Genomic DNA, 72,089 nt, shown 5'->3' with positions numbered 1-72,089 from the left:
ATAGTATAGAACATGTTAATCAGCTCAAATAGCTCAAATTTAACTGTTTCTGATGCATTGGGCCAACTGGTATGAGTTTATGTCTAGACTCTCAGTATTAACCATCAACAGCACAAAAATCACTCTCTCCTTCTCTCTCTCCATCTCTTTCCCTCTCTGCCTCCGCATCTCTGATAACCGCCTGATACTCTCGTGTGTGTGTGTGTGTGTGTGTGTGTGTGTGTGTGTGTGTGTGTTTGGTGTGTGTGGTGTGTGTGTGTGTGTAGTGTGTATGTGTGTGTGGTGTGTGTGGTGTGTGTGGTGTGTGTGTATGTGTGGTGTGTGTGGTGTGTGTGGTGTGTGTGGTGTGTGGTATATATGTTTGTGTGCTGTGTGCAGTGTGTGTGGTATATGTTTGTGGTTTGTGTGGGTGTGGTGTGTGTGTGTGTGGTATGTGTAGTGTACATGTGGTGTGTGTGTGTGTGTGTGTGTATGTGTGTGTGTGTGTATGGTGTGTGTGCACACACATGATTGTGCCTGTACACATTTGGATTTCAGGAAATGAGAAAGAAAATGAGTCAGTATCCTAAGGGTTACTGAAGGGAAAGGCTGTGAAGCAGATGGATAACGAAGCCATTGGAATTTTAGGAATACATATTTACATAGTTTTGTACAGTTCCATAATAATCCAGATAAATTGCCAGGCCAGATGGTTGGTTTATCCAGCCATGCAGTGTTCCTTTTTGTATGCAAATGAAATGTCTACATATCACAAGAGCTTTGGGAAGAATCCAAAAAGCGAAACAACCAATTTGACCTAAAAGGTGATAAATTTGGGAGCCAGAGGCGGAGTATTTGTGGTTGACACTACTTACTGCCTTAGATATTTAATTTTAACAAATGGATATGAACTCTCTGGTCACATAACTACTCGATACTACATGCTGTTTTGTTTATTGCTCTTTTGCAAAATTAATTTGTAGATATGGCCAATAAAACTGAATTTTTCATCAAATTTTATGCTATTCAAACCATTTTAATTCTACTTTTTCAAAAGTTCATCACTGGCAGAAGTTAAGGAGGCTTAACTCGCATCCTGCCGTAGCTTCAGGAGAAATGTCCAGCCACCAAAAAAAAAAGGGAAGAAAGCAGACCTGGCCACCAACAATCCAAGGAGTTTTAAAGGTCATGATCTGTAAATACCTTGACCATCTTAGAGGTAGGGGTTTGAGTTAGTAGCTTGGCCATCATGAGTTATGGGTCAAGTACTTCTGACAACTCAGGACTGGGAAAGTAGGTTGTCAAGCCAAATGCAATTACGGCCTAAGCAACATTTGAAAGAATGTGAGAGAGAAACAATAATGTAGCATAAATTACAGGTAAGGGAATTCTTCAAGGAATGGCTACAGTAAAAGTCCTATGAATGAGATTCCAAGAAGCCTTCCAGGATGAGATAAGGGATCTACAAGGATGGATACAATTCTCCAATGATTTTGGTTAACTCTTTCATACTTGCTTCTAATATGTCTCCTAAGGCAAACATATGATCTATTCTTGCTTATTGTATAATTTCATCAGCCTGGCATCAATTAACAGTCAGACAAGTGACCCGAGCAAGACTCATCAAATTTTTTTCTCTGTATTGTCACTTGGACATAGACAGAATGGAGTTAGTATAGACATGGGTGTTGACAAACAGAAATGTTATGGTAGTAATCATCTTTTGTGTACAGAGAAAGCCTATTGGAGTGAGAGTCACATCTATTCCTTAAAGAAAAATGAAAGGAAACAAAAATCAGGAAAAAAGGGGGGGGATCTTTATTCTGGTCTAGCAGGTCTCTATTACATAGCACCTAATCAGCAAAGAGTACTTGAAATTATGTTTATAAAAAACAAAACAGAAAACAAGCAAACAAAAACTAATCACCTTGTCATAACCACTCTACCACCAGACATTCAATCATTTAATAGTGTTTGTATGTGTATATGGCTGTGTGTGTGTGTGTGTGTGTGTGTGTGTGTGTGTGTGTGTGTGCCTATTATGGACAAAGAGCCCTGATAAGAAAACAGGGCCTTAGTTTGACATAATATCATGTGTTAGTTTGCTTGCTGTTGCTATAATAAACACCATGACCAAAATCAATTTAAGGGGCAAAAGAAGGGTTTTTGTTTTGTTTTGTTTTTTTCAGCGTATACTTCCAGATACCAGTCCATCACCAAAGGAAATTAGGATGGGACTTTAAGGCAGAACTGTGAAGAGTGAAAGCTGCCTACTCTCTCTCTGGATGACTCAGCCAGGTCTCATGTAACTTAGAACTACATCCATAGGGATGGTATTGAAGGAGGGCTGGGCTTCAGTGCAGTGACTAGCAGTGAAGACAATACCTAACAGACATGTCCATTGGCAATTCTGATCCTAGAAACTCTCCAGTTGAGGTTTCTCTTCATAGGTGACATCATATTGTGTCCAGTTGACAATAAAAACTTACTAGAATGAAGCGTTGTATGCCTATAATGTTAGCACTTGAGCGCTGAAAGCAAGTGGACCTGAATTCAAAGTTACCCTTTGGTATATAGTGGATTTGAAGCCAGAATAGGTTTCATGAGATCCTTTCATAGACTCAATTCCTCTCCACTGCAATAAAAAAAGTAAAATGGTCCTTAAGAAGCCTAGTCATAGAGAGCTGTGGTCAAAAAGGGAAACTGAGAATTCAAAGATTTCCAAGTGCATTCTCTCTGAAAGATGGTGAGGTGTATCCGAGGAAAGAATGATGACACCAGAATGTGCATGCTTTTTAGAAAGTTAAGTCTCTCAGAGGACAACTCTTTCAGGCTCCTGTCTTCAAGTTTAGCAGAGCACCTTTCATAGGGTCAGGTGTTGGTACTCTCCAATAGAGCGGGTCTTTGGTTTAGCCAGGCATTGGTTGGGCGTTCCCTAAATCTCTGCTCTGTGTGCTCTGTCTTTATCACTGCGAATCTTGTAGACAGGATAAATTTGGGGTTGAAGTTTTTGTGAGTGGGCTGGAGTTCCTCTCCCTGCACTAGGAGGCTAATCTAGTTAGAAGGTGTCCTCAGAATAATGTGTCAAAGATATAAATATAGAGAGCCTTGCAGTTTTGTTTAGAAAAGTATGTAAAAAGAAAGGAGAACAGAGGTCAGTAAGTCCTAGAAATAAAAATATTCAGATGTGGTATACATACAGATAAAATTACAGATAAACTTACAGAGAAAATTATGGAGGAGCCACAGTGGGGGAACAAAATAACCCATAAGTCAGATGTACTGTAATGAAGTCTCCTGAATTCGCTGAGTGTCAAGTTTATGCAGAATGTATATTACATCAATTTTAGTATATCTCATTCAAGTGGAAGGTTGTTTTGTTATCACTTTGCTATTTTGTATTAGTACAGAAACAGAATACTAAAGAAAACAATTAGAATAGAGATATCAAAAGTAGTGCAGTTTATGTCTAGGAAGACTTTTATAAGAATTGCAAACTTAATGAGATTTGTTATCTGTTTATGATCACTTTGATCAGCCAGATCTCATCTGGTAATCACTTTGATTTGAACTGAAAGGAACATTGTGATGTCACATACATGCCATATGCATGGCTGTTATGAAGCAAAACATCTTTTGATTAATGCCCACTAGGAGGCAGAATGTTGGGATTTTATTAATTTTTTATATTTAATTGCATCTGAAAATTTAAAATTTTGCTACAGAAATAGATATTTTTAACATTTAAATTTCTCAGAGGAAATGTTTTGCTTTTTTTTTTTAATTTAAAGATCAATTTGTATCACAGACTACCAGATAACAAATTCTGTTCAGAATGTCTTGACCGTTCCACTTACTTGAGACTTTCAGAGAGAGATGATGCATTTTTTACATTGATATTTCAAAAGAATATTTATTCGTAAAATTCTTTCCATAATATACACAGGCTGACCAAACTCCTCTTTCTTGATATCTTAGGTGGAGTTAAAATGTGAGGCAGTAATTTTCTATGCCACTGTGCTTACTCAAATGTTTCACTTTTGCCCTGACGTCTTTTGGTATTTGATTGATAGCTGTCTCCCACATAGACCATTCATCAGGTAATGGCAGGGGCCATGTGTTCTATTCTGATTGTATAAGTCATAATTAGGACAGGTCCTGACAAGTCACAGGTACTGTATCAACACTTTTAAGCAAATGTATGATCATAGTTTACCTTGGGTAGTTGCATAGTCAGAAATCACGCAGGCAAACTAACATGTTCTTTTATCACTGAACTTCAAGAAAATGTCAGCAAATATTTATCAAAAAGAGGAATCCAAGAAAAAGGAAAGAAAGTTCCAAGGTATAATCTTAATCATACTAAAAATGAAAGACATGGGGATTTTAGCTAATTAAAAGTTGTGCTCCTGGTTTCCAAAAGGGTAAAAACCCTGTGCTAAGAACTTACTGGGTTTTAGTGGACAAAAACAGTAGTTTTTAAATTGCCCTCATCCTCTGTACAAATGCAATTTTCATTTCAATGATGGTACACTCTAAAGAATACTTCTACTAAGTTTGTTAGATAAGCCACAAGTGCTCCTACTCAAATCACATAGTAATAAAAATGATCTAGTTCTGTGCTAAATTTGCATAATTCTCTAACTGGACCAGTGATTCCCTTAAGAAAAGTGTACTGACTGTTTATGAAAAATAGTGTTTTTCAAATCCACTCTCCTATGTGGATTGTGTTATTATTTTATAGGAGAACAATTTCTAGTTGCTTCCTGTTGATCCCAGGAGTCTTTGCAATTCCTTTATATTTCTATCCTAGAATGTTCAATTTTCTCAAGCACCTAAAAATCTTTCTCATTTCTCTACTCATTTTCACTTCTTAATCTTGACCTAGTTTTCTCTTGGTCTCATTTTTACCATTCTGCTTACAATCCATCTCTCTTCCTGCTTTAACTTCTCTAAATAAATTGTGTTTTCAGCTGTTCATATATTTATTTATTCATCTAACCAAACAGCTTTTCTGGGAGGCCTGAGTAGAACATCATCAAATGGTAGAAGACATTTATTTTCCTTAAGATAGAGCCCATATAATTTTCTGTATTATATGAAATAACTGGCTTATTATATTTTTATTAGGATTTTTCAGGGCATAGTTGCTAACCTTGAGATATTTGAATTGTCTGTTTCACGTTCTCTGAATGCCACAGAAGCTGTTTATCTTTTTTAAACTATATGATCCCTGATTTCCTTCTTGGTCAGTATATGGCCTTTTTTCTATAAATGTGATTAGAATATCAGAGTTGCTATGAATGTGAAAGAGGGAAACCCAGTGATAACTTTGTAGGAGGTAAAGAATTGTAAGGGAATTTTTATCCAGGAACATGTGCTCTGACCACATCCTTTTAGGTCTGTGGGATCTGGCTGGATTGCAGACATGCCCTTAATACACATCTATAATACACAATGAAGGCAAAGTTAATTTGTAGAAGGACACATCCATGTATGAAAGAGATGTCTAATTGAGGGTCAGACAAAGTGATGAATCAGAGAAAGGTTTGACAGAATGAGTCAGAATAGGATAGAGAAGGTACATGAGAGAGCAGTATGGAGAGAGAAAGGAGGTAGTTTTGCTGGTACAGTTGAGCAGAGATGGACTGCATAAAGAGAACAAGCTAGACTCAAGTGGTAACAGAATGAGAGGGAGAAAAAAGGTTATAACATATTAGCAAAGTTAGTTTGAGCCAGGCAGAGAAATTCAATCAGAAGCTAGGAGAAGCCAATGTGAATCAGTCAGCTTAGAGAGGCATTTGAACCAGAACAAATTCCTGAGTTTGGCTGAGTTGAACCATCCAGCCACAGTTCAAAAAGAACTAGAAAAGGTAAGCTTATTCAGCAGTGAGTCTCAGAGGCTGAAAGTGTTTTAGGCTTAGATTAGATTGTACAGAGTCTAGAAGCTTCCAGGACTAGGCCTAGGTTAGCAGAAGGAAGCAGTAAGTGTCAGAGTCAACAACTATATTAAGAGAATAAAAGGTATGATTGCATAAAAGATTTCCTATAGAACATCAATTAAAAATCGTGGGTCTGGGACTGTCCCTGCAAAGGTTGGGAGGGGCCATATCAGAGAAGTGTTTTGATTGAGAATATTGCTTAACCAGCATGTGCTCCTTTTTTCTGTCATACCACATACTAATTCATACCAGGGTGAGTTTGAATCCATCTGAGAGGTGCAGCAGGTGTGCTGTGTGGCTCATCGTATGGGTGATTCATTAGTTGGCTGTCTAGACACAGTCTGATAGAAGATGTTTCACAGAGTCATAGGTTAGCTTGGTCAGACATCAATACTAGATTCTGACCAAGTTACTGAAGACTGCTTTGTGAGTTAAACCTTTCTTCCAATTAAATTTCATCAAGAGAAACCATGAACTGAGGTAGTCGATGGTAGGTTAGTCTACAAATGAGCTCTCTAGTAAGGGGAACAGGGACTGTCTCTGACATGAACTCAGTAGCTGGCTTTTTGATCACCTTCCTCAGAATGGGATGTGGGGGAGCAGGCTTACCAGGCCTCAGAGGAAAAAAATGCAGCCAGTTCTGATGAGACTTGATAAGCTATGGTCAGATGGAAGGGAGAGATGACCTCCCCATCAGTGGACTGGGGGATTGGCATGGGAGAAGAGGGAGCAAGGGCTGTATTGGGACGGGCTATAGCTGGGATACAAAGTAAATAAATTGTAATAAAAAATATACATCAAGAGAAAAAAGACATTAAGTAAGTACCAACTCAGAGCAAGCTGTTTTGTAGCTCTGAGTGACTATTCTCTATGGCCACAGTGTTATTTTGACTGTAGTTGTGAGGAGGCAGGTCACAGAATTCTCAATACATCTCTTCCAGCTGAGTTTCAGGTCAAATAATTCTCTTAACTCTCAGCTCCATTTGGACAAAAAAAAAGTCTGTGTGTAAAAGGGTACAAAAGTTTTGAAAAAATAAAAAACAAAACAAAACAAAAAAGGATTCATTTATTCCAAAGGATGAATCTAATCAGTTTTTTTTTTTTTTTCAATGCAGTTTATTCAGGAATCTTGAACAATCATCTGACCCTGGGGAAAGCCAGCCCACAGCTTAAATAGCCTCTGGGTAGCCAACCCAGGCGTGCCACGTGGGCAATGCAGATAGGTCCACATACATGGAATCAAGCCAGATCCTCACCCTTAGCCAAATGTGGAATTGTTCGTAACAGAGAGCACTCACCATTGGGAAGGTGGAAGGCGGAAACCAGCTCCATCTTTAAGGCACAGCATTCCGCAGCTCTCTACAGTTCCCCCTTTTTGTTATAGACGCATCAGGCAAGAGTAGAGGTCTGATCTCTGATATTAGAAATAAATTGGGACTTTGTACCGATGTTCATTTAGGTGTCATCCACCCAAAGAGCATCAGACCCGTCCGATATCTTTTTCTCAGAGGCGGGACCTGGGGTATCAACCCGCATTGCAATCAGACATGCTCTTCTCTGGGTCCAAAGCGGCTGACCCTGAGTGCAGTGCTTAGCCTCACATCCTGAGTGTAACATTTTAGCTTTTTATGGTATCCAACCATGCTTGGGGAGAATGTCCTGCTTCAATGGCTGTAAAGGCCTGAATGATCATGGCTGCATCACACTGTTGTGAGACTCTAATCTTGCATATATACCACAGGCAAACCAAGGAGACCAACACCAGAAGGCCTGCTAACGCTCCCATGCCCGCCCATTCCTACAGACGATTCATGGCTGCAGCAATCCATGATGATAATCCTGTGGCTAGTCCTGCGTCCACTCTGGTAGAATTTACTGTGACAATGGCCACTCTCAGCTGCTCCATCGTAGTATCGAATTCTCCAGTCCAATTACCTAAAATATAGCTGGACAATTGTTTAGACAGATTTGCAGCACAGGAAAAATTCTCATGTGATATGCTAGTGACTCAAAGTTCAGCATATTTTCATTGACAGCCAAGTTGAGCGATTTGCCATAGGGTATCAATTTGCTCCTGCACGAGGTCAATCCTCTGATTGAACAAAAAAATAATAATTTAAGAACCTTAAATGACTTTCAAAAGTGGAGGAAAACATGGAGTTAGTCAATTGGCATGGAGCACGTCTCGCCCCTGGGGGCAATGGTCTCCTGAACCTACTCAGACCTCGGACACCACCACTGCTAGTTCTAGAACTGACGCAGGATGTTTCAAGGAGGGGGTTAAGGCTTCTCATAATATTTCCTATAAGCCCACACCTGTTTGTCTATATCCCCCATTTTTATTCATTATTAGCCAGATAGAGCCAAGTAATTGTGGAGATGATACTTGCTTTTTTGCCCAATGCTGGAATGCTAGTAAATTTAGGTATGCCCTGGTTACTCGCATGCCTCACTGGGTGCCTGTGCCCACTGATGCCCCTCACGCTATGACTCTCTTCAGACAGAAAAGGGATCTTGGAACTACAGCCACCATTGTTACTACCATCTCATTGGCGGCTGTTGGAGCTACCACAGGGGCATTAGCCATGAGTCATACTGGGCAGACTGCTCAGACCCTGAATAATCATTTAGCCAAAGTAGCTCATGCCTTAGTTGTACATAAAGGAATCTAATCAGTTTTTACAAAATTAAATTCCCACGTGAGTATGTTTGTTACTACAAATATTCTTACACAGGAGTACACATCATTTCACTACTGTGAGTGTTGATTTATGGTTGCATTTGTAAAATAAAGGGAGTCAAATAAATACTACTAAAGTTCCTCTTCAGGTGAGAAAGTTTATCTAATTGGAGTCTTTCCTTTTCATATAGAGAACACCAGTTCTCTCTTATTCTAATTACTTTTCATTAATTAGAAAATTTTAATTTATTTTTTGATATAATATTTTTTATATTAATTACAGTTTATTTACTTTATGTCCCAGCTCTAGCCCTCTCCCTTATTCCCTCCCAATCCTACTCTCCCTCCCTCTTCTCCTCCCTAACCCTCTCCAAGTCCACTGATAGGGGAGGTCCTCCTCCCCTTTCATCTGACCCCAGCTTATCAGGTTTCACCAGGACTGGCTGCAATGTCCTCCTATGTGACCTAGCTAGGCTGCTCCTCCCATGGGGGTTCTGGGGAGGTCAAACAGCTAGCCATGGAATTCATGCCAGAGACAGTTCCTGTTCTCCTTACTAGGGAAGCCACTCAGATACTGAGCTGCCATGGGCTACTTCTGAGCAGGGGTTCTAGGTTATATCTATGCCTGGTCCCTGATTGGAGAATCAGTCTCAGTAAGGCCCCTGTGCCCAGATATATTTGGTCCTTGTGGAGCTCCTGTTCTTTCCAGGTCTTACTAACTCTCTCTTCTTTCATATGATTCCCTGTACTCTGCCCAAAGTTTGCTTATGAGTCTCAGCATCTGCTTTGATACACTGCTAGGTAGAGTCTTTCAGAGGCCCTCTATGGTAGGCTCCTATCCTGCTTCTCGTTTTCTTCTACTTCCAGTGTCCACCCTATTTGTCTTTCTAAGTAAAAATTAATCTTCTTACCCTGGGTCCTCCTTCTTGTTTATCTTCTTTAGGTGTACAGATTTTAGTATGTTTATGCTATCTTATAGGTCTAGTATCCAATTATACGTGTGTCTTTCTGCTTCTGGGATACATCACTCAGGATGATCTTTTCTAGGTCCCACCATTTGCCTGCAAATTTCATGATTTCCTTGTTTTTAATTGCTGAGTAGTATTCCATTGTGTAAATGTACCACACTTTCTGTATCCATTCCTCCATTGAGGGACATCTGGGTTGTTTTCAGGTTCTGGCTATTATGAATAAAGCTGCTACAAACATGGTTGAGCAAATGTCCTTGTTGTGCACTTGAACATCTTTTGGATATATGCTTGGGAGTGGTATAGCTGGATCTTGAGGAAGCACTATTCCTAATTGTCTAAGATAGTGCCAGATTGATTTCCAGAGTGGTTGAACCAGTTTACATTTCCACAAGCAATGGAGGAGTGTTCCCCTTTCTCCACAACCTCTCCAGCATGTGTTGTCACCTGAGTTTTTTTTTTAATTTTTTATTTAACTTTTATTAATTACACTTTATTCATTTTGTATCCCCCCATAAGTCCCTCCCTCCTCCCCTCCCGGTCCCACCCTCCCCCCCTTTCTGCATGCATGCCCCTCCCCAAGTCCACTGATAGGGGAGGTCCTCCTCTCCTTCTTTCTGATCTTAGTCTATCAGTTCTCATCAGAAGTGGCTGCATTGTCAGGGTTCTAGGTTATCTTCATGAATAGTCCTTGGTTGGAGTATGAGTCTCTGACCCCTTAGATTTTACTACAACCTTTTACAGTTCTTATCACCTTTTAATTAATTAATTAATTGGTTGATTGGTGCTGTACAAAACCTGTTCCCAGAATCTGTGACTCGGAGAAAGACTAGTTCCCATGGGTCTGTGCGACAGAATGAATAAAGTGTAATTGATGAAAAAAAAAAAAAAAACAAAGAAAAAGGCAGTGTCGCACAGACCCATGGGAACTAGTCACCTGAGTTTTTTATCTTAGGCATTCTGATGCGTGTGAGGTGAAATCTCAAGGACGTTTTGATTTGCATCTCCCTCATGGCTAAGGACATTGAGCATTTCTTTAAAGAATAGTGCTCTCTACAGAGAGTTCCCTGTTTAGCTCCGTACCCCCATTTTTTAATTGGATTACTTTATTTGTTGCTTTTTAACTTTTTGAATTCTTTATATATACTGGATATTAGCCCTCTGTCAGATAAAGGGTTGTTGGTGAAGATCCTTTCCCAGTCTGTAGGCTGTTGTTTTGTACTTTTTCTGATAAGATTTAACTAAATTATTTAGCTTTCCTTTTCAGTCTTGTGGTGAACAAAAGCATCACTTTTTAAAAACATTTATTTAATTTTTAAAATTGTGTGTGTGTGTGTGTGTGTATGTGATGTGTGTATAAAGGCGCATATATATATAGATGTCCACAGAACACAGTGGCTAGACATGATGTGACGCTGGGAACCGAACTTAAAAACACTAAACTCTGTTAACTGCTGAGACATCTCTTCACATCCAGAGAGGAATCAGCTTTCTTTTTAAAATTTAAAATTTTGTTTTATTTTTGTGATTATAGCATGATTACATAATTTTCTTCTTCCTTCCCTCCTTCCAAAGATTTTATTATACCTTTCCTTACTTCTTTTCAAAACCATGGTCTCTTTTTATCCCTTAATTGTTATGAATACACACATACACACTTGTGTGTCTAAATCCAGCCTGATTGGACTTGTATAATGTTGTGTGTGGTTTTTTTCAGGCCTGACCATTTGGTATTGAATAACCAATTGATGTCTGGGTCAGAGTGTTTCTCTTACCCTCAGCTTTTCTTAGTTGACTAGTTTTTTATGTAGAGCTGAAGTTATTCGGGCTTTTCTCTTTGCACCCTGTCATGTCTGTTGGTGCTGTCCTTGTTCAGCTCTCCTTTGTGCAGTCATGTTGGTATGGGTACAGTTTCTAACATTATTAAGTGTCACAGAAAACTTCTTCATCATCTGGCTCTTAACTCTTTCTCTGCTCTTCCTAAATGATCCTTGAGCTTCAGGTAGAAGAGTTGTTTTATAGAAGTATCCCCTGGGACTTGGTTCCACAATTCCACATTTAAAGTAGTGTTCAAATCAAACACTGTTGACTTACAGCTGTAAAATCCAACCAAGGCAATCAACCTACAAAAGCCAACCTGCCACATGGCACTGACCAATACGTTGCTCAAGCTCCTAATGTAAATTCTTCACTCCACATCTCTCCATGCTGCCCACCAAAGATGATTCTGAAAAGGCTGTTGCCTGTCATTTTGCATCCATCTGGAACCTGGGCTTTGCTGGGTACTCTCCCAGGAAGCTCAGGCCTTGTCAAACACCAAACCAGAAGTGCATGCTTATGGAGTAGAGAAGGATGAAACACAGGGTAAACAGAGCTCAGGGCTCTGAAACCCAAGCCAGACAGCAATGAGGGCCTGTCCTGACTTTTGCAAGTGAGTGGCTACTTCATGAGCAGCCTGTAACAGGGGTTCTCTAGGAGCTCTGAACCCAAAACAGACAAAGGTGGGAGCCTGTTTTTGTCTCCCTGGACAAAATGGCTGCTTCAGGAACAGTCAGCTGCTTGCTTCTGTAGACAGGCACTGTGGTGGGAGGAGCAGTGCTAGAAAGATGGTGGCAGTGAACCTCACTGACATGGTGACATTTGTGACATTTGGTGAATGGCTGAAGCTTGAGGCAGCCTTCAATGTGTGGTGGCCTGACATTAGTCAAGCCATGCAGGTCCAGCTATGAATTCTTCAGAGAGAAGAGGAGCCCATCCCTTCCAGAACGAATTATGAGTCTCAGCTAGTCACAGTGAAACAGATGATGCTGGCCCATTCATTCATGTGAAACAGGGACTTATCAACCCTGGGCAGGGGGATGGGTTTTGAGGCTGAATTGTTTGATTTGCTGGGGATAATGGTGTCAAGGATTCATGTTTTACATACAGTAACAACAGTCCTATCATAAGAGGAGGAAAGCAGTACTTAAGTATCCAGAGGGTTGGGGAAGAACTCCAGGTATTGTTAGAAGTCAAAACATATGCTGAGATTCATAGCCAAACTTTGGGTAGAGAGCAGGTAATTTTATGAAAGAAGGAAGAGATAGAAAGACCAGGAGGGAACAGGAGCTCCACAAGGAGAGCAACAGAACCAAAAAAAATCTGGGCACAGGGGTCTTTTCTGAGACTGATACTCCAAACAAGGACCATGCATGCAGATAACTTAGAAACCCTGCACAGAAGTAGCCCATGGCAGCTCAGTGTCCAAAAGAGTTCCCCAATATTAGGAACAGGGACTGTCTCTGACATGAACTCATGGGCTGGCTCTTTGATCACCTTGAGAAGAAGAGGGAGAGTGGGATTGGGAGGGGGTGGGGGAGGGGCTACAGCTGGGATACAAAATGAATAAACTGTAATTAATAAAAATAAATTAAATAATTAAAAAAAAAGAAGTCATTGCTTGAAACCCAAGACTCCAAGAGATCTCATTAGCACAGGGTGGGCGTTTCCAGGAATCCCCAGGTGCTTGCTGAGCTGGTTCTTAATTAGGAAAGGATTGGGCTTGTGATCTCCCTGAGGGCTATGTGAAGCTCCTTAGCAGATCTGGGTTCCCCAGATCATGTGGAAAGGGAACCTGCCTGAGAAAAGGAGTCCTTCATAATATACTGAGCTCAGACGCTAACTGGAAATGCCAGACTTTGACCTTAATAGCAGGACCCCACACTTTCCTGAACTTGTTTAACTCAAATCTTTGAACAAATTAACAACAAACTTATTTTGAATAACTTCAAGTACTTTCTTTTGCTGTTCAACCTACGTTCTGATAAATTCAAAATCTGCCTTCTGGATTCATCTTGAAACTCCATTGTGTATTACTGAAATATTTAGTGTTAGTTATCAGTAAGGCAGAATCTAAAATCACCTGGGAAATAAAACTAAGAGCATGCCTTTTGGGTGGAATTATCTTGATTTTTGTTAATTGAAGTGGGAGGAAGCCCCATTGACTGGGATCCTTCCTAGGCTATGCAAATGAAGAAAAGAAATAGCAGAGGCACATGTTCACTGCTTCTTCTGACATTGGATATCATGTGATTAGCTGCTTTAGGTTCATGCTGCCTAGACTTCCCCATCAAATAAACCCTTTCTCCCCTAAGTTACTTTTTCATTAAGGTGTTACATCACAGAAACAGGAAATGAACCTAAGAAAATGACTTTGTCAGATACTCCTGGCCAAGGTGTAAGATCCACAAGTAAGATTCCTGGTGTGATTCTGTGACCTCTGGGTTCACTTTCTGTTGAAGCATATATAGTCTAAGTACTAACGGAACCCTTCACCATCTTAAAACCTGGTGAGCCCAAACCATGATGTAGCAGCCTATTGCATTTTACCAGAGTGAAAGCTATCATTAGGTCTGCAAGCACAAGTACTCCTGTTTGTTCCCTAGATTACGGTGTCTCCTTGAACTGATGTCAACTGAGCTTCCATATTCCTCAGAGTACAGATTAAAGTTTTACATGCAGATTGCTTTCACTCAGTGCTGAGACCTCCTGTTGCTAGACATTGCTTTGTTTGGCCTTCTTTCTTGACACTTCTATTTTCTTTAATTTTCCTCCGTGTGACTCTAATTTTGCTTGTTCACTGTCCAACAACTCTGTTGTTTATAAATAGATTTTTGGACAGTTTTCAAACTTGGTCAATTACATGGGTCACCATTTTATAATTACAAGGTGATGTTGGAAAATTATATCTTTAATCACCTTGCCACCAAGTTTATAGTTTTAATTTTTATAGATATCTAAAGATAAAACTTTCCTATTCAAAACAGGAAAATTTAAAACATTTTATGGTGTCCATAGCATGGTTTGCTGTGACTTTAACTTTGAATAGCAACAAACTAGCAGAAAGTTATACAAATCTCAAGTGTGCAGAACTTTTCTCTGTAACTGAACCAGGGATAGAACATAAGTCAGTTTTATTCCTCACCTGGGAAAGCTAATATAACTTTCTCTGAATCCACTTCTGTTGCATTCAGTAGAATAAATAATAAGAAAGTGACTCTATTTGTAAAGGAGAATGGTCTAGAAAACCTTGAAGAGAAATTCCAAATAACATGCTAGTTACAAGCTGACTGACTTATTTGTCATAGAATCAATAAAGATCTGTGTGAGGGCTGAAGGGAGAAAACTATACAAAAAAAAATCATATAAGGCTACAATGGAAATGCACCTGGAAATGCTAAGAAATGAATTTGAAATCTAATTCACTGCTTGAATGGAGCCTGTGTTCTGAATGATAAGAGAACCCATTGCAGGTTTTCTATCCGAACAATCTTTTGTAACTTAAGCCATAAGAACATCATATGAAACACCTGGAGGAGATCAGTCTCATTCTCTGTGGATTTTGAAACAGGCCATAACTTAGAATAGCAGGCAACTGATAATTATAAAGTTTCCACATAATAAGTAATTTAATCTTCAAATTTTTTTTAATTTACCTCTGTGAAACTTTAGTTCTGCGAAAACAGGAAACCAGCACCTCAGAAGTGTGTCTTTCCATTAACCAGCTTCCCTTCTCACACTGAAGTACAATTGGTAGAGGTGATTATTTTCTTTCAAATTAAATAACTTTCTGACCCTGTTTTCTGAAACAAGCTGCTTCCTGACAAAGCCGCTTTGTGAGTGGCCACTTTAGAAACAGGCACTGTGATTATGTCTCAGATTCTTTAGACAGTTGATTTCCTTTCCAATTTATTTAGAGCAGAGGTTTCCTGTTCACTCTCTCTTCTGAAGTTTGGTTGTTTATGTGTGCAGGGCCAAGAACCTTGTAATGAGTAAAGACACTGTAAAATTGTGACAAGCCAGACAGGCCAGAGGTCACCCCTTCATATTATAACTTCCCAAGTTAACTCTTGTTAGATGTAAATAAGAAAGCTTGTTTCCAACCACATTGTCTTTTTATGACGTTTAAAGAATAAGAGCTCTGACAGTATTCTTTCTCTGTACTCTACCTATTTAGAAGATTGATATTTTATTTTCTAAAATACAACATACATATAGTACACATATTTTTCAAAGTTGCAGCCCAATCATAATATCCAAAGTTAATATTTTCAGAAAAAAAGAAATGTAAATACATTATTAAAAGATTCTGCTTTACACTCTGCAATTTTTATTGACTGTAGAAGCAAAGCTATCTTAATGAACTTGACATATGGAAGCCAGACATGACTAAGCAGCATTATCCAGTGATGATAACTATAACTCATTTCACTTCCCTCATTAATATAATTAATGACACTAAGAAATAGGAGACAGAGGACATGAAGACAAGGAGAAGGGAACAATGAATAGGAGTAAAGGTACAAGGAAAGGAAGGAGAGACCCATCATATTACCTCCAAATTGTAAAAGAATGTATAAATTTAGCTTCTTTAGGACTACAGATTTTAGTATGTTTATCCTACATTACAAGGCTAATAGCCACTTCTAAGTGAGTATATACCATGTGTGTGTTTTTGCTTCTGGATTACCCCAGTCTAGATGATCTTTTATAGTTCCATCCATTTTCCTACAAATTTCATGATGTCCTTTTTTTTAATAGCTGAGTAAATGTACCACAATTTCTGTATCCATTCCTCAGCCTAGGTTCAACTAGGTTGTTTCCAAATTTTGGCTATTACAAATAAGACTGCTACAAACATGCTTGAGAAAATGTCCTTGTTGTATAGTTGAGCATATTTTGGATATATGAATAAAAGTGGTGTAGCTGGATCTTGAGGTAAGACTACTCCTTATTTTCTGAGAAAGCACCAGATTGATTTGCAAAGTGGTTGTACAAAATTCACCAGCAATGAAGGAGAATTCCCCTTTCTCTATATCCTCTCCAGCAGGTGTTGTCACTGAGTTTTTGATCCAAGCAAGGACCATGCATGGAGATAACCTAGAGCTCCTGCTCAGATGTAGCCCATGGCAGCTCAGTCTCCAAGTAGGAACCCTAGTAAGGGAAGCAGAGCCTGTCTCTGACAGACTCTTTAATCTCCCTCTGGGGGCGGTGCAGCCTTGCCATACCTCAGTGGAAGACAATGTACCCAGTCTTTGTGAGACCTGATAGATTAGGGTCAGAGGGAAGGGGAGGAAGACCTCCCCTATCAGTGGACTAGGGGAGGAGCATAGATGAAGAGGGTCTGGAGGAGATGAGGGAGGGGGCTACAGCCTGGATACAAAGTGAATAAATTATAATAAATAATAAATGAATAATTAAAAAAACGCAGTTCTGGTAATTTTTCCTTAACATTTATTTAAAAATTTTCCAAATCACCTTATCTTAACTGTGAAATACACTCTCTTCCTTTATAGGGTGCATGAACTGTTTGTTTGTTTTCTCAACTGTACAAAAGAGGCTGAGGAGATAGCCGGGGAAGTGCTTGTGAAGTTCATTCTGCTTACTATACCAGGAGTGAAAATATCTGTAGTGGCCATTGAGTCTTATGTCTTCTGTGACCTTCTAGATAACTTACTTAGTAGCATTAAGTGATAAAACCCAAGATTCTTCACAGCCCCTTCCAATATCATGATACATTTGTTGACTGTAGAAATAAGATGTAAAAGAAATTGCCAATATCTCTGATGTTTTCTTCCAAAGGCCATTTGGAAAATTGTACTTTCAATAACAATGACATGTAATACACAAAGCCTTTGGTGATGGTGTAGAAGATTAAGGATTTACATGCTTAGTTTGGTGTGTTGCTAGGAGAGCATTTTGACAATGTCAACTAAAGAGTGATCTGTGCAAGATCAACATCATCACATCTAAAACCGTTTCTCTGATTTGCATTTTAGAAAGATTACCCTATTAGTAATATAAGAGGGAATAAGGAATGTCAGAAAAGAATTAAGAAGTCTCATGACCAAGGCATGTTAAAGAAAGAAGAATGTATTTGGGCTTATGGTTCCAGAAGGAAAGCAGGGAGGGCATGGCAGCAGGCATTTGGAAGACCACGTGTTCAACAGCAGACAGGAAGCAGAGTGCAAGTGCAAGTGCAATGAAGCATGAAAGCTCAAAGCTGTCACCTAGTGATTTACTTCTTGTAGCAAGAGTTCACCAGCTTAATTCTCTGAACAACATCAAATATGTGACATTTCCTGGTCAAACCACTCTATAAGGGATAGCCATGGTCCTTGTGAATGATCTTAAAAGAGAAAATGAGCAACTCTGGAGAGTGAGAGTTTCACTGTTTCAAAAGTCAAGATGAACCTAACAAATATAGAAACAACAGGATCAACTGTGCTACAGAAGGAGGGCATTGATTGGCTTTTCTTAAGATAAAATTAATTGCAATATTATTAACTTAAAAAAAAGCTTTAAAAAGCATAAGGAGTAGGTGTCTAAATTTACACATCCTTCTTTTAGTCTTTTTAAATTTATTTATTATTTATTACAGTTTATTCAGTTTGTATCCTGGCTATATCCCCTTCCTTCTTCTCCTCCTAGTCACACCCTCTCTCCCTCTTCTTCCCCTATGCCTTTCTCCATTCCACTGATAGAGGAGATCCTCCTCCCCTTCCCCCTGACCCTAGCCTATCAGGTCTTATCAGGACTGATTGCATTGTCTTCTTCTCTGTCCTGGCAAGGTGTACCCACTTGCAGAATGAGCTGCCTTTGGGCTACTTATGAGCAGGAAACCAAGGTCTTCTCCATGCATGGTCCTTGGTTGGAGTATCAGTCTCTGCAGGCATGCCTGGGCCCAGATTTTTTGGCTCTGTTGTGTCCTTGTGGAGCTTCTGGTTCCCTCCAGGTCTTTCTGTCTCTCCCTCCTTCCATAAGATTCTCTTCACTCTGCCCAAAGTTTGGATATGAATCTCAGCATCTGCTTCCATATCCTGTTGGTTAGAGTCTTTCAGAGGCCCTCTGTGATAGGCTTTTGTCCTGTTCCCTGTTTACTCCTGCTTCTCATGTCTATCCTGATTGCTCTTCTGAATGAGGATTAATTATCTTCCCTAGGGTCTGCCTTGTTGACCAAAATGGCTTTTTAAGGAAAATACTATATTTACCTTTCAAAATAGTTGGAGTTATAAACGTCCATAAAATATAGGAACAGATGAAGGAGTCATCTCTCCTCTTAAATCGTGCAAGATTGTGGAAAATCCAACACATCTTTTATATTCTATTAACTCTTCATTATATCTTCTTAGGAGTGTAAACATGAACAGGTTTCTTGAATATTTATAAAATAACTTTCATATATACCAATATTATATACCCCAAGCATATGGTTGTTATTAGGTTTCAATATATTAATGTGAGTAGGTGTATATGCATGTGTTTGGACAACAGGCAGTATTGGATAGCTTCCTCAATCTTCTTTCACAGTCTTATCTTTTGATAAAGTGTTTCAAACTTAACCTGTATCTCATCTCAGTGATTCAGCTAGATTGGGTAGCTAGCAAGCTCTAGTGGTTCTTTCGTCTCTCCCTTTCCAATATTAAGGTTGTAGATAGCGCCTTTTAACAGGTCATGCACGTGCACTTCTTTCTCTTAGTCAGAAGTCTCTTCTTTTTTAAAAATCTTTACCTGTAAATTGAATTGACATCGCTTCGTTTTAACATTTTTTGTTTTTGCAAACCAAAGCTCTGTTTCTGTTATTCAATGTTCATATTTATAGTTGCATGATCTCAATGTTGGCCTTTTATCCTTGTCTTTTTTTTATTTTTATTTTTTTATTTTTTTTATCAGTTACATTTTATTAACTCTGTATCCCAGCCGTGTCCCGATCCCTCATTCCCTCCCAGTCCCTCCCTCCCTCCCTCATCTCCATCGTGCCCCTTTCCAAGTCCACTGATAGGGGGGACCTCCTCCCCATTCATCTGATCCTGTTTTATCAGGTATCTTCAGGACTGGCTGCAAAGCCCTCCTCTGTGGCCTAACAGGACTGCTCCTCCCTTCGGGGGTGGGGAGACCAAAGAGCCAGTCATTGAGTTCCTGTTAGAAATAGTCCCTGTTCCCCTCACTTTGGGAAACCAATTGGTTACTGAGCTACCACAGGCTACATCTGAGTGGAGGTTCTAGGTTATATCCATACATGGTCCTTGGTTGAATGTCAGTCTCAGAAAAGACCCTGTGCCCAGATATATTTGGTCCTTGTGGAGCTCCTATCCTTTCCCCATCAGACTAACTCTCCTTCTTTCTTATGATTCCGTGTACTCTGCCAAAGGTTTGGTCATGAGTCTTTGCTTTGAAAACACTGCTAGTTAGAGTCTTTCAGATGCACTCGGTAGACTCCTGTCATAAGTTCAATGCACATCCCATCTGTCTTTCTAAATGAGGATTGATCATCCTACCCCATGTCAGCTCAATTGATTATCTTTTTTAGGTGTATAGATTTCATTATGTTTATCATATCTTATAGGTCTACATAACTGAGTATATCGCATGTTTGTCTTTCTCCTTCTGGGATATTTCACTCAGAATGATCTTTTCTAGATCCCACCATTTGCCTGCAAATTTCATGATTTCCTCCTTTTTGATTGCTGAGTAGTATTCCATTATATAAAAATACCACAATTTCTGTACCCATTCCACCGTTGATGGACATCTGGGTTGTTTCCAGGTTCTGGCTATTACAAATAGAGCTGCTATAAACATGGTTGAGCAAGTGTCCTTTTTGTGTACTTGAACAAACTTTGGGTATATACCTAGCAGTGGTATAGCTGGGTCTGGAGGAAGCACTATTCCTAGTTGTCTTAGAAAGCGCCAGATAGCTTTCCAGAGTGGTTGTACCAGTTTACATTCCCACCAGCAGTGGAGGAGGGTTCCCCTTTCTCCACAACCTCTCCAGCATGTGTTATCACTTGAGTTTTTCATCTTGGCCATTCTGATGGGTGTAAGGTGATATCTCAGGGTCGTTTTGATTTGCATTTCCCTGATGTCTAATGAGGATGAGCATTTCTTTAAGTGTTTTTCTGCCATTCGATATTCCTCTGTCGAGAATTCTCTGTTTAGCTCTGTTCCCCATTTTTTAATTGGATTACTTGGATTGCTGCTTTTCCGCTTCTTTAGTTCTTTGTATATATTGGATATTAGTCCTCTGTCAGATAAAGGGTTAGTGAAGATTCTTTCCCAATCTGTAGGCAGTCGTTTTGTTTTGATGATGGTATCCTTTGCTTTACAGAAACTTTTCAGTTTCATGAGGTCCCATTTATTGATTGTTGCTCTTAGAGCCTGTGCTGTTGGTGTTCTGTTCAGGAAGTTGTCTCCTGTGCCAGTGAGTTCTAGGCTGTTCCCCAATTTTTTTTTCCAATTGATTTAGGGTATCTGGTTTTATGTTGAGGTCCTTGATCCACTTTGACTTTAGTTTTGTGCAGGGTGATAAATATGGATCTATTTTCATTTTTCTGCATGTAGACATCCAGTTGGTCCAGCACCATTTGTTGAAGATGCTGTCTTTTTTCCATTGAATGGAATTGGCTTCTTTGTCGAATATCGAGTATTCATAGGTGTGTGGATTTATTTCTGGGTCTTCTATGTGGTTCCATTGATCCTCCTTTCTGTTTCTATGCCAATACCATGCAGTTTTTTATTACTGTTGCCCTGTAGTACAGCTTGAGATCAGGAATGGAGATACCTCCAGATGATCTGTTGTCGTACAGGATCGTTTTGGAGATTCTGGGTTTTTTTGTTTCTCCATATGAAGCTGAGAATCTTTTTTTCAAGGTCTGTAAAGAATTGAGTTGGTATTTTGCTGGGAATTACATTGAATCTGTAGATCGCTTTTGGCAGTATGGCCATTTTCACAATGTTAATCCTACCAATCCATGAGCACGGGAGATCTTTCCATCTTCTGATATCTTCTTTGATTTCTTTCTTCAGAGACTTGAAATTTTTCTCTAACAGGTCTTTCACTTGCTTGGTTAGAGTCACACCAAGGTCCCTTATGTTACTAGTGGCTATTGTGAAGGGTGTTGTTTCCCTAATTTCTTTCTCAGCCTTTTTGTCTGTGGTATATAGGAGGGCTTCTGATTTTTTTTTTTTTTTTGAGTTGATTTTGTATCCTGCCACTTTGCTGAAGGTGTTTATCAGCTGAAGGAGTTCTCTGGTTGAATTTTTGGGGTCACTCATGTATACTATCATATCATCTGCTAATAGTGACACTTTGACCTCTTCCTTTCAAATTTGTATCCCCTTGATCTCCTTTAGTTGTCTTATTGCTCTGGCTAGGACTTCAAGTACTATGTTGAAGAGATATGGGGACAATGGACAGCCTTGTCTTGTCCCTGATTTCAGTGGGATTGATTTAAGTTTCTCTCCATTGAGTTTGATGTTAGCTATAGGCTTGCTATATATTGCCTTTACTATGTTTAGGTATGTGCCTTGTATCCCTGATCTCTCCAAGACTTTAAACATGAATGGGTGTTGGACTTTGTCAAATGCTTTTTCGGCATCTAAGGAGATGATCATGTGGTTTTTCTCCTTCAGTTTGTTTATGTAGTGGATTACATTGATGGATTTCCTTATTTTGAACCACCCTTGTATGCCTGGGATGAAGCCTACTTGGTCATGGTGGATGATATCTTTGATGTGTTCTTGGATTCGGTTTGCAAGTATCTTATTGAGTATTTTTGCGTCAATGTTCATAAGAGAGATAGGTCTGAAGTTCTCTTTTTTTGTTGGGTCTTTGTGTGGTTTAGGTATTAAGGTGACTGTGGCTTCATAGAATGAGTTTGGTAGTGTTCCTTCTGTTTCTATTTTGTGGAATACCTTGAGGAGAATTGGAGTTAGCACTTCTTTGAAGGTCTTGTAGAATTCTGTGCTGAAGCCATTTGGTCCAGGGCTTTTTTTGGAGGAGAGACTGTTAATGACTGCTTCGATTTCCTTGGGAGATATAGGGCTATTAAGTCTTTCTACCTGATCTTGACTTAGTTTTGGTAGATGGAATCTTTCAAGAAAATTATCCATTTCATTTAGATTCTCAAATTTTGTGGCATATAGGCTTTTGTAGTATGACCTAATAATTGTTTGGATTTCCTCAATGTCTGTGGTTTTGTCCCCATTTTCATTTCTGATTTTGCTGATCTGGATAGTTTCTCTCTGCTTTTTAGTTAGTTTGGCTAAGGGTTTGTCTATCTTGTTGATTTTCTCAAAGAACCAGCTTTTTGTTTCATTGATTCTTTGGATAGTTTTATTTGTTTCTAGTTGATTGATTTCAGCCCTTAGTTTGATTATTTCCAGCCGTCTGCTCCTCTTGGGTGTATCTGCTTCTTTTTTTTCTAGGGTTTTCAGTTGGGCCATTAAGTTGTTTGTATGTGATGTTACGAAATTCTTCTTGCAGGCACTTAGTTCTATAAATTTTCCTCTGAGCACTGCTTTCAATGTGTCCCATAAATTTGGGTATGTTGTGCCTTCCTTTTCATTGAATTCTAGGAAGTCTTTAATTTCTTTCTTTATTTCTTCCTTAACCCAGCTGTCATTGAGTAATAAGTTGATCAGTTTCCATGTGCGTGTCGGCTTTTTGTTGTTTCTGTTGTTGTTGAGGTCGAGCTTTAGTCCATGGTGGTCAGATAGTATACAAGGGATTATTTCAATCCTTTTGTATCTGTTGAGGCTTGCTTTGTGGCCCACTATATGGTCTATTTTGGAAAAGGTTCCATGTGGTGCTGAAAAGAAGGTGTACTCTTTTGAGTTTGGGTGAAATGATCTGTAGACGTCTATTAGGTCCATTTGATTTAGGGATTCTGTGAGTGCTTTTATTTCCCTATTTGGTGTCTGTCTAGTTGATCTGTCCCTTGGTGAGAGTGGAGTGTTGAAGTCTCCCACTATTACGGTATTAGGGTCAATGTATGATTTAAGCTTTAATAATGTTTCATTTATGAAGGTCGGTGCTCTTGTATTTGGGGCATAGATATTCAAGATTGTGATGTCCTCTTGGTGGATTTTTCCTCTGATGAGAATATAGTGGCCTCCTTATCTTTTTTGATTAACTTGGGTTGAAAGTCTATTTTATTAGATATTAGGATGGCTACTCCAGCTTGTTTTCTGGAACCATTTGCTTGAAAAACAGTTTTCCAGCCCTTTACTCTGAGGTAGTGTTTGTCTTTGTTGCATAGGTGTGTTTCTTGGATGCAACAGAATGTTGGATCCTGTTTCCTTAACCATTCTGTTAGCCTGTGTCTTTTTATTGGTGAGTTGAGTCCATTGATATTGATAGATAATAGTGACCAATGCATGTTAGTTCCTTTTGTAAAGGAGTCGATGATCTAACCCTGTTTCATTGCTTGTTTTCTTTTCATTTTTGTTGGGACATTATCTGTATGCCCTGTTTTCTTGGGTAAATTTGTTTTCATTGGATTGGAGTTTTCCTTCTAGTATCTTCTGTAGGGATGGTTTGCTGTGTAGATATTGTGTAAATTTAGTTTTGTCATGGAATATTTTGTTTTCTCCATCTATGTTGATTGAAAGCTTTGCAGGGTATAGTAGTCTGGGTTGACATTTGTGATCTCTTAGAGTCTCCATGATACTTGCCCAGGCCCTTCTGGCTTTCATAGTTTCTGATGAGAAGTCCGGCGTGATTCTGATAGGTCTACCTTCATATGTTACTTGGCCTTTTTCCCTTGCTGCTTTTAATATCTTTTCTTTGTTCTGTAGATTTAGTGTTTTGACTATGATGTGACGTGATGTGTTTCTTTTCTGGTCTAGTCTATTTGGAGTTCTGTAGGCCTCTTGTATATTTATGGACATCTCTTTCTTTAAGTTGGGAAAATTTTCTTCTATGATTTTCTTGAAAATATTTTCTGGACCTTGGAGTCTGGAGTCTTCTTTTTCGTGAATTCCTATTATTCTTAGATTTTGTCTTTTCATAGCATCCTTGATTTCTTGGATATTTTGTGATTGGAACTTTTCTGATTTTACTTTTTCTTTGAGAGAAGTATCCATTTCTGCAAGTGTGTCTTCAGCTCCAGAGATTCTCTCTTCCATCTCTTGTATTCTGTTGGTGATGCTTACTTTTGTGGTTCCTGATCTTTTCTCCAAGTTCTCCAGCTCAAGGGTTTTCTCATTTTGTGTTTTCTTTATTGATTCTAATTCTGTTTTCATGCCTTGCACCATTTCTTTCATGTGTTTGAATTTGGATTCCTGTCTCTCTACGATGGCCTCTATTTCTTTTTTCATTTCCTTCTTATACGCCACTAATTTTTCCTCTACTTGTGTATCTATTTGTTTGGCTATGTTTGCCTATGTTTCTTTAAGGATATTGTCTATTTCTTCTTTCTTTGCCTCCAATTGACTGGCCATCTCTTTGAAAGACTTGTTCATTTCCTCCTTATGAGCCTCAAATAATTGGGCAAGCATGGCTTTAAAATCATTTTCCTGTGCTTCTGCTGAATTGGTGTATCCATCGATTTTGGGGTTTGCTGGTAAAGTCATGATGTCCTGATTTATGTTGGAAGTGTTCTTTCGCCTACCTCTGGCCATTGGCTTATCTGAAACCTTCCCTGTTTGTTTTTGGATTCTGCAGATCAGACTGATGCTGTCTCTCTCTGGTGTCTGGAGAGTTCTTCAGGAAGCTGAGCACTCTCAGCGTGTGCTGAGGACTAGCTGTACCTGTGGGAGGAAAGTACGCAGGCGCAAATGGGGCAAATGCAAGCGTGTGTGCGCGCATGTGTGTGTCTGTGTGTGTAAGTGTGCGTGGATGAGTTTCTCGAGGGACAGAGTGATGGCTAATGTTGAAGCCTTGAGTGTGTGAGAGGGGCTCTGCACTGTATATGTCGCAGGCGCTAATGATGATCGCAGCACAATTTCTGGCATTAACTGTCTTAACTCCTCAATCAGGCCCACAGGGCAGGAACTTCAATGTCCCTAGTGCCCTTCTGTTTCCCAAAGTGGGTATGTGGGTGGGAGGGGGTTCGATGCCTGGCTTCTGATTTAGAAGGTCCCAGGATCTGGGGAACTGCAGATTCTCAAGGGTGCACTCACTTACAGGCAGATCTCTTGGCAGAGATCTTGGTATCCGGGGCTCTCTGCTCTCTGGTTTGGCCCTGCTTCTTTGATGTGTTCCGCCAGTTCTGTGCTGCTGTCACTGCCAGGTTCTGAGGTCTTGCTGCAGATAGAGATTTCAGGGTGGTCACTTCAGCAGGGATGGGGTAACCAGGCTCTCTGTTCTCTGGTTTGGCCCTGGTTAGTCTTAAACTGGAGGGCTGTGGTGCCCCGCCAGTTCAGTGCTGCTCTGCTGCCACATCCTGCTGTAACTGGAGACTGGGTTGCTAGTCCCAATGCTTTCTGGGAAGTGCTGGGATCTCTTCGTTGTGCTCTCCAAGCTTGGGAGGCCCAGCGCCTGGTGTGTCCAGGTTGTATGACGTTTCTGCCTGGTTTTGGTGAGTATATAGCGTATTCTCTGTCACTGTGGGATTGGGCGGGCCGTACCGTCAGTGATGACGATACTGCGGAGCTAGTATGGTGTCTAGCAGATTCGTGCCCTGGGAGGATGGTGCAGCCGCTGCACGAATCTGGGACTCCGGGGCACGTACTGCTGGCTTTTGTCTGCCGCTAAAGTCTATCCTTGTCTTTATCATCATTTTTCTTCAAATTTCTATGTTGATTTTCATATCTCAGAATTTCTTTTTACACTTATGAGTTAAGGTGCACTTTCCTTACTAAAACAATTACACAATTTGCTTCTTAGTGTCCATTGCTTGGAATACCTGTTTTCAACCTGTTATCCTAATGTGATGTCTGTCTTTGGTTGTGAGTTATATTTCTTGGTTGCAGCAGAAAGATGGTTTCTGCTTTTTATATAATCTAATCCTTTAATCTCTATGTTTTTATTGATGATTTGAGACCATTAATGCTGAGAATTATCAATAAACAATGTTTAGTAATCCCTGTTATTTTGATATTGTGTTGTGGGTTTATCATTGTTCTACTCCTTTGACTAAGCAATTCTGAGATCATTTATTTCTTGTGTTCTTTTCTGTGTATTTAACCTTCTGTTAAAAATAATTATTTTTCTTTATAGTGCTTTCTATAGAGTTGATTTGGTAGACAGAAATGTTTTAATTTTTTTTACTACAAAATATTTTTCTTTCTCCAGTTATTGTGATTTATAGTTTTGTTGGATATAGTATTAAAAGTTCTCTGATGGAACATCTTTCCAGGCACTTCTGGCTTTTAGAATATCCATTAAAAATTCAGAGGTTGAATATACTCTCGATGAAGATTAATTTTCATGATAGCAGAAGGCACCATGCAAGTTTCTAAAATGGGAGAGCCAACCAATAGTCCCACATAGCTATGAAAAATATCAAAGATCAGCATGTTACAATAACCCTATAGGTTCAGAAAGGCTTGAGCACTTTGACAGTAATTAATAGCTCTCTTATGGGGTTTAAGATTCTCTCAGTAAAAGGGATACCATGTTTGAACTAGAAACCTAGCTAACTGATCACTGCTTCTAAAATTATGGAGAAGAATCCATAATATCTAATTTATTAAACCAACATAATTGCTAACAAAATATATAAATATTTGTCCTTATCCCAATAGATTAATGTGAATTTCATCCCATATCAAGGAAACTTCTTTTTGAAATAGATGGAGGCTACTACAGGCAACCACAATCAATCAATATGCAGAGTTGTGGAGCCAAAAACAACAGATGCATCTATAAAACTCCTCCATATCTAAGGCCCAGGAAACAGTGAAGAAGATGGGGCAGAAAAATTGTAAGAGTCAGAGGCTTAGAGAGATTATTGTGAGATTGCATCTCCTAGTAACACCAAAAGTTATACCTGTAAAATATCATCAACATGATTACCAAAATATGACTCTGACTTGAACAATGAGATACCAATGAACATGCAAAACTGCAAAGAGGAAATCCCAAACAAAGAACTAGAGGTAACTGAGTAAAGCTGGGACCTATGGAGGTAGCCCTCTCAAGGGAAAAGCACAACAATTGGTTCTCTAATGTGAAATGTCTGCCCTAGAAACACACAAAAAAGATCACATGGTCTCTAAAGGTCATAATGTATATACAAATATACACACATATGTTTGTATATATGTGTAAATAATATATACTTCTATATATATTTATACACAATAATACATATGTGCATGTACATATACATGCATGCAATTACAATTGATGGAGAAAAGAGAAATTGAAGTAGATTGGAAAGAGTAATTGTAAAGGTTTGGAGTTAGCAAAGGGAAAGGAGAAATGTGGCAACTAAAACACAGTCAGACACACACCAAATAGATAGATAGATAGATAGATAGATAGATAGATAGATAGATAGATAGACAGACAAGTAGATAGATAAACTATATGTAATTGTCCTGCCTTTATTGTCTTTAAATATAACTTGGCCCTTTACCATTATAGCCCTATTGCCTTTCTTTCTTTAATTTTGTAGATTTAGTGTTTTGATTTTTATGTGTTTCGAGGTGGTTATTTTTTTATTTCCTATCTATGCCTCTTGTACACTAATATGCATCTTTCTTTATACTTGCAAACTGAATCCAAGAACACATCAAAGATATCATCCACCATGACCAAGTAGGCTTCATCACAGGCATGCAAGGGTGGTTCAACATATGGAAATCCATCAATGTAATCCACCACCACAAACAAACAGAAGGAGAAAAAACACACGATCATATCCTTAGATGCCAAAAAAGCATTTGACAAAGTCCAACATCCATTTATATTTAAAGTCTTGGAGAGATCAGGGATACAAGGCACATACCTAAACATAGTAAAGGCAATATACAGCAAGCCTATAGCCAACATCAAACTCAATGGAGAGAAATTTAAATCAATCCCACTGAAATCAGGGACAAGACAAGGCTGCCTACTCTCTCCGTACCTCTTTAACATAGTACTTGAAGTCCTAGCCAGAACAATAAGACAACTAAAGGAGATCAAGGGGATACAAATTTGAAAGGAAGAGGTAGAAGTGTCACTATTCGCAGATGATATGATAGTATACATGAGCTACCCCAAAAGTTCAACCAGAGAACTCCTTCAGCTGATAAACACCTTCAGCAAAGTGGCAGGATACAAAATCAACTCAAAAAAAAAAAAAAAAAAATCAGAAGCCCTCCTATATACAAAAGACAAAAGGGCCGAGAAAGAAATTAGGGAAACAATACCCTTCACAATAGCCACTAATAATAGAAAGTACCTTGGGGTGACACTAACCAAGCAAGTGAAAGACCTGTTTGAGAAAAACTTCAAGTCTCTGAAGAAAGAAATTGAAGAAGATATCAGACGATGGAAAGATCTCCCATGCTCATGGATTGGTAGGATTAACATTGTGAAAATGGCCATACTGCCAAAAGCAATCTACAGATTCAATGTAATTCCCATCAAAATACCAACTCAATTCTTTACAGACCTTGAAAAAAAGATTCTCACCTTCATATGGAGAAACAAAAAAACCCAGAATCTCCAAAACGATCCTGTACAACAACAGGTCATCTATAGGTATCTCCATCTCCAATCTCAAGCTATACTACAGAGCAATAGTAATAAAAATTGCATGGTATTGGCATAAAAACAGAAAGGAGGATCAATGGAACCACATAGAAGACCCAGAAATAAACCCACACACCTATGAATACTCGATTTTTGACAAAGAAGCCACAACCATTCAATGGAAAAAAGACATCATCTTCAACAAATGGTGCTGGTCCAACTGGATGTCTACATGCAGAAAAATGAAAATAGACCCATATGTATCACCCTGCACAAAACTAAAGTCCAAGTGGATCAAAGACCTCAACATAAAACCAGATACTCTAAGTCTGTTAGAAGAAAAACTGGGGAACAGCCTGGAACTCATTGGCACAGGAGACAACTTCCTGAACAGAACACCAACAGCACAGGCTCTAAGAGCAACAGTCAATAAATGGGTCCTCATGAAACTGAAAAAATTCTGTAAAGCAAAGGACACCATCATCAAAACAAAACCACTACCTACAGATTGGGAAAGAATCTTCACTAACCCTTTATCTGACAGAGGACTAATATCCAGTATATACAAAGAACTAAAGAAGCAGAAAAGCATATATACCACAGGCAAACCAAGGAGACCAACACCAGAAGGCCTGCTAACGCTCCCATGCCCGCCCATTCCTTCAGATGATTCATGGCTGCAGCAATCCATGATGATAATCCTGTGGCTAGTCCTGCATCCACTCTGGTAGAATTTACTGTGACAATGGCCACTCTCAGCTGCTCCATCGGAGTATCGAATTCTCCAGTCCAATTACCTAAAATATAGCTTGACAATTGTTTAGACAGATTTGCAGCACAGGAAAAATTCTCATGTTATATGCTAGTGACTCAAAGTCCAGCATATTTTCATTGACAGCCAAGTTGAGCGATTTGCCATGGGGTATCAATTTGCTCCTGCACGAGGTCAATCCTCTGATTGAACACCATCAAGCTTCCTTTTAGTTGAGCATTAATTCCTTTATGTACAACTAAGGCATGAGCTACATTGGCTAAATGATTGTTCAGGGTCTGAGCAGTCTGCCCAGTATGACTCATGGCTAATGCCCCGGTGGTAGCTCCAACAGCCGCCAATGAGATGGTAGTAACAATGGTGGCTGTAGTTCCAAGATCCCTTTTCTGTCTGAAGAGAGTCATAGCGTGAGGGGCATCAATGGGCACAGGCACCCAGTGAGGCATGCGAGTAACCAGGGCATACCTAAATTTACTAGCATTCCAGCATTGGGCAAAAAAGCAAGTATCATCACCACAATTACTTGGCTCTATCTGGCTAATAATGAATAAAAATGGGGGATATAGACAAACAGGTGTGGGCTTATAGGAAATATTATGAGAAGCCTTAACCCCCTCCTTGAAACATCCTGTGTCAGTTCTAGAACTAGCAGTGGTGGTGTCCGAGGTCTGAGTAGGTTCAGGAGACCATTGCCCCCAGGGGCGAGACGTGCTCCATGCCAATTGACTAACTCCATGTTTTCCTCCACTTTTGAAAGTCATTTAAGGTTCTTAAATTATTATTTTTTTGTTCAATCAGAGGATTGACCTCGTGCAGGAGCAAATTGATACCCTATGGCAAATCGCTCAACTTGGCTGTCAATGAAAATATGCTGAACTTTGAGTCACTAGCATATCACATGAGAATTTTTCCTGTGCTGCAAATCTGTCTAAACAATTGTCCAGCTATATTTTAGGTAATTGGACTGGAGAATTCGATACTACGATGGAGCAGCTGAGAGTGGCCATTGTCACAGTAAATTCTACCAGAGTGGATGCAGGACTAGCCACAGGATTATCATCATGGATTGCTGCAGCCATGAATCATCTGAAGGAATGGGCGGGCATGGGAGTGTTAGCAGGCCTTCTGGTGTTGGTCTCCTTGGTTTGCCTGTGGTATATATGCAAGATTAGAGTCTCACAACAGTGTGATGCAGCCATGATCATTCAGGCCTTTACAGCCATTGAAGCAGGACATTCTCCCCAAGCATGGTTGGATACCATAAAAAGCTAAAATGTTACACTCAGGATGTGAGGCTAAGCACTGCACTCAGGGTCAGCCGCTTTGGACCCAGAGAAGAGCATGTCTGATTGCAATGCGGGTTGATACCCCAGGTCCCGCCTCTGAGAAAAAGATATCGGACGGGTCTGATGCTCTTTGGGTGGATGACACCTAAATGAACATCGGTACAAAGTCCCAATTTATTTCTAATATCAGAGATCAGACCTCTACTCTTGCCTGATGCGTCTATAACAAAAAGGGGGAACTGTAGAGAGCTGCGGAATGCTGTGCCTTAAAGATGGAGCTGGTTTCCGCCTTCCACCTTCCCGATGGTGAGGGCTCTCTGTCACGAACAATTCCACATTTGGCTAAGGGTGAGGATCTGGCTTGATTCCATGTATGTGGACCTATCTGCATTGCCCACGTGGCACGCCTGGGTTGGCTACCCAGAGGCTATTTAAGCTGTGGGCTGGCTTTCCCCAGGGTCCGAGGATTGTTCAAGGTTTCTGAATAAACTGCATTGAAAAAAAAAAAAAAAAGAAGCAGAAAAGCAGCAAACCAAGTAATCCAATTAAAAAATGGGGAACAGAGCTAAACAGAGAATTCTCTGTAGAGGAATATCGAATGGCAGAGAAACACTTAAAGAAATGCTCATCCTCATTAGCCATTAGGGAAATGCAAATCAAAATGACCCTGAGATTTCACCTTGCACCCATCAGAATGGCCAAGATGAAAAAGTGACAACTGTCAAGTGACAACAAATGCTGGAGAGGTTGTGGAGAAAGGGGAACCCTCCTCCAGTGCTGGTGGGAATGTAAACTGGTACAACCACTTTGGAAATCTATCTGGTGCTTTCTGGGACAATTAGGAATAGTGCTTCCTCAAGACCCAGCTATACCACTGCTAGGTATATACCCAAACTTTGCTCAAGTACACAAAAGGGATACTTGCTCAACCATGTTTATAGCAGCTCTATTTGTAATAGCCAGAACCTGGAAACAACACAGATGCCCATCAACAGAGGAATGGATACAGACATTGTGGTAATTTTACACAATGGAATACTACTCAACAATCAAAAAGGAAGAAATCATGAAATTTGCAGGCAAATGGTGGGATCTAGAAAATATCATTCTGAGTGAAATATCCCAGAAGGAGAAAGACAAACACAGTATATACTCGCTTATATAGACCTATAAGATATGATAAACATAATGAAATCTATACACCTAAAAAACATAATCAAGAAAGTAGACACGGGGTAAGATGATCAATCCTCATTTAGAAAGACAGATGGGATGTGCATTGAACCTATGATAGCAGTCCACTGCAGAAGGCGTCTGAAAGACTCTACCTAGCAGTGTTTTCAAAGCAGATACTAAGACTCATAACCAATCATTCATCAGAGTACAGGGAATCATATGAAAGAAGGAGAGTTAGTATGATGGGGAAAGGATAGGACCAAATATATATGGGCACAGGGACTTTTCTGAGACTGACATTCAACCAAGGACCATGTATGGATATAACCTAGAACCTCTGCTCAGATGTAGCCCGTGGTAGCTCAGTAACCAATTGGTTTCCCATAGTAAGGGGAACAAGGATTATCTCTAATAGGAACTTAATGGCTGCCTCTTTGACCTCCCCACCCCCCAAGGGAGGAATGGTCCATTTAGGCCACAGAGGAGGACTTTGCAGCCAGTCCTGAAGATATTTGATAAAACAGGGTCAGATGAAGGGGGAGGAGGTCTCCCCTATCAGTGGACTTGGAAAGGGGCAGGGTGGAGATGAGGGAGGGAGGGTGGGATTGGGAGGGAATGAGGGAACGGGATACAGCTGGGAAACAGAGTTAATAAAATGTAACTGATAAGAAAAAAATAAAATTAAAAAAAAAGAATTGAGAAAAAAATTTTTACGAATTGCCTAAACATATTTTCTACATGTTTTTTTTTTTTAGATTTTTTATTGTTTATTATTATTAGTTACATTTTATTAACTCTGTATCCGAGCTGTATCCCACTCCCCCATTCCCTCCCAATCCCACCCTCCCTCCCTCAACCTCTCCCTGCCCCTTTCCAAGTCCAAGGATTGGGGAGGACCTCCTCCCCTTTAGTCTGGCCCTGTTTTATCATGTATCTTCAGGGCTGGCTGCAAAGTCCTCCTCTGTAGCCTAGCAGAACTGCTCCTCCCTTGGGGGGTGGGTAGTCAAAGAGCCTGCCACTGAGTTCCTTTCAGAGCCAGTCCCTGTTCCCTTTACCAATGGGAAACCAATTGGTCGCTGAGCTACCACGAGCTTCGTCTGAGTAAAGGTTCCAGGATATGAGTTTATTTTCATTTTAAAAAGCCCTCTCTCTCACTCATTTTTTTTCCCGCTGGCTAAAATCTGGAGTCATTTGAAGATCTTTCATCAATTTTATACTACAGTAGTGATGAAGATTATAACAGATCTATAAGTTAATTTGAAAATTTCGCCATTTTTAAAGTAGTTGAGTGCCTTCTGTATTTTATAGGATGTGCATGTCCCTTTTGATTGTTTCTATTTTCGAAATAAGTTGTGAGGGTTTCAACATGCCCTTCCTTTGCTTCACACAGGGTTACCATCTTATTTCCTTTGAAGCATCATCATCTCTGTATAATCCTTTCCCCCTTTTAATTCATATGACGGTGGAATTATGATACAGACCTCCCCAAAAGGCTGTTACTAATGTGATTTTCATTCTCCTGTTTTAAATTCTGTTAAAATGATAACTGCTTAACTTTGGGTCACAAATATTTCTTTTTTTTTTTTCCTTCATCTCTAAATTCTAGATTTTTCTTTATTTTTTAATTATTAGGTTTTTTAATATTTTTATTATTACATTTTATTAACTCTGTATCCCAGCTGTATCCAGCTCCCTCATTCCCTCCCATTCCCACCCTCCCTCCCTCATCTCCTCCTTGCCCCTTTTCTCATCCACTGATTGGGGAGGACCTCCTCCCCTTTCATCTGACCCTGTTTTATCAGGTATCTTCAAGACTGGCTGCAAAGTCCTCCTCTGTGGCCTAGCAGGACTGTTCCTCCCACGGGGGCTGGGGAGGTCAAAGAGCCTGCCATTGAGTTCCTGTCAGAAATAGTCCCTGTTCCCCTTACTAGAGAAAACAAATTGGTTACTGAGCTACCATGGGCTATGTCTGACCAGAGGTTCTAGGTTATATCCATACATGGTACTTGGAGGAGTGTCAGTCTCAGAAAAGACCCTTGTGTCCAGATATATTTGGTCCTTGTGGAGCTCCTATCCTTTTCATGTCATATGAACTCCCCCTTCTTTCATGTGATTCCCTGCACTGTGTCGAAGGTTTGGTTATGAGTCTTAGTATCTGCTTTGATACACTGCTAGGTAGAGTCTTTCAGAGGCCCTCTGTGGTAGGCTCCTGTCCTGTTACTTGTTTTCTCCTATGTCCAATGCCCATCCCATTTGTCTTTCTAAGTGAGGATTGAACATCTTACCCTGGATCTTCTTTCTTGTTTATCTTCTTTAGTTGTACAGATTTCAGTATGTTTATCATATCTTATAGGCCTATAGAAGTGAGTATATGCCATTTGTATCTTTCTCCTTCTGGGATACCTCACTCAGAATGATCTTTTCTAGATCCCACCATTTGCCTGCAAATTTCATGAGTTCCTCATTTTGATTGCTGAGTAGTATTCCATTGTGTAAAAATACCACAATTTCTGAATGCCTCTTGTACACTATGCATCTTTCTTTCTTTTTATTTTTCCATTTTTCTTTAGAATTGAGAATTTTTTTATGAATTTTCTAAACATATTTTCTGTTTTTTTGAATGAGTTTCTCCTTCTGTGCCCATTATTTGTAAGTTTTATCTCTTCATAGTTTTTCAGATTTCCTGAACTTTTTGTGCCTGCTTTTTCTTTTTGTCTTTCTTTCTTCTTACCAGTTATCAATCTATGAGATCTCTTTGCAGCCTGATCTCCTCATCCTCCCTCCTCTTTTCCCAGCTTAACCCTCATGGTCCCTCTCCCCATTCCCCTTTTCTCCTTCTCTGAGAAATGGAGGCTCCCAAGAGGTACCAACCCACACTAGCATCTCAAGTGGCAGCAACACTAAATATGTCCTCTCTCATTGATGCTGGACAAGGCAGCCCAGCTAGGAGAGAGGGATTCAAAGGCACACAAGAGCGTCAGGGACAGCTCCTAGTCTCATAGTTAGAAGACTCAAATGTTGACCAGGCTGCACATCTACTACATATGTGTAGGGGGTCTAGTTCCAGCTCATGCATGCTCTTCTGTTGGTGGTTCAGCCTCTGTGAGCCCTTATCGACCCAAGATAGTTTACTCTGTAGGTCTTCTTGTGTGTCCTTGAGCCCTCTGTCTCTTCCTATACTTTCTCCTACTCTTTCACATGACTCCCCAAGCTGGGCCTCTTGTTTGGCTCTGGGTCTCTGCATCAATTCATCAGCTGCTGGATTAAGCCTTTTAGAAGGCAGTTATGTTTGGCTCCTGTCTGCAAGCATAGCAGAGTGTCATTAATAATGACAGGTGTTGGCTCTCTCCCATGGGATGGGTCTCAAGTTATGCTAGTCAATGGTTTGCCATTCCTTCAATCTCTACTAAATCTTTATCTCTATACTTCTTGTAGGCAAGACACATTTTGGGTTGAAGGTTTTATTGATGGGTTGGTGTCCCCCTCACTCCCCTAGAAGCCCCACCTGGCTACAGAAGGTGGCAACTTTAAGCTCCTTAATACCCAGTATTAGATCAGCTAGGGTCAGCTCCACAGACTCCCAGGAGCCTCTGCTTTCCCAGAGATGCCTTCTCCCATCATTCTCTCTCCCAGGCCTTTCCCCATTTCCCCACCCTGCTCTCCAACACCTGATCCAAATCTGTGTTACTTTTTTCACTTCCTCTCCCACCCAGTTACTTCCATCCATTAACTCCAGATGTCTGTTTTATATCCTCTTCTGAGGACAAAATGGCAGCCTAAAAATGGGAAAAGTTCTTCACCAACCCTGTATTTGACAGAGGTTTAATATACAAAATATATAAAAAAACTTAAGAAAGGAGACAGAAACAAAATAAATAACCAATTAAAAATGGGGTACAGAACTAAATAGAAAATTCTTTTTTAATGTTTTTATTAATTACACTTTATTCACTTTGTATTCCCCCTGTTGCTCCCTCCCTCCTCCCCTCTCAATCTCTCCCTTCCTCACCCTTCTCCATGCATGACCCTCCCCAAGTCCACTGGTAGGAGAGGTCTTCTTTTCCTTCCTTCTGATCCTAGTCAATTAGGTCTCATCAGGAGTGACTGCCTTGTCTTCTTCTGGGGCCTGGTAAGGCAGCTCCCCCTCAGGGAGAGGTGATCAAAGAGCAATCAGTTCATGTCAGAGACAGTCCTTTGTTCCCATTACTATGGAACCTACTTGGACACGGAATTGACATGTGTTCCATCTGTGCAAGGGCTCTAGGTTATCTCCATGCATGGTACTTGGTGGGAGTATCAGTCTCAGGAAAGACCCCTGTGCTCAGATTTTTTGATTCTCCTGTCCTCTCCAGATCTTACTATTTCCCACTTCTTTCACAAGATTCCTTGCATTCTGTCTAAATGTTGGCCTTAAGTCTCAGCATCTGCTTTGATAGTCTGCAGGGCAGAGCCTTTCAGAGGCCCTCTGTGGCAGGCTCCTAATTTGTTTCCTGTTTTCTTCTTTTTCTGATGTCCATTCTTTTTGCCTTTGGGAATGGGGATTGAGCATTTTAGACAGAGTCTTCCTTCTTGATTAGTTTGTTTAGATGTACAGATTTTAATAGGTTTATCCTATATTATATGTCTATATACCTTGTGTGTCTTTCTGCTTCTGGAATAGATCACTCAGGATGATCTTTTCTAGTTCCCACCATTTACCTGCAAATTTCATGACTTCCTTGGTTTTTATTGCTGAGTAATATTCCATTGTGTAGATGTACCACAATTTCTGTATTCATTCCTCAGTTGAGGGACATCTAGGTTGTTTTCAGCTTCTGGCTATTACAAATAAAGCTGCTACAAACATGGTTGAGCAAATGTCCTTATTGTGTACTTGAGCCTTTTTTGGATATATGCCTAGGAGTGGTATGGCTGGATCTTCAAGGAGCATTGTTCCTAGTTGTCTGAGAAAGCACCAGATCGATTTCCATAATGGTTGTAAATGTTTACATTAGTAATGGGAAGAGGGACTGCCTCTGACATAATCTGACTGGCCTGCTCTTTGATCACCTCCCCCTGGGGGGGAGCAGCCTTACCAGGCCACAGTAGAGGACAATGCAACCACTTTTGATGAGAACTGACAGACTAAGATCAGAAAGGAGAGGAGAACCTCCCCTATCAGTGGACTTGGGGAGTGGCATGCATGCAGAAAGAGGAGGGAGGGTAGGATCGGGAGGGGAGGAGGGAGGGGCCTATGGGGAGATACAAAATGAATAAAGTGTAATTAATAAAAAAATAAAAAAAAGAAATTGATTACCATTAAAAAAAAGTTTACATTCCCACCAGCAGTGGAGGAGGGTCCACCTTTTTCTACAACCTCTCCAGGACTTGTTGTCACTTGAGTTTTTAATCTTGGCCATTCTGATGAGTGTAAAATGAAATCTCAGTGTCGTTTTGATTTGCATTTCCCTGATAGCCAAGGACATCTAGCATTTCTTTGTTTCTCTGCCATTCTATATTCCTCTACAGAGAATTCTCTGTTTAGCTCTGTTCCCCATTTTTTTAATTGGATTACTTGGTTTGCTGCTTTTCAGCTTCTTTATTATTATTATTATTATTAATTACACTTTATTCATTTTGTATCCCCCCATAAGCCCCTCCCTCCTCCCCTCCCGATCCTACCCTTCCTCTCCTTTCTGCATGCATGCTCCTCCCCAAGTCCACTGATAGGGGAGGTCCTCCTCTCCTTCCTTCTGATCTTAGTCTATCAGATCACATCTGGAATGGCTGCATTGTCTTCTTCTGTGGCCTGGTATGGCTGCTCCCCCCTCAAGGGGAGGTGATCAAAGAGCAGGCCAATCAGTTTATGTCAGAGGCAGTCCCTCTTCCCATCACTATGTAACCCACTTGGACACTAAACTGCCATGGGCTACATCTGTGCAGGGGTTCTAGGTTATCTCCATGAATAGTCCTTGGTTGGAGTATGAGTTTCTAGGAAGTTCCCTGTGTTCAAATTTTCTTCTGTTGATGAGTATAAAGTGTCCTTCCCCATCTCTTTTAATTAATTTTGGTTGAAAGTCTATTTTATCAGATATTAGAATGGCTACTACTGCTTGTTTCTTGGGTCCATTTGCTTGGAAAGTCGTCTTCCAACCTTTTACCCTCAGGTAATGTCTATCTTTGTGCCTTAGGTGTGTTTCTTGTATGCAACAGATTGCTGGGTTTTGTTTACGTATCCATTATGTTAATCTGTGTCTTTTTATTGGAGAGTTGAATCCATTGATGTTGAGAGAGATTAATGACCAGTGGCTGTTAGATCCTTTGATTTTGGTGTTGGCTGTGGTCATAAGGTTGTGTGCTTGGTTGCTTTTTGTTTTACTGTAGTAAGGTTAATTATTTCTTGTGTTTTCTTGACAGAAGCTAATTTTCTTGGGTTGTATTTTCCCTTCCAGTGTCTTCTGTAATGCTGGATTTGTTTGTAGGTATTGTTGAAATTTGTTTTTTGTCATTGAATATCTTGTTTTCTCCGTCTATGAGGACTGATACCTTTACAGGGTATAGTTGCCTGGGCTGACATCTGTGTTCTCTTAGGGTCTGCATGATATCTGTCCAGGCCCTTCTGGCTTTCATAGTCTCTGTTGAAAAGTCAGGTGTGATTCTAATGGGTTTGCCATTATATGTTACTTGGCCTTTTTCCCTTGCAGCTTTTAGTATTTTTTCTTTGTTCTGTATACTTACTGTTTTGATTATTATGTGGCGGGAGGATTTCCTTTTCTGATCAAATTTGTTGGGTGTTCTGTAGGCCTCATGTATTCTTATTGGCCTTTCCTTTAACTTGGGGAAATTTTCTTCAATGATTTTGTTGAAAATATTTTCTGGGCCTTGGAGAAGGGAGTCTTCTTTTTCCTCTATACCTATTATTTTTAGGTTTTTTTCTTTTCATACTGTCTTGGATTTCTTGGATGGTCTGTGTCAGGAATTTTTCGGATTTAACATTTTCTTTGACAGATACATGGATTTATTCCATTGTATCTTCTACACCTGAGATTCTTTCTTCCATCTCTTGTAGTCTGTTGGTTATGCTTACCTCGGTAGTTCCTGTTTTCTTCCCTAAATTCTTCCTCTCCATTATTTCCTCCATTTGTGTTTTCTTTAATTGTTCCAGTTCTATCTTCAGGTCTTGATTTGTTTTGTTTACTTCCTTCACCTGTCTGATTGTATTTTCCTCTTTTTCTTTTAGTTCCTTCACCTCTGTTTCTTTTACTTCTTTCAGTGATTTAATTATTTCTTCTCTGAAGGCCGCAAACTGTTTGGCTGCATCTTCCCGTATTTCTTCACGGATGGCCATAATCTGCTTGTCTTTAACTTCCTCCATCTCTTTACGGATAGCCATGATCTGTTTGTTTTATCTTCCTCTATTTCTTTACGTATTTTATTTGTTTCCTCTATTATCCTCTTCATCAGCATAGATGTAAGGTCATCTTCTTGATTTTCTATTGTGCTGCATTGTCCAGGGCTGTTCGCTCCTGGATGGCTGGGTTCTGGAGATGCCATATTGCTCTGTCTTTTGTTGGTTGAGCTTTTAAGCTGACCTCTACCCATTGGGCTGTTTTAGGTGTTGGCTGTTAGTTTCTGTGCTTCCTGGAGTCCTGAGGTAGGAAGAATCCCCTTGGCTGGAAGATGATTTTTCCTGAAGGAGTCCTCCTCTGCTTTTTGGTTATGGTCACTGTATGGCCAGTGTTTCTCAGGAATTGCCACTACTCACCTCAGGTGTATAGCCCCGAGTAGTAGCTGTGGTCTTTGTTAGGCGGGGGGGGGGGGGCTCTCCTCTTACCCATAGAAGTTCTCAAGACGGCTGCCCCACTGCTGGGTTTCTCGTTATAAATTTAGTGAGCTGCTGCTGTTGTTACAGTTTTCCAGGTACAGTCCTCTTAAAGAACCTGCTGATTCCCTAGCTGTGGGGTTTTCTCCCAACAGGGAAACTCAGTCTGTTATCCTGGGGCACACAGTTCTGTCTGGGAAAGTGAGAGGAGCACCCAGCAAGTCTCTGGGCCAGAGGCTGAGTGCTCTGCTCTGGGCCTAGAGAATGTGCACCTAGGTTGAGTTGGCACCTGGGGGCACTGGTCTGGTCAGAAGGCTGGGTGCCTCAGTCTGGACTGGAAGCTGTGTGTCCCTGTCTGGGATGTCGGCTGCAGGCATTGCTCTGGTCCGGACGCTGTGGGTGCAGCCCTCTTGAAGGACCAGGTGTTCCCACAGTTTTGTCAGTCTAGCTAGGGGTAACTGGTTGATCCTTGGCACAGTATCTGAGGGCTGCTGTAATGGCTCTCTGGCTTTTGTAGGTCTGAGGATGCAGCTGTGTGCCCCAGTGACCGAGGGGTACTCAATAATGGCGGATGAACACAGCGCCCATGCCTGCAATAGAAGGCTAGAGCCTAGAGTCTGCGTGAATCCAGAGAGTCTTTTGGTGCTGGGTGTCCTGAGCGTTAGACCTGATGATCCCCCCCGCTGGGGGTTTCCTCCTTCCAGGGACACCCAGTCTTTGCTTTGAGGATCGCTGTTTTGTCTGGGGTGGCGGTGAGTAGAACCCACAGGCACAGATGCCTATCTGTGGCTCCGCCTTTCTGGCCGTTGGGATCCTGGGCATCTGCCTAAACTGGGTAATTTCCCCGAGACCTTTTCGGGGTGGTGGTATCAGCTGAGTGCTCTGAGATCAGACCAGCCTTTTCCCTCCTTGTGGGTTTGCACCTGACTGTGAAACTCAGACTCTGGTGCCCTGGGGCCCACAGTTCTATCTGAGGCAGCAAATCAGGCATGCACGCAGGGCTCTGTGCAGGCGCCTGGGTCCCCGGCTCTGGCTCCGGGCTGGCTCCTGGGGAGCCCGCAGAACCTGAGTCTTTTCCAGGGAATGTCTGGGCGACCTAAGGTCGGTCCCAGACATTTCCTGCTCTGTGGGGTTATCTCTCGACTGGAAAATCCAGTCTGTGATGTTGTGGGCCCACAGTTCAGTCTGGGACAGTGACCAGATCACGCTGGCGTGTAGCTCTGGGCTGGCGACCAAGCGCCTGGCGGAACCAGGGTCTCTTCCGCGGTTTAGCTGGGTGAGTTAAAGCTGAATGAATCCCCCACCGTGGGGTATCCTCTCACCTGAGAAACACAATCACTGGTGTTTTATGGCTGCAAATTCTGCTTGCTGGTCACTGTGCCAATCCTGCTGTGCTGCTGTTCAGAATGAGAGTCCTCCCGGCGCCGCCATCTTGCCCCCTCAGTATGTGTTTTAATACCCTGCTCGGTAGTGTCTTTCAGTGGTCCTCTTTGGTAGGCTCCTGTCCTGTTCCCCTTTTTCTCCCTCTTCTGATTTTTACCTTGTATGCCTTTCTGAATGAGGGTTGAGCATTTTACCCAGGGTCTGCTTTCATGCTTGTCTTCTTTAAAAATATGAAATTTTTTAAAGAAACTTTTTTTTTTTATCTGAACTATGCATGTCTTTATCCTTGTTTGAGACCTGAACTTTTAACTTCCATGGCATTTAATTTATTGAAGTTTACCTCTGATGAATTTGCTTGAGTTTTTATTTTCAGTTTTATTGCAATTTGGGGTTTCTTCTTCTTCTTCTTCTTCTTCTTCTTCTTCTTGTCTTTCTTCTTTTTCTTCTTCTTTTTTCCATCATGGTACTCACTCTATAAACCAGCCTACCCTCAATTTCAGAGAACTGCCTACCTCTGTCTCCTGAGTGCTGGGATTAATGACGTGTGCTACTGCCACCCAGTTTGGAGATTTCTTTAGTGAATCTTTTTTATGTTAAATCTACTTTAATGTCTTAAATTGTTTCTATTGTTTTATTTGGTTGTTTTCGTTTTCATAGTTTTTATTACTACGTTTATTAATATCAAATTAAAGTTCCTGAGAATAAGCATGATTTCAATTTTGAAGTCATTGTCTTGTGCTTTAGCTAAGACTCTATTTTTCTCAGAGATTACCTAACAGTGTTTGTAGCTTAAGGAAAATCCAATTATTTTGGTTATTCATATTTTGAGTTTTTTGTAGTTTGCTTTATATATATATATATTTTTAAAGAATTATAATTTTACTCATACAATATTATCCTTTTTAGTTTGACTTTCCTTTACTCTTCCCAGTTCTTCTCCACTCTCCTCCTTTCTGGATCTACTCCCTTTCTTCCAATCATTAGAAAATAACAGGTTTCTAAGAGATAATAACCAGACATGACAAAATAAAAGATAATAAGACAAAATAAAAATAATCATCTTGAGGCTTGACCTGGCAAGCAATAAAAGAAAAAGAACCCTGAGAGCAGGCTTCAAGAGACCCACTCATTCACACTCCAGAGTCTTATAAAAACACTAAGTAAGCTGAAATCTACACTATATAGGCAGGTACCTGGTGGAGACCTGTATAGGCCCTGTGCTTACTGCTTTAGTCTCTGTAAGTTCACACGAGCCTTGTTCAGTTGATGCGGACATTCTTGTTCTCTTTCTGTCCTCTGTTCTCTGTGTGTCTTACAGTGTTTCTGCTTACTCATCTAGAGGTTTTCCTGAGCTTTGAGGGGAAAATTTTGATATTTGATGGAGATATTCCATTTAGAGCTATGTATTTCAAAGACGCCCTCTCTGTCTCTCTGTCTCTTTGCCTTTCTCTCTCTGTCATCTCTCTCTCTCTCTCTCTATCTCTATCTCTCTCTCTCTCTCTCTCTCAATTGTGTGTGTGTGCCTGTATAACATTTGGCTGTGGATTTTTGTCTGTCTGTAAAATAACAAATAAAATTTAGTTCCAAAAAGCAGTTAGTTGATGATATGTATTGAATATTCTGATATATAGGTTGAGTGCTTAACTGTGAAACACAGAAAAAAAAAAAAAAAAAAAGGAAGCCAGACAGATTCCCTGCTTTCTGAAGCCCACAGTGCATAGGATGAGTTAAGCCTGAGACAAATGATTATGCAAACTGCTATTTAATGGCAATTATAATAAGCACAGCATGCTTTGTGAGAAAACATATGGGCCCCATGCTGGTCTATGAGTTTTGGAATATTCCCTAAGAAATGGACATTTAACCTGAGCTGGAGCTGAAGGAGGGAAACCTACCACATATGCTGAAGACCAGATCAACTGGTGTTAAACCAAAGCTGATTTTATGTCATTGGTCACCTGTACTCATAAAGAGAGCTTCAAAAATTAGCTACCTTCAATCATCTGATAATACAGAATGACATGTAAATATAGAACAGATGGTGAAGCTATCTAGTGAGGGGAGCTAGAATAATGAGAATTTGTGCTGATGCCAAAGAAACTAGTGGGTCTGGGATAGAGAGAACAAGAGGAGCAGTCTATCTGTCTGCGTTTACTTGATATCTCACCAGTATTTATGGTACACTAACTGAATTCTAGCAAGTCTCTTGAACTTAAGAAGCTTTCTTGCATCTGAGAAAGCTCATTGTTTGCAAGAATATATATATGTATATATATATATATATATATATATATATACACACACACATGTTGTGATGACATATTATTGTTCTGAATGACTACACAATGAAATTTAAAATAATTTTAATAACCAGACTTTAAGTTAAGTTCATTGTATGCACTGGTGTTTTCTAGAGCTAAATAATGATCTAATTTCCACAAAAGGACTCCGAAAGACTCTACCCTGCAAGGTTTTGAGGCAGATACTGAGACTCATAGCCAAACTTTGGGCAGAGTGCAAGGAATTTTATGGAAGAAGGGGGAAATAGAAAAACCTGGAGAAGAAAGGAACTCCACAAAAAGAGCAACAAAGAAAAAAGTCTGGGCCCAAGGGGGCCTGCAGAGACTGATGAATCAACCAAGGACCACGCATGGAGAGGACCTAAAGCCCCTGCTCAGATATAGCCCATGGGCAGCCCAGTCTGCAAGTGGGTTTCCTAATAATGGGAGCAGGGGCAGTAACTAGCATGAACTTAGTTGCCTGATCTTTGATCACCTCTCCCTGGAGAGGTGGCCTTACTAGGCCACAGAGAAAGAGAATCCAGACAGTCCTGATGAGACCTGATAGGATAGGATCAGAGATAGGGGAAGAATACTTCCCCAACAGTGGACTAGAGGAGGGATATAGGAAGGGGGAAGTGGGGACTACAGCCCAGATACAAAGTGAATAAATTGTAAATAGTAATAAAAATAATAATTGAAAACATAAAACTTTTGCCATCATTCAAGTAAAGATTACTATTGAGCATTGCCAAAAAAACAAAAAAACAAAAAAAAATTGAGGCACACAGAGCAAAGGATCTTCTTCACAATGTCATATGAACAATAAATGGCTTTTGTGTCATGATTCATATACAAGGCTTTGACTATAAGGTCACACTTTTGATCACAAGGCTGCATATTTAACACAATAATATTTATAAGTAGAGCAAAACAAAACATGTTTTGTTATCATTCTGAGGAACTCAAAGCCAAGGTACCATTTCCTGAGATCAGCAAGTTCCAGGAAGTAGCTCTTGGTTCTCTGGAAGTTTTAAAATTTGGTATTGAGAATGTAGTTTGCAAGCACATTTAAGTTGATATTTTGACAACATGAAAACTGTTGTTTAAATATTTAAATGTTGTTCCTATCACCCTGAAACTGCTTGGCTTTACCAATATGCCTAATGCTTCATTTTCTTTTTATCTGACAATCACAATGCACAGGATTCTTGTTTTGTGTGTGTGTGTGTGTGTGTGTGTGTGTGTGTACTTAAAATGTTGGAAAAGGTGCTTTAGTCATGGTGAGAAACGTGTAAACACAATTGTAGTGACATGTGTTATAGCTACTGCAATTAAAATATTGCTGGCAAAGGCATTAATTAAGACAGATTTTGTTCTGGAAGTTGTAGGCAATGAACAGCCACTGTTACCCTGTTTTCTAGTTTCCATGGGGCTCATACTAGTATAAACTCAGTTTTCCAGGTAGGAAATCAGGTGTTTGTTACTAGTTCATGTCTCTGAGAATGAGTCATTATTTTATTAAATGTGTGAATTCATATGGTCCAGTGACAGCTTGATGGAATTAAGAGTTGACCTGAATCTTATTATCTTATTTGCCCCATTCTGTGTTTGATTATCATTTCAGTGTTCACATTTGTTAACATGTAGTTTAGAATTGACAACATCACTAAGAATTAAATTTTTGGTGGCAGGTTCTACAACATCCTAGTTACCAAGGAATAATAGTAACAGACAATAAAACAAGTTAAGTTTTAGGAGAACCGACTTTGTCACAAGAACTGGTCAGTTATTCTTGGCATCAAAATATAAAAGAATCACATTTCATTCTTTCAAAGATAGAATTGCACTAAAATAGTACAAAAATCTTTATTACATATTTCTTTCTTATTTCTGTGTGGGGGATTGGTTACAATGGAGACCATGGATCTGTACATACAAGGTACCATGAGGATCCTAACATGTGGTAATGCTGCTGTTTTCTTCAGTGGTGTAGCTACTGATAACTATTCTATGTTTCAGTAAACAGTTTCCTACCCAGGCTTACTCAAGAAACTCTAATTAAACTCACAGATATAAAATAAAACTTCAAAGAAGGAGGTGGAATTTGTAAGAGAAATGTTTCTGTGGGAAAAAAGGAGTGGAATAATGGAAGATGCTTGTGGGTGAAGATGACTAAAATCCATTATACACTTGTATAAAACAGTCCAAACATTAAAAATGGAAAAATGGGATGTAAAAGTATGAGGGAAACTTCTTGAGCAGAAAAAAAGGTTAAGCAAGATTTTGGGGAAAATAAAGGAAGATAATAAGGAGATGAAATGACAAAATACATTGTATACATGCAAAAAGGTAAAAAGAATTTTTAGTTTATGGAAAAGGCAGCCTTAATTTTGTTAATTTTAAGACTGAGAGTAACATTATATTTTATGTCACAAAGAAAAGTTCTTCCTGTGGACATCTGAGGTCCATGCTGCAGCTGGAAACCAGGTAGAAGTTCACTGTTCATGCTGCCCTGGCTGCTGTGAGCAGGAAAGTCTATTTTGCTGTGGTATTGATAACCACAGACTCATAACTGAGATGGAGAGACATTGAAGGCATCTGTGGCAACCTGCCCATTGCTCCCATCAAAGAAAAAAAAAAAAAAAAAAAAAAAAAAAAAAAAAAAACGGAAACTCTCCAGACAGGAAGCTCTAGAAGGCTCTAGAAGAGGTTCCTTGAAAGTTGTGACAAAGATGCTGAAGTTAGCACTTCACAGTTGAGGGCCATGGACGGACAGGCAGGGACTTTGTTCTCCTTAAGTGGTCAGCTACTGAGAGTTTGATGTTACTTCAATGAGCACATGACCAACACAAGTTAGGCTTAGTGACTTGTTCTTTTCTTTTTGAGGGAAGGCAAAGATAGGCACAGTTATGAAAGGGTAGACTTAGGAAGAATGGAAAGCTACTGTGATCGGCGCATTGTATGGAATTTCCCAAATAATTAATGAAAAACAGGGGATACAAAGTGAACAAGTTATAATTAATAAAAATTAAAATTAAAAAATAGAAAAAACAAAGGTTTTTAAAGAATTTCCAGTTTGATGGTACTTCATTTCTATTTCTAATACATGTAATTGGACTTCACACAATGTGTAAATTCTGATTATTTTTTTAAAGCTTCTCACTATTACTTTAAGAAAATCAGTCCTCACTCAGAAAGACAAATGGGATGGACATGGGAAGTAGGAGAAAACAAGTAACAGGACAGGAGCCTACTGCAGAGGGCCTCTGGAAGACTCTACCTAGCAGTGTATCAAAGCAGATACTAAGGCTCATAACCAAACCTTCGGCAGAGTGCAGGGAATCATATGATAAAAGGGGGAGTTAATATGACCAGAAAAGACAGGAGCTCCACAAGGACAAAATATATCAGGGCATGGGGGTCCTCTATGAGACTATTTCTCCAACCAAGGACCATGCATGGATATAACCTAGAACCCCTACTCAGATGTAGCCCATGATAGCTCAGTATCCAAGTGGGTTTTCCTAGTAAGGGGAACAGGGACTATTTCTGACATGAACTCAATGACTGTCTCCTTTATCTCCCCCTGCCCTTGAGGGAGGAAAAGTCTTGCTAGGCCACAGAGGAGGACATGGCAGCCAGTCCTGAAGAAACCTGATAAGCTAGGGTCAGATGGAAGGGGAGGAGGAGCTTCCCTATCAGTGGACTTGGAAAGGAGCAGGGAGGAGATGTGGGAGTGAGGGTAGGATTGGGAGGGAATGAAGGAGGGGGCTATGGCTGGGATACAAAGTAAATAACCTGTGATTAATATAAAAAAATAAAAATTAATAAAAAGCCATTAGTGCAGCATCCTCTTTTATGGAGAAAGATTATTTTAGTGAATTAAAAAAAAACCTTAGATTGAATAATAATTAATAAATGTATTTGTATAGTGAGGTCCTGTAGAAAAGGTCTAGAAAAGTTATAAAAATGTCCTTCTTCCTTTACTCATGATAGCAGATTTCAGGACTGGGTCATCCCAAACAGTCTGCTACATCTGGAAAGCAAATTCAGTCCCCATTTGCATAATATTTGAAGTAATCTTTTGTACACAATAAAATGTAGAATTCTGCATGAAAGTTTTTATTATTCAAAACTGCCTTCATTGCAGAATATGTCATCTGGATGTTTACATAAAGACTCGAAATTCCTATTTTATTTCTTCATCTTGGGTTCAGCATGAGCTGATGGAGGAACAACCAGGTCAGCAGTTTTGGCACTGTATGGCTGCATAAGAACATTCAGATTGCACTTAGCTCCTCCATGATCACACTGATGGTTGTAAGGAGGATGCTTTCCACTTAAAAACTGGATGCAATTAACTATCTATGGATTTCATCACATCAGCAAATCTTATAGTTGAGTGATCTAAGTGACTTGCTGACACAAACATAGCTAGGAAAGAAGACGCAATCTCCATGTATCAAGAGGTACACACTGAGGCTATTCAACCTCGCGAGATTAACTCAGATCAAAAAAGACACCTAATAAATTAATTGGAATTATGTCTCTAAGAAATAGCTTAAAGCAACAACAATCAGAGGAGCAGTAAGGAGATCTTTTCCTTCAACCTAATAGACTAGAATTGATTCCTTGCAAATTATGTATTTATACCAATACTTTTGTCATATGCATAGTGTGCCTGTGTTTCGTTTATTCAATTTACAGAGAAAATTAACTTCATTTGAGGTGAAGCAGTACTTTTGCTAGTGTGTCATAACGCTGTTTCTACTCTGTCTATTCATAGGGCGTTATATCAGAAGCGGATTTCACTTTGCTGTTGTGGGAACACATGTGTATGCATGCATCAGTAACCTGTTTTCAGGTGGTCTTTAAGACAGCTGCTATGTAAGTCTCAGATTTCTCAGGAGAACCACAGAGATAAAGGAAAGTACCTTGTGATTGTTAAGTTAAATAAAAATTGAATGCTTAAAGGCACAGAAAATAATCGTACTGAGGAGGCACCAGTCCTTACTGAACCTGTAAGTGCTTCACTTCCCGATTGTTTCAGAATCCTCACAATCAATGCGCTAGGCAGAGCCCTAATTATCTAGTTAGGGAGCGACATATGTAAACATCTTCCCTTCAATTCTCTAAGATTTATAAATGAATTCTTAATGTTTTATTGAATTTTCAGTGTCTTTTTTTTCTATTTTCCATGTCTATAAAATGCATTATGAAACCTGACTAGACTATGACATAAAACATATTAACAATAATTCCTTCCTGAATCAATGAATTTGCCCATTCAAAACTAATTATTATTTCTGATGTATGGATTAAATTCTTTCAGTTGGTGTTTTATTACATGCAGCATGTATTCTCAATTTAGAAACAGGAAGCAGTTGTGTCCTCTGCTGCCAAGTGGCTTAGATTCTGATGTAGTGACATAAAGGAGTCTTAAAAGAGGCAGAAAAATACAGTTGCAAGAATTGTTCAGGAGTCTATAAGAAGGACTTGGAAAACATAAAAATGATTGTCCAGAAACACGATATAATAACACATGTGTTGGCTGTCACTGTTCATCTTTATTCTTTGAATCAGATACCTACTGCTCATATATTATTCCAAAGTAGTTGATGAGATGGACTCTACTAAGATAAATTCTGGCCAAATTCTGCTGAAGATCTAATACAAAATGGCATCGGTGAAGGGGCATTAATCACAACATATGTCAAGGAGTTGAATGATATCGAATTTAGTTTCGATTAGTTTAAATGACCCAGTAGAGTTATTCAGATGTCAGATTCCTTTCATTCTTCTGATCTGTGTTTCTGCTGTTGTCACAGGCCAATGCCCTCTTGTCTGTGAGAATTTCTCAAATTTCCAGGCTTTACTTAGCTTATGAAAACCAAGGGTTCAATTGTATTTTAATATTAATAACTGAAAGCAGAGGGGTAGGAGCAGTGTTTTGTTCCTGCTTAGTGCATTTTATGCACTACAGCCTTTAATCATCAAAGAAAACTTGATCATTAGTTATTCTAATATCTCATCCAGTCAGATAGCTAAATGAGACACTGTGGGACTGAGTACTTTACTTTCTGCCACCCAAGAAAATTGTAGGGTCAGCTATAATTTCTGCTCTTTCTACTGATAACACATTACCTTCTCCTGTAAAAGACTTGATTTCTGAGGATTAAAAGGGCAGGCTTAAACTGAAATATGTGGTTATCATGCAAGCTTGGCTTCCCATGCACACTTGGAAATAAGAAGTAAAATTATTGCCACCATTTTCAAATTTCAAAATCCTGAGTGGAGTCTAATTAATAGCAAACTCATTTTGTTTTTCTACAAATGGAACAAAACAAATACACTCAAGTACTTTATTTTAATTTGCTCTCCAAATACCTACTTATGTATACTCATACTGTCTTGGCAGGAAGTCTCATAAAAAAAAAGACTGCTCTTTTCATACAAGCTCTTGTGACAGAATTTTAAATGGATCTGCTTTCACATTTCAGTGGGATAAACTCTAAGTTCAGAGTAATTGTGGAGCTCTGCTCCATATCCTTCTGTCATTGCTACTGAAAAGTTTCCCTATGAAATCAAAACCCAGGATCTCTCATTGAAATGTCACGTTCTATTTTGGATCTTCAATGACCCTTAATCCTGTCCTTCTGAGAATCCACAGAGAAAATTGCTACATAGTCCCTATACTTTTTTTTAATTTTATTTTTTCTTATCAGTTACATTTTATTAACTCTGTATCCCAGCTGTATCCCGCTCCCTCATTCCCTCCCAATCCCACCTTCACTCCCTCATCTCCTCCCTGCCCCTTTCGAAGTCCAATGATGGGGGGGACCTCCTCCCCATTCATCTGATCCTATTTTATCAGGTATCTTCAGGACTGGCTGCAAAGCCCTCCTCTGTGGCCTAACAGGACTGCTCCTCCCTTGGGGGGTGGGGAGGCGAAAGAGCCAGTCATTGAGTTCCTGTTAGAAATAGTCCTTGTTCCCCTCACTTTGGGTAACCAATTGGTTACTGAGCTACCACAGGCTACATCTGAGCAGAGGTTCTAGGTTATATCCATATATGGTCCTTGGTTGAATGTCAGTCTCAGAAAAGACCCTGTGCCCAGATATATTTGGTCCTTGTGGAGCTCCTATCCTTTCTGTATCAGACTAACTCCCAATCTTTCTTATGATTTCCTGTACTCTGCCAAAGGTTTGGTCATGAGGCTTTGCTTTGAAAACACTGCTAGTTAGAGTCTTTCAGATGCGCTCAGTAGACTCCTGTCATACGTTCAATGCACATCCCATCTGTCTTTCTAAATGAGGATTGATCAGCTTACCCCATGTCTGCTCTCTTGATTATCTTTTTTAGATGTACAGATTTCCTTATGTTTATCATATCTTTATTCGTTGAAAATATACTCCCCTATCGGTGGACTTGGAAAGGGGCAATGAGGAGATCAAGGAGGGAGGGTGGGATTGGGAGCGAATGAGGGAGAAGGATACAGCTGGAATACAAAGTTAATAAACTGTAACTAATATTTAAAACAAGAAAAAAATTAAAAAAATACTCCTATTAGACACTAAAAACTTATAAATAAAATTCAAATTGTAGGAATGGGTTAATTTTTAAGTTTTCGGAGTTGTTGGCCATTTGGTCCCTCAAATGCTCAAACTTTATAAGCTATTTATAATGCTCTTGTTTTTCCTAAAAAAATAAATAAATAAACCTTTTTGGTAGCACCCTCTTGCAGGAAACACTGCATGCTTAATTCACAGAACAGGTTAAATAAAATTTTATTAACCTCGAGGCTTCAGTCCTAATGAGTAGCTTTCATATTGCTTGCAGGTGTCATACACGATACCAGAGGAGAAAAGTGATCATCAGTCTCATTCAGGTGTGAACCCTGTGATCTACAATAACAACTGTCCTAGCAAGACACCACTGCTGCAATGATGGCTTAAATATGGGAATAACCAATCATTTCCAGATTGGATTTAAGTCTTACTGTATAAGGTAAAATCCATACCTGGCACTGTTAACAAACCAAGACAATGGGTAGACAGATTGCAGACCCAGGAGAGATCTTTCTATTTTTCTAAAGGAACATTGAATTAAACTAGCTGCTAATGGCCTATTACTATATCAAAAATTTAAGGTATCTCTCAACTTCATCAGAGAAGTTTGTTTGTAATAGAGCATGATAAACAAAGAAAAAACAAAAACTGGGATAGATAAAGCAATATGACCCAAAACAGTACTGTGGGAGGTAGCAGCATACTTGATTTCAAACTAGACCATCTATAAAACCATAATAATAAAAACAGTTTGGTACTGACATGAAAACCTTCTTTGAGATGCTCATATTATTATTTATTTCTTAGCATTTAAGTATTTGTTGAGTATTGTTTATTGATTTACATGTCTTATATCATCCCTAAATCACTGGAATTTAGCCATCATGGTCATCATAATCTTTATAATGTGATCTTGAATTCAGTTTACCCTTTACATATTTTTAAGAAGACTTTCATCAAAAGTTTCCTATAGATCACTCTCAAACTTCAGTGTCCATAATTGCATCCCCTCTAAACCCAGAATGATCAACAGCAAAGACTATGAGATTTTCAGTATCTGCTGAGGTCAGTCAGGACCCCAAAATAGTCTGTGTCTGGGATTAGATTTTTCTGTGATAATAGCGCCTCAGCATGACAGACACATTAGGAAGAAGAATGTAGAAAATAAAAACAAAAATATTTGTCGTTAACTTTAAATTTTACCCTGAATTAGTTGAAGCTGATAAAAAGAGAGCAACTGAGTAGATTGTATAGATTTCCTAAAACATTACATTAGTGGTCACAGCATCACTTATTATTTTTAATCATGTTTTAATTTTAGTTATAAAAATAATAGTTTGGTTTAGATAAAAATTGATAGTTTAAAAATTACATCCTTCTAAAATGTATTACTTTATTCTCTTAATTTAAAAAAACATGCTAAGAGTAAAAACATGCACTTGCTAAGAGTACTTAATAACTTTTAAGATAGAACAGTATCTCTGGGATATTTTCATACAGTAGAATGAAATTGTAAAATGCAAATGACTAGAGAGAACATTTTGGTCATACTCATATTTGAGATCTTTCTTTTTCAAATGTACTTCTTTGTAACAAAGTATATAACTATTAACTAATCATTTAGGGTAAAAGGTGATTGTTAATAACATGGTGTCATGCCCTAACTGATATGCCTACAACAAAAGTCTTGCACTTCAGGCTCACAAATCGTAACTGAAGAGGAGTCACATAAATTTTGAGTCAGAAGAACATGGATTTTAATGTAAAATTTTATTTACTAGAAATGTCAGAGAAATATGAAGATTAATTAACATGACTGCCTAAGTCAGACCTGAACAAGCACATCAAGAGATATGATAAACATGGAAGGAAAAAAAATTCATGGAGCCTCAACCGTAGATAATGAATTATAGACAATTAATAAATGCTGGGGCCATATCACCTCCTTTACTCTACCCTCACATCCTTCTCCACATTTCGTTATTCTATTCTCGTGTCTGCTTTATAACACTATATGTCCTCTTCCTTGAAAAATGTTTTGGTCCCTAACTAGCTATATAGACTGTGTTTATTCAGATTGGCATACACATAACTAAAGCTTAAAATCTAGCATCTATATATAGAAGAAAATATGTAATGTTTATCTTGTTGGATCTGGGTGACATCACTTAGTATGATTGCTTCTACCTCCATCTATCTATTTGCAGCGAATTTTATAATTTTATTTTTAACTTTTGAATAATATTCCATTGTGTACTACATTTTTGTTATCCACTCATAAGTTGATAGACATCGAGGCTGTTCTCAACTTATGGCTCTTATGAATATGTATATAGAGTAATATGAACATGGACGAGAAAGCATCTCTGCAGAAAGATGAAGAGTCCTTTGGGAACAAGCCCAAGAGTAAAACATCAGAATGTTGGGGGTGGTCGGATGCTTGTATTTTGATGCTGACTGCTGGCCCTCAAGATCTGACTCCTGCCTGGATAAACCTACCTTGTTTTGTAAACTTGCCTAACACATTATACCTAATTGGTTGTTTAATGACCTGTTCCTGGGTGGGGCAGAATGGGGTAGGCGTGGCTGAGGTTCCAAGGCTCCAGGTTCGAGAGAATCATGGGAAACAGAAGAAAGGGGAGAGAGGAGGCAGGTGGACACCATGATGGGTTAACGTGGAGAAGGAACCACATGGGACAGGAGGAAAGACACCAAGGATGCTGTGGATGGAAAAAAAAATACATCAAGGTGAAAAATATAAGAATGTGTATAAAGGATTATGGATGGAAAGTAGCAGATACAAGAATGGTCAAGGCAGATGGCATTGGATGGGGGCTGGGAGGCAGATGGTGAGGTTACAGAGACAGCATAGGTGAAATATCTTCCCGGCTGTAGGTAAATAAAGAAATTATAAAATATGACAGGTGTCTGTGTCTTAGTAATAGTGATAGTGGGTTAAATAATACTGATGCAATAATTGTAGGGCTAATAATAATTTATATCTAACCCAATAGCATTATAACAGGGGACCTAGGAGGAATTAAGGGAAGGAAAATAATATGATCAATGTATTGTATAAATTTTTATTTATATTTATATAAATAAAATATATAATATAAATAAAATATTTATAAATATTTATAAAATATAAATAAAATAAAAAATAAATTTTTATTTATTTATTGTATAAAAATTTATACAATACATTGATCATATTATTTCCCTTCCCTTAATTCCTCGTAGGTCCCCTACTCCAACCAAGGACTATTCATAGAGATAACCTTGAACCCCTGCACAGAAGTAGCCCATCGCAGTTCAGTGTCCAAGTGGGTTACACAGTAATGGGAAGAGGGACTGCCTCTGACATAATTTGATTGGCCTGCTCTTTGATCATCTTCCCCTGAGGGTGGAGCAGCCTTACCAGGCTACAGTAGAGGACAATGCAGCCACTTCTGATGAGAACTGATAGTCCAAGATTAGAAAGAAGGAAAGGAAGATCTCCCCTATCAGTGGACTTGGGGAGGGGCATGCATGCAGGAAGGGGATGGAGGGGTTTATGGAGGGGATACAAAATGAATAAAGTGTAATTAATAATAATAAAAAAGTTTATATTTTGCTTGAAAAAAATTATAAAATAAAATTTAAAAAACAAACATACATTTTTAAGCAAAATAGCAAGGAATCATCTAAAAATAAAAAATATTCATTGTCATGTCTATGAAAACTTTTCCATCTCATTAATTATTTTATTTATAACTCACACTGTCACTGAAATTAATTAAATTAAAATTAAAATAAATTTAAAAGAACATTATAACCTTACGTTTATTTTTCCCAATTCAGAGACTAAAATGTGTTTTAACTTCAACAGTTGAAAAGAAGGACTAAAGGACAGTATCACAGTAAACTGGGAAATAGTACAATAGAGAAAATACCTCTCAAGATATGCACATAATTGGTCTTTTTTAAATTTTTATTATTTCTAGGTTATATTTTTTTATAATTTATTTAATTTTATTTTATGTACATTAGTGTGAGGGTGTCAGAATTGGAATTAGGGGTATAGACAGTTGTGAGCTGTCATGTGGGTGCTGGGAATTGAACCCAGGTCCTTTGGAAGAGCAGACAGTGCTCTTAACCACTGAGCCATGTGTCCAGCCCCTAATTGGCCTTTCTTATACATGAAATAATATTCTGGATACTGATTAAACTAAAGAAAAATAAGGATTTAAAAAAAATCTGGCTGAATATATAGGTCTTTTGGAATATTGCTTACTTAGCATCCTTGAAGCCCTGTGTTAATGTGCCTAATGCCACAAGAGCTATGGTACATGCCTGTCATCTTAGACCTTCGGTCTGAAAGCAGAGGGATAAAACACTCAAGGTTGTATATCCAAATTTAGGTCAGCTTGGGCTACGTTAGACTATTTAAAAATAAAAGAAAAACATCATAAATATGTGAAACCTGATTCTTTTTGTTCTGTAATTAGATTTTATATTTATGTAATCTCATTATTTCTTCTGGAGGTATTTTACAGTTTTCATGAATTTGAATATGAATGATGGATTCCCTTAACTGGAATTTCGGGTAACCATCCGAAATTTGTGAGAACAGAACCCTGGTCCTCTGCAAGAACAACCCCCTCTCTTAATGTTGAGCTATCTCTCCAGCTCCCCTAGATAACTCTTAAACCAGGTCAGTTGATAAGAGCAATCGCTAGTCTCCTTCAAAGAAGAGTGTGAAATTGTTCAGAATTATCTTACTCACATTATATATCAGGACTCATATTGGTTGATATGTGCACTTAATTCATCTAGCTTATTTTATTGTTAGAACTATTACAAAACTTTTATTTGCTGTATCAATATTTCTTTATTATTATTATTATTATTAACATTTTATTAACTCTGTATCCCAGCTGTATCCCGATCCCTTATTCCCTCCCAATCCCACCCTCCCTCCCTCAGCTTCTCCCTGCCCCTTTCCAAGTCCACAGATTGGGTCTCCTCTGTGGCTTAGCAGGACTGCTCTTCCCTTGGGGGTTGGAGAGGTCAAAGAGACTGCCATTGAGTTCCTGTCAGAAATAGTCCCTGTTCCCCTTATTATGGGAAACCAATTGGTTACTGAGTTACCACGGGCTACATCTGAGCAGAGGTTCTAGGTTATATCCATACATGGTCCTTGGTTGGAGAAATAGATTCAGAAAAAAACCCTGTGCCCAGATATATTTGGTCCTTGTGGAGCTCCGATCCTTTCCACGTCATACTAACTCCCCTTCTGCTGAAGGTTTGGTTATGAGTCTTAGTATCTGTTTTGAAACGCTGCTAGGTAGAGTCTTTCAGATGCCTTCTGTGGTAGCCTCCTGTCATACATCCAATGAACATCCCATTTGTTTTTCTTATTTATTTATTTATTTATTTTTAATTCTTTATTATATACACTTCATTCACTTTGTATCCCACCTGTGCTTCCCTCCCTCTCAATGACTGGCTCTTTGGTCTCCCCACCCCCGAAGGGAGGAGCAGTCCTGTTAGGCCACAGAGGAGGGCTTTGCAGCCAGTCCTGAAGATACCTGATAAAACAGGATCAGATGAATGGGGAGGAGGTCCCCCCTATCAGTGGACTTGGAAAGGGGCACGGTGGAGATGAGGGAGGGAGGGAGGGACTGGGAGGGAATGAGGGATCGGGACACGGCTGGGATACAGAGTTAATAAAATGTAACTTATAAAAAAAAAGATTTCATCTGAAAGCCCATAGGCCTTCGCAGCCAAAGCATTAAGTGGATGCCTGCCTGATATATAAGGTGACATGCTGTGTGTGACCTCAGCTTAGAATAACCCATGTATTTCCAGGGTCAAACATGTCAAGGTTTTGTGAACTAAGGAACATTTTTATAAATGAACTTGTGGATATAGCCAGAAGGATTAGGCAATATTGCCCATTTGTTTTTCTAAGTGAGGATTGATCATCTTACCCCATGTCTGCTTTATCTTGTTTATCTTCTTTAGGTGTATAGACTTCATTATGTTTATCATATCTTATATTATAAAACTTTGACTTCAGTTTTCCAAGACTAAACCTAAAGTTGTTAAATAATAAGTGCCATTCATGATTAAAAACTACTTTATTTTCAAAATGTACCTAAATCATTATTGTACCACTGTATACAGAAATGTGGTTTAAAAATAACCCAAGAGCATGAATGGCTGAACAGATAACATGAAAGACACAAACCCATAAAATGTTCTTTAATTGATGAAAGCATTTACAAATCTATTGTTTGTGTTATTGACAGAGTGACTCTTATCTTCAATAACTTAGCTTGTAATACTTATATTTTCATTCATATACCTTGTCATATTTATCTTTCTTTTTTATTCTGCTTTATGATGTTAACCCAATTGGAAAGTGAAATTCCAGGGCAATTAAATAGTATAGTAGACCTTTAAACAATTAAATCTAATGTTTTCTTGTGCTATTGATTTTTGTTCAGTTGTCTAAAATGTAATAATTGTAAAAGGGCATGTGGATCTATACTTTGCAAGCCCTTATCTCTCAATAAATTGCATTTAAATTGAGGAAATAGTCACTGAGTGCCTACTTTACATCTATTGCCACATATTTCTAGAACAACTCCTTCTGGTGGTTTTCTAAATGCAGTTTTAGATTCAGTAACTCAGAGAGTGCTTTGCCTTGTCTGAATTAATGTTGGTGGGAATGTAAGCTGGTATGGCAATTATGGAAAATAAATCAAAGTTCCCTCAAAATAAAAGGCAAAACTATCATATTATCCAGAAATTCCTCCTCTAAGAGAAATGAACAACGAAAATAAAATCATCATCTCAAAGACATATATGACCTCGTATGTTCATTGCAGCATTAGTCATGGTAGCTAAGAAATAGAATCCATCCAAGCATCCAGTATAAGATGAATAAATGAAGCACAGGTAGTACAAAATCCATGTCACATATACATAAGGGAACATTACTCAGTCTTAGAAAATCCATGGATTACCAAAATGTGTACAAATAAGCCAAAGACAAATGCTGTATTTTTTCACTTCTATATGGAACATAAAATCAAGTGTCTTTCGAAGTAAATAGAATAAATTACTGATTACCAGAGGAAGGGAAGATGATAATGCAAGAAAAAAAAAATGTTTTTTCCAGCTTTTAGTTAAAATTCTGAGTACCTAATGCAGAGGATAGTGACTATGGCGCATAACAATATATTATGTGCTTGACTTATGAGAGGAGATCTTAAATGTTCTCACCATGAATTTACATGTGTCCATATACTCACAGATATTCAGCCACAGACAAATACTCTTCTCCTGGGCAACTCATTGCGGTAGTCTAAGTGACTGTGCTAATAAACTCAGAAATTATATACCAAAGTTTTCTGTTATATACCTTAGTCATACACAGCTTTACTAGTCAGCCATACATCATCAAAGTTGAAAAAATTAATAATGCCAAGTAAAATAATACTTGAAAATTGGGGGTAAAACAAAACACTGAATTGGCTTTAAAGACCACTTAGATGCTCAAGTATACAAGGACATTTACTTAACCATGTTCATAGCAGCTTTATTGGTACTAGCCAGAATCTGGAAGCAACTCAGATGTCCCTCAACTGAGTAATGGGTACAGAAACTAGTAGATCTACACAATGAAATACTATTCAGCAATTAAAAACAAGTAGATCAGGAAATTTGCAGGCACATGGTGGGAACTAGAAAAGATCATCCTGAGTGAAGTATTGCAGAAGCAAAAAGACACACATGGTATATACTTACTTATAGGTGGGTATTAGACTAAAATGTGTACACCTAAGGAAAGTAAGTAAGAAGGAGGACCCTGGATAAGGTGCTCAATCCTCACACAGAAAGGCAAATGGGAAAGACATCAGAAGAGGGAGAAAACAGGGAACAGGATAGGAGCCTACCACCGAGGGCATCTAAAAGACTCTACCCAGCAGTGTGTCAAAGCAGATACTGAGACTCATAGCCAAATTTTGAGCAGCCTGCAGGGAATCTTATGAAAAAAGGAGGAGAGAAAAAGACCTGGAAGGAAGACAGGAGCTCTACAAGAAGAGCAACAGAACCAAAAACTCTGGGCCGAGGAATCTTTTCTGAGGCTGATACTCCAAATAAGGATCATTCATGGAGATAACCTTAGAATCCCTGCACATATGTAGCTCATGGCAGCTCAGTCTGCAAGTGGGTGTCCTAGTAAGGGGAACAGGGTCTGTCCTTGACATGAATTCAATGGCTGGTTCTTTGATCACCTCCCCCTGTATGTGTGTGTGTGGGGGGACAGGTTTACCAGGCCACAGAGGAAGACAATGCAGTCAATCTTGATGAGGCCTGATAGGCTAGGGTCAGATGGAAGAAGAGGAGGACCACCCCTATTGGTGGACTTGGGGAGGGGAATGGGAGGATAAGAGGGAGGGAGGGTGGGACTGAGAAGGAATTAGGAAGGAGGCTACAACTGAGATACAAAGTGAATAAACTGTAATAAATAAAAATAAATAAATTAAAAAATTGAAAAGCCACTTAGACATCTAAAACATTGTAGATGCATAGGGCATTATTCATAATACCTAAGTAATAGTATTAAGTCAACATTCATAGTAATAATATTAATTTAAAATTCCTTTAAGTGAAGAAAGGATAAATAAAACAGAGTATAGGCATACAAAGGAACAATTATTCAGCAACAAGTAAGAAATGATATTAATAGGGATGGACCTTGAAAACATTGTATTAATTATAAGATGTCAGACATGAAGAAATGCAGAGTGTTTGGTTTTATTATTGATTGTGAAATATCTGAATCTGTGAATCTACAGAAACAAAATAGATTGCTCTTTCCCACTACTGAGAGGGTTGGGGAAGTTCAGAGTATTTAAGGGCTATGGATTTCCTTTGGGGATAATAAAAATGATATAAAGTAACCGAGAAGACAACCTCCCAGCTCCAGGACTATTTAACTAATCATTGCATTTTTTTTTTAATTTTATTTTGAAGCTCTGATCTGTCTGGTATGAAAATCATATTTTCCTAAAGATTTTGCTAGAATGAATGTCAAGCAAACAGTTCCTAAGATATTCTGTTTCTCTTGACCCTGGGAACAGATTGGAAATGTCAATTCAAGGTCGGCGTTTGTAAGAAAGCATGTTACAGGTTTGAGCACTTGTAAGCTGTTCTTAATATAGCAGACTGTTGTCTCCCAAGCAGCGTTCTAGATCCATGCAATTCATATAATTCCTCCATGGGTCTTTCGTTATCTTCTGGTGTAGCTCACACACTGCTATATTTTATGATACTAAATGGATAAGAGAATGGGAAATGTGTTTTGCAATTTCTTTAAATGGATGAGTATTTTATAAATTTTGCTTACTTCTATATTTATTTACCTTATGCTGTGGAGTACATCTGAGGGGCAGTGAGGTTGAAGCAAATATGTGGAGGTCAGAGAATAACATATACAATTCTGTTCTCTCTTTCCATCATGTGTGTCCTGGGGTCAAACTCTGGTCTCCAGGCTTGAAAGAAGACAACATTACTTCCTGATCCATCTCCTGTTTTCATAATTTTAATAAGAATGTTAATGAAAGCATTGAAGAAGATATTGCCTAAGGAAACTGGCATTCATGAAACTATCTGGGCCACTATGGGAGAGGGAGAGAGAGGATCTTTTCAAAGCTAGAAAATTTTAAAGCTAGGAACAATTATTCTTTTTCAAGTAGAAGAAAAGTACATCCATTTCATAATGTGTTATGTAAAATTCAGTGGCCTGGCAGAATTGTACAAGTTGAACAGTTGAGAAACAAGTGTAAGTATGTCAAAACCTGATACTGGCAGACAGAAACATTCAAAGGGAAACTTTTCAAAAGTAGTGTGCCATGCTAGAATTATTCCTATCTACCTTCCCTAAAGGTTCCCTGAGGCCCTCCCAAGGGCCTGATCTCTTAATGACAGCACCATGCTAAGAAAAGAAATATGTGAATCTCTTGATTGTGAAGCAACAAAATAATAATAAAGATATGATTGCAAGACAACACACATCTAGTAACATTAAGATGTGTATACCTGTGTTAAGAGCCAAAGGTGTGCCAAGTTGCTATCAAAAGCACAGTGTTGTCAGAACTTCTCTGTACTCCAAAAGTGTGTGCTGATATGCTGTCAGAGCCCTGGCTTTGGAAGATGAGTTTAAATATGGCTGACTTCCTATAGACACTTCAGAGGAGAAACCCATAGCTTAGAATACAGCTTTCTGTTTGTGTGTTCCTAGAGAGAACACACTAGAATTATCATTCTCCGAGTCTGCGTGTGACACCTGTTCCCCTCTTTTCTGCTTCTAGTCTGACCACTTTTGAGCAAATTCAACAGTGTAATGTATATTAACTTCTTATAATACTAAAATAAACACATGAACACACATATAGGTACACACACTATCCATACTCTAGGCGTTCAACAGCTCCCAATTCAACGTCTGTATATAACACTACTATTAAATCCATTCCGATTTTCACTGAGAATTCTAGAAGAAATCTTGTCTGTTACATTTATTTGTTAATTTATTATACTAAAACCCGATCCTATACTTTTTCTCTGTAGATTTGCACAATAAGACATCAGCAACACAGTCAGCACTTTTAAAATCACTTCTTTGGAGGATAAATGCATTTAAAATTCATTTCCTGATAAATCTAAGCAGGAAATAGCTACAATTTGAATATTTTAATTATATGCCAGTATGATAACAAATTCTGTTTTTATTGTATAGTATTAGTGGTATTTAAAAATTTAGATAATAAACTTAAAGGAAATTCAATCCAAAAAATATGTTTTTAAATTCTTTAACATTCTGTCTTTAATTTTACACACTGCTAAATTGAGGGGTGCCTTGAATCTTGGGACTGCATTTCTTCTGAGTGTCTTTTGGGCAGCTGCTGCTGAAGAGATTAGTATTTAAATCACCAGGCAGGGCAAAATGATCATCCTTGTCAAAGTGGGATGACAGCATTTAACATGCTGAAGGAGCCCCCTCCAAAAGTACAAAAGGAAGAGGACGAATTCATTTCCCTTTGAATTGCTCAAACACCTTGTCCTGCTTTTGGGCATGTCCTCAGTTCTCCTGATTCTGGGCCTTTTGACACTGTGGTGATCTTTTCTATCAGCTGCTATCACACCGGTTTGCCAGGATGTAAGGCTTTTGGGGTTACATTGAAGCCCAAAAGTTTTTCTGGTTCTCCATGACACTTACATCTGATTTTGTGATTTCACAGATATTCTTGTGGTAAGCCCTAATCAATATACAAATTCACTTTATAAAACACCTTAGAAGAATACTTACATATTAGTATACTGATATATGTGTTAAAGCTCATATATCCAACATATGATGTCTTCTGTTTTTAATTTTTATTTTTTATATTATTACAGTTTACTTACTTTGTATCCCAGCCATAGCTCCCTTCCATTCCCACCCTCCCTCATCTCATCCCTACCCCTCTTGATGTCTTCTTAAAACCACCAAATTCTAAAATCATATAAAACACTATAGGAAAAAAATCAAGTAACAACATTATTGATATTGGAACATGGGAAGAATGTATCAAAAGAGAAGTTAGAAATATTAATTAAAGTGTTGAACTAAAACTTACATATTTGTTATGAAAGAACTTTGAAGATATTTGTTGGAATAAACCCTTATTTATTTAATTTTTTTATTTTTACTTTTTGCTTTTTAGAGAACTAAGCAGTGTTTAATACTTTGAGGATTGGGTGAAATATACACAATTAACATAAGAAAACCTCTCATACAACATGCTATAGCATTTCTGAGACTAATGCAATCAATAAGCCAAATAGAAGATAGTCCGTTCTCTGAGCTCCTTTGTCATTATGGGGAAGATTAAGTGCCAATGGCTTTGAAGGATTTGTTTCTTTCTAAAGTTCAAATTACAACTATAAACAGAGCTGAAACAATTCCCCTTTGAATGAAAAAGAAATTTGAAGTCAACATAAAAAAAAAAAAAAACAGATAACAGGACTCTGTTCTAAATTTGAAGGTTTTTTTTTTTTTTTTCCAGAGTGAATCAACCTTCAAAAGGCTATAGACAATGAGGCTTGATTTTCAAAATTAATGAAACTCACAGGAACAAAATACATATAAATGAAAAGCAAACAAAAATGGAGATATTGTAAGAGGAGTAAGAAACCAAGGTCTACTGAAAGTAAAATTCATTGTCAGAACATTTTCTTCTGACTTCAGTATTTACATAAACATGAAAACCTTCATTTTTATCCCCAACAATAAATTTATATGAAAGGTGATAGCATGTAGCAATCTTACCCGCATTCAATAATATAATTATTCTCTATAATGTTAAAGATCCCCAGGTTTAATTTTTATGGAAGATCTTTCTTTTTATTTTTCTTTCATGAATTCTAAGCTCATCTATATTCTGACAACTGAAAATGTCAATTTATTGTGTGTTAAAGCTCAAAGATATTATTGCCAAGCAGAATCTCTGATTTTTTTTTTATCCCCCTAAAGGTATCTCTCCCAAAGTTTTCATCATGTCTGAAGATAAGAACCACGTTATCAGTTGCACAGGTTTAAAATCTTGGAACTGTTGTGACATGTCCATTTTTCACATTTTGTAGAATCTGATTACTTACTTTTCAACCCTTCCATTGTTACTACCCTGATCCAAGAACCAGTTATTTACCAATCTTATTGTTATAATAGCCCTCTAATGAGCTGTGAAATTTAGATTTTCATATCCCAACGGTCTCTCTCAAAAGAATAGTAATTACAAGAAATTATTTATATATTAAGTATATAATATTATGCATCAGAATATTTATGCAATTATGTAATTAATATTTATTACAGAAACCAAGTAATAATTATTATTCTGTACTGAAGATTCTCTCTCTCTGTTTCTCTCTCTACATCTATTTATCTATCTCTGTCTCTATCTCTAGCTTCTTCAGTGGGTTTTCTAAGAGCCTTCAAGGCTTCTTTGGACTGAACAATTTTCTATAATGTTCTTCACTTAAATGCCTTTAAGACATATTCTCTGACTTCCTTCAAACTTTTAATATTATGTAATCAATCAAATCTACCCTTCCCACTATAATTAGAATATACCAAAATATGTGCTGGGAATATCATTAACTAATCAAGAGAAGAAAAAAGAGAGAGTACAAAAATATTCAGAATATTAGCATATACTGAGTAGCTAGGGAGCATAACAATCAATGAAATCATTTATAAAGATGATTAATGAGGCAGAGTAGCTTTATCTACTTTCAGTCTACCACATTTGTCAATCAGAATATCTATGGGACTGAAGTTGATCAGTCACAAAATTTGCATTTTACCGTTTGCTCTTCCAGAACCCAAGATACCAGTCACTGTGATTTGAAAAACTCATTAATTTATTGATTTGTAAATTTTCTTTAATTTATGTTATCTTCAATTACAATGGCTGAGTGTGCTTGTGTGGGTATGTGGATGAGGATACCAGAGGATGCTAACAGATACTCCTAAGCTAAAATAACAGGCAACAGGCTGTTATGAGTCACTGTGCATGGGAGCTAGGGAACAACCTTGGGTCATCAAAAAAAAAAAAAAAAAAAGAAAAAAGAAAAAAACTGTATATGCTGTTAACGTCTCTATATCTCCATCCCTACTTCCTTGGATTTTAATATTATTTTATTAATTCTGTGTATTGGAAAGCTATGGACTATTGAAATGTTATTGTTTAATTTCTATTTGTTTTTACACAAAAGGAATCACAGGGACCAACAAGATGCCTCAGTGAGCAAAAGATCTTGCTCTACAAGTTTGATAACCTGAGTTCAATCCTTGAATCTCACATTGGAATGAGAGACCTAACTATTGAATGTTGTTCTCTAAGCTCTACATGTACTTTGACATAAATGCACCTTACTAATAAAAATAAATAAAAGGGGAAAACATCCAAAGCTAAAATATTTAATCTGTCACCACAGTTTATATTTTTAACAATGTGGATGGTGTCTATATTCTATGTTTTAGACATCCACTTGCCTGTGATCTGAATGCTACACATAATCTCTTATGAGAAGTGGTACTTCTGCTTATAGCTCTTTTTATACACACTATCTACCTCTCTTATCTCATTTGATCAGGACTATTATTTCATCTGACAATTCATCAGAAATTTGATTCCTTCAGAATTTTAAGCAGCTGCCACAGTCTTATCACACCTGACTGACTACTTTAAGCTACATTCTGTTCGTCTTTCTTCCAAAGGAGTCTTCAAAAGCTGCCAGAGAAACTGTGGTATCTCTCTACCAGGCATACACCTTTACAGCCACTGACAGAAGAACCTGTCCCCACCCCCTGTCACATTCATATTTGATTGGTAGCTCCTCGGAACTTGGCTTAGAATTGATTGAATGAGAAAAAGGCTAACTGTAGCTTAGCTTCAAGCCTCATCTACTTGAAAACTGAAATGCAATTTTTTTAAGTCAAATGATATTATGTTTGTTCTTTTTTGTTAGTAAATATTGTTTACACTATAAATCAGTTATATTATTTTCTAGGATATTTACTGAGAGTACAAAATAACCTATTTACAAATGACCTTTGGAATATAACCTGTTTATGAGTTGATGATTCTGGATGGTGCATTTCAAAGCTAAATGCAAATAGTTTTTCATTATCTACTGTTATGGATCATCTGCCTCATTGCTTCTCTTCATTAGCACAGATAATAGAGACCTAACTGAATTACTGCTTTCAAGCATACCCGTTATGTTTTTTTTTTTCTTTCTTTTTTTTTTTTTTTCTTCTTTGTGACATAAGTTTCCTTGGGTCTCTAAACATCATCTTCAGTTTGCTATTTTAGTTCCTGTTTTTGAATTTTTTTGTAGGGTCTAATATAACCAGAGACCTCTAAAATATGACAGTAAACAACAAAGCCAGGCGAAGTTTGCTCTTTTAATGAAAAGACATTTACTAAAACCTAAGGGGGACATCAGGAACTGCAGAGTACTTAGAAACAGAGTATGATTTTAAGACGTTTTATTATAAGTCTGCTAAAAACCCATCACATCGAAAGCACTCTTACAGATATTTGAATCACCAGCATAGATGGTTCATTAACAATGAAGCTTACACTCTGTGCAAAGGGATTACAATAAATATTTCAGAGAGCAGAACATACAAGATAGTACATGTAACCTGTTAATGTCATAGTGAGGTGATATAAATCACGGGGAGAGGTTCTTTAAGTCACAATGACTGGGGAAGTCTGTGGGGAGAAAGAGGTACTTTGAATGAGGTGGCACCAGCCCTGTGGAGAGTTAGATAAAAATTCTCCAGACAGAGTATAAGAAGCAGGAAGGATCCAGGAAAAGATTGTCTATGCTGGCAGAAGCAAACAAACAAACAAACAAAAACAATAAAGAACAACTGGAGCTTTAACTGAGGAAGTTCCTTTTCTTTTTATTTTCCTCCATGTTTAACTGTAAATAATCATAACATTTTGCAGTAAGATGATGTTGTATAGCAGTTTTCTCTGAGGTTAAATTTGTGCACCTTGGAAGGAAGCTCATTAAAACACAGGATGTTTACGGGGATATGTAACAAGATGTTCTAAGAGAGGTGAAAACCCTATCTGTAGGGAAGCTCATTAAGACAAAACAGAAACTCAAAATAGCTTCAGGAATTCCCTGAAACTGACAAGAATCACTACGTCCCACTCTTCCTCAGAGCATATAAGCAGGAGGAACTCTTGAGAGACACTCAAATAAATAGAATTACCCAGAAGACTGAGACAAGGCGAGCAGCCTGGAAGAGGCTCAAACAGAGCAAATTGGAAAGTACACTCTGTAACCTTTTGAACTGCTTGAAACTTGTGTGGCATATGAGTCATATTCCTATTTGTAACACCAATAAAACTATTCATTTAGCAAGTTGGGCTTTAATGGTATCTTTGCTTTGGTTTGTCATCAGTTCCCTATCTGGGGTGAATACACATTTATTCATGTCACCCCAGGAATAGAACCACAAAACATATGTATATGAAAAGTTTTTAAGTGGTGAGGACAATGGAAAGATCAGATAAGATCCAGTGTTGTGTGTACATAGCAAGAAACAGACTGTGTAAATAGGAAAATATATTTTTGCCTTTAAAGATAACGCAATTAGTTATTTTTACTGGTAGGATAATAGTAGGTATCTTTATTGTGCCAAAAAACCTTTAACTGGTTATTTAAAATTATATTTAATTTTTAAAACTTCCCTTTATAGAAATATTATAAGAATATATTTTGATAATTAGGTAATCAGTACAGAAAGTTTTAGAAGTTTGTCAAAGTCAAGGGAATAATGTGACATGGTACGAAGGTACAAATCCAAGCAATCTGGTTACTTTGTTTCATAATGCAGAATAAGAATTGCAGTAAATGGCAAGAATGCCCAGTCAATCTTTACTCTTCTAAAGAGATGCCTCATTAACAGACTGAAGAGGCTGTTCTTAATTTATAGAAATAACTTGCTTTGGCCAATGAGGCATTATGAAATACGACACAAGGATGACAGAACAGTTGTTCTCGATAAAATTGTCCCTCACTTCTTTCCTATGAGAACACTGTGTTCAAGGTGGACCAGCATGCTATGAGAATGGAATATGCCCACTTAACTCTCTTATCCCTGGTAACAACCGTGCCACTGCAGAAAAATCAGGAACAGAAAAGCCAATTTTTGTATTCTGTTAGTACCTGACCACAAATGTGAGCATGAACTGAGCCAGCACAAGATAGAGCACAGTGAAGTCACCCCAGTTAAGATCAGCCAAATAGCTGATCCACAGAAGTGACAGTAAATCATGTTGCCATAACACAGCAACATGTTAGAACAGTTTGTTGCATGATGGAAATGCACTGACCACTGACAATGCAGGCTAAAATGTGAAACACCTTCTGTGTTTGAAGGCATAAATGAGGCATACTATAGTCACTGTTTTCTCTATGGTGTCTATGTTTTTCTTTATCCAAGCTAAAGTTGACTCAAGGGAGTTTCCCTCAGCATTGTCATTCTATAGGTCAATCCTTGTCCTAAGAAACTTACTTCCTAAGGACCATGACCTAGGATAAATCACAGTTAATAAACATAGATTTTTGGATAATCAAATCTTCTGAAATTTAAATTACAATGTGAAATAAAACAAAATAGTGAAAACAATAACAATATGGCAACTGATGTCAGCGCTAAGGTTTGATTGATTTCATGAGTACTCTTGAATGTAAAGTTCATTATGACATCTTTTGTCCAATGAAAACATGTTATTAATAGTCCAAGAAAATATGGCAGTCAGTGAAAACATGTCAGCAATACCTGACAGAAAGATGAAGAAGAAAGATCTAGCCTGTTGGTCAGAGCATGAAATAAGCAAGTGTGTTTGGGTGAGTTCGGAAAGTTAGATATTTAATTCCTCAGAATGCTCAACTCTATCAACTTCTTTTCCACAGTTATACAAATGTTCACCTCACAGATTTAAGAACACAGTTAACATGCAAAATAACTAATGTCAATCAACCTTTTTTAGAATAAAGTTCAGATTCCCCACCATTGCATACCTCCTGATGTCACAATGCTTAAGTGATTATGTGGCATGGTGCTAAGATCCATGGAAAAAAGTCATGGTTGCTTTTGATTGGCATACTTATCAGGAATTGTGAGTATCCAGCAGAGGATAAGACATTGGCACTCTACAAAAGCCAATTGCATAAGACGTGAGAAAGCATTGTTGTGAAGTAAAGGAGAACATGTTTCAGACTTCCCATTGGCATAAATTAAGAACATGGGAAATAAACAGTCCACTACCCAAATGAGAAGGACAGTAGAAGTTAAATTATGATAAGGTAGTCATGTCCTAGCCACTGTAAGGACTAATTGCAGGTTATTAAAAAAATACACTGCCTTATACAAATTAGATTGGAGAAAAAAGAAACAAACATTTTTATTATATGACACATATTGTCACACTGCTTGTGTTTATATGCCTTCTAAATTCTTCTGGGGAATTATTTATGAAGACTCATGTAGACTAAAGTAGAATGCCTTGGCAGTATTCTATTCAGTGACAAAGGCTATAATGATATGTTGCATGAATCTGTGCTGCGAAAGCACATCTATATCCTTCACAAACTATTTCTACATGAGGCTCAAGTGTAGTGGAGAAAATCCAAAATGAAACTGTTTATTATTTCAAGGAATAAGCATTCAGAGCAACATCAACAATAATGGTCTTTTTTTTTTTCTTTTTCAGCCTTATTACAAGAATAACACATCAAATTTTACCATTTTTTCAAATATTTTCTCTGAGGAAATAAGTTATTTAAAAAAAATGGGATGCTTCATGTTCCACATGTTTTAGTCTCTGAATAGCTATCCTTGCTTATTTAATTTTAGGGTTATCTAAAACAAACATGTTTCTAAGTGATACATAAAACATTATCTTTTCACAGATCTGTGCAGACAAGAGTTACAAACTTTGTTTTAGATGTATGAAAGTGTTTTCACTAAGGTAACATTTTGTTCCTCTGCTACATTTTAAGAATACAATAGGGGCATCAAAAACATTCATTCATTTTTGTTGTTGCTGTGGTTCACTAAATTCACTAAATTTTTTGTAGCAATACAAAAAAAAATAGTACAGTTTAGGCATACTTTCAACAAATTGCCTAGTACACTTTTTTGATAACCTTGCTTACTCTCTAATACCTGTGTGCTTAGCTGGTCCAGCTTACATAGCCAGCACCATTTTTCTAATCTTATCATCTGTCCTCTGATAGCCTATCTTGTTTATTTGTGGGTCCTAGGAAGAACCTAAGGTCTAAGGCATGCTAAACCAGAGCTATATCACTGAACTGCACCCCACGCCCACAAAACAGCATCTTACTTTTAATGCCAGAGGGGAGACTGAATACAACAACTGCTACAGTATCTTGGCTGCAGCAGAAATTTTACAAACCAGGATTTCAAGCAGAAGGGGTAGAATGAATAGATTTTGGAGTTTGCTTAATTTTAAAAGCTCATTTTTTCACATATTTTACATATTTAAGTTTAATGCACTGTATCCTGTTGATAATGTTTCCTGAAATAATATACAGAAATAATGAAGTTACTCTATGCTGCAAAATAGCGTATGCTGCCTCCACTCCTAGTTAATATTTTATGCCTGATGATAATCATTTTAATGCAGATGAAGGTGAGACATAGGAATACAAATGAATGTTTTCCAGATTTCAGGTTGATCTCACTGAAATAAATTTAAAATATTAAGATTAATTCTGATATCATAATTAACCTAGCATATCAATAATAAATTACTTACCTTTATTTTATTACTTGATTAGATTTTTAAGGAAAAGTTTACAGTGCCCAGTCCAAGAACTTGTACAAAATGTTAATACAGGGACTTTCCAAGATGCCAGCAAGCAGTGAACACCTTTTCTGAAGGTCAGAGGACCCGAGACTCCAAACCTGGTGAGTGGAAGGCCACAAACTATCAACCAGCCGCACTTTCACACTGCAGCAGTGGTGGGGAGCTCACAAACCCAGGTATGGGGCACCTCCTTACTCAAATGGCCAAAGAGGGGACCCAAACTGAGAGGAGAAAACTTTGGGCTCTCTGAGAATACCACATATGCCTGCAAGCGAGTTCATGGCCCTATGCTCTTTCCACACACACCTGCCAGTGAGTGCTTCTGCAAGAGAGTGCATACAGAGCCCCACATCAGGGGTCCCTCTACAGTAGCAGCTAAACATTGGATCCCTCCCATCCACAACCCTGTTGTGGTCAATTTAGGGATCTCTGGGACAGCTTTCTCAACATTGAAACCCCTGTTCTGCTTGGAAACGGGCAGGGAGGAGATGAGGGAGGGAGGGTGGGATTGGGAGCGAATGAGGGAGTGGGTTACAGCTGGGATACAAAGTTAATAAACTGTAACTAATATTTAAAAAAAAATAAAAAATAAATAAATAAATAAATAAACACCTGTTCCCAAACAATTCCTGGCATCAAGATGGTGCAGCTCAGGCAGATCTAAGCTCTTGGAGCACAATGCCCAGACAGTCCTGTGGGCTACTCAGCCGTGCTGGATGCCTGCACGCTCTCACTGCTCCTGCAGACAGCAAACAGCGCCTGTCCCACATCTTGAACTTGCGTTCCAGGCAGGTCCACCTCAATGCACACTCCTGCTCTTGCACACTCGCCCCTGCAACCTTCAAGGGGCTACAAATAGGAAAGGAATAAGTCAAAGAGTCACTATTTTCAGATGATATGATAGTATACATGAGTGACCCCAAAAATTCTACCAGAAGATGCCTTAAGCTGATAAACACCTTTAACAATATGGTTGGATACAAAATTGACTAAAAAAAAAATCAGTAGCCCTCCTGTATACAAAAGACAAAAAGGCTAAGAAAGAAATTAAGAAAACAAAATCCTTTGCAATAGCCACTAATAACATAAAGTATTTTGGTATGGCCTTAACCAAGCATGTGAAAGACCTGTATGAAAAAAACAAAAAACAAAAAACAAACAAACAAAAAACACTTCAAGTCTGTGAAGAAAGAAATCAGAATATGGAAAGATCTCCCGTGCTCATGGATCAGTAGGATTAACAGTGAAAAGGGGCTCCCTGCCAAAAGCAATCTACAGATTCAATGCAATTCCCATCAAAATACCAACACAATTCTTTACAGACCTTGAAAGAACAATT

The sequence above is a fragment of the Meriones unguiculatus genome, chromosome 11 (genome assembly GCF_030254825.1).
Source record: "Meriones unguiculatus strain TT.TT164.6M chromosome 11, Bangor_MerUng_6.1, whole genome shotgun sequence".
Lineage (NCBI taxonomy): Eukaryota > Metazoa > Chordata > Mammalia > Rodentia > Muridae > Meriones > Meriones unguiculatus.
The sequence above is the reverse complement of the archived record's forward strand: the minus strand, read 5'-3'. Positions refer to the sequence as shown.